The sequence below is a fragment of the Halichoerus grypus genome, chromosome 6 (genome assembly GCF_964656455.1).
Source record: "Halichoerus grypus chromosome 6, mHalGry1.hap1.1, whole genome shotgun sequence".
In the NCBI taxonomy this organism is placed as follows: domain Eukaryota; kingdom Metazoa; phylum Chordata; class Mammalia; order Carnivora; family Phocidae; genus Halichoerus; species Halichoerus grypus.
This window is the reverse complement of record NC_135717.1, coordinates 86,207,896-86,279,984: the sequence shown is the minus strand read 5'-3', so window position 1 is coordinate 86,279,984 and position 72,089 is coordinate 86,207,896. Positions and strand designations below refer to the sequence as shown.

At 39.9% G+C, this 72,089-nt stretch overlaps 2 protein-coding genes and 1 pseudogene across 3 annotated transcripts; 2 read left to right on the top strand and 1 right to left on the bottom strand.

Annotated features, from left to right (window-relative positions):
- The first annotated feature begins 34,659 nt into the window (after positions 1-34,659).
- LOC118525466 (small ribosomal subunit protein uS10 pseudogene) lies at positions 34,660-35,164 on the top strand (annotated as a pseudogene).
- Positions 35,165-36,694: 1,530 nt separating this feature from the next.
- LOC118525450 (large ribosomal subunit protein eL37) lies at positions 36,695-44,795 on the bottom strand. Its single transcript, XM_078074159.1, is given in 4 exon segments — positions 36,695-36,857; positions 36,859-36,922; positions 36,925-37,025; positions 44,656-44,795. Coding segments are annotated over 4 exon segments (429 nt in total). The 3' UTR covers positions 36,695-36,733.
- YBX3 (Y-box binding protein 3) lies at positions 44,517-70,906 on the top strand. 2 transcript variants are annotated; one of them, XM_036076212.2, is made up of 10 exons: positions 44,517-45,055; positions 49,051-49,114; positions 50,372-50,405; positions 53,257-53,346; positions 56,821-56,943; positions 60,809-61,012; positions 66,358-66,455; positions 68,053-68,224; positions 68,867-68,966; positions 70,341-70,906. In XM_036076212.2, exons 1-9 carry the CDS (start codon positions 44,794-44,796, stop codon positions 68,930-68,932), a joined length of 1,113 nt encoding a protein of 370 aa, XP_035932105.2. In that variant the 5' UTR covers positions 44,517-44,793; the 3' UTR covers positions 68,933-68,966; positions 70,341-70,906. The 2 variants fall into 2 exon arrangements, with proteins under 2 accessions (XP_035932105.2, XP_035932106.2); XM_036076213.2 differs by lacking the exon at positions 60,809-61,012 and having other exon boundaries at positions 44,519-45,055.
- The last annotated feature ends 1,183 nt before the right edge of the window (positions 70,907-72,089 follow it).

Sequence of the window (72,089 nt, the reverse complement as noted above, 5' to 3'; positions counted from 1 at the left end):
AGGCAAAATGAGATATAGATGTCATTCTGAACTAAGAAGAAGGGAGTAAGGATCTGAAACTTCAAAGGGACAGAATTCAATTTACAGAAGATGAAAAAGAGTAACTGTTTCGTCAACAAATGTTTGGGCCTTTCAGAAACAATGGGACATGGAGGACTTTGACCAAACAGGCCTTGTTAGGTTTTTCTGTGTCTTCCATACTTAGTTATGTAGGTATCTCGGTGATAACTCTCTTCTTGGAGTAAGTCCTCCAGCTAAATTTGTCTTACATAGTTGAGGGAGAGGTAATGAGTTTTCCCTGAATCGGCTGAGTTTTGGTTGCTTTTTAACTCAAAAATAATCTTCATACCAATGATTTTCCCCTTAGGGTGGCCTGCCTTTGGTCCCTACACGGCCAACTGTCCTTCTATTTCTAACTTTTAATAAGGTAAGGGCAGAAATTATTAAACAGGATAGTCAGTGTCAAGAAGTGTGTTGAGAGCAGTACAGTATTGGGTGAGGTGGGCAGCTGGTGCTAGGACACAGGGGCAACTGCTGGGATGACCTGAGTAGCTTTGGAGATCAGCGGCCATATGAACATTACGGTATCCTTAAAGTCTCACAAAAGTAGGCCCAGCAGGTAATTGAGCAACAGTGATTCTAAACATGGACCAATTCCGCATTGTGGTTTCACTACTGTCTTTTGTTAAATTCTGCATTCTTATATTGATGTGGCCCTTTACGTGAATTCCTATGGATTTCTTAAAGCTTAATGCAAATACCTATTTCAACTTTTCCATTTTCTTTGCTGCTTCAAATGGCCACATTTATTAAGCATTTACATGGGGCATGCACTGAAGTGACCTTGGGGACAAGAAAGAAGCCTCCTCTAGGGGACAGGAATCATGGGCCTAAAGCGTTTCACTATAGGAAGTAACAGTGACAGACACAGTAATATAAGGCTCAAAGGTTTGGGGCTCCTGCTGGGGATAAAGACCTACATCTTCAAAGCAGAAGACTTGAATGAAGTCTAAGTTTGCTTAGATTTCCCTATTACAAATAAGGGAGTCCTGTTTTTAAAAAAATACTGTGGGGGCACCTAGGGGCTCAGTCGGTTAATCGTCCGACTCTAGATTTCCGCTCAGGTCATGATCTCAGGATCATGGGATCAAACTACCTTGTGGGGCTCTGCTTGAGATTCTCTCCCTCTCCCTCTGCCGTTCCCCCTTGCTTACATGCTCTCTCTCTCTGTTTCTCTGTCTAAAATAAATAAATAAAACTTAAAGAAAAGTACTGTGGAAGGACTCAGACCCCATTTAATATTGTGATGCTAGCCACATGAGATTCAAGAAGGAAATGGAAATTCAGAGGCTTCTCAGAACCTAATAGAAAGAGGAATTTCTTAAGTCAACTCTAGACAATGTTTATAAAGTGTTAAAGGACAGAGTTTTGCATTCTTCTCTCTGAGAGAGAATATATAGATAAAGCATAAGATCTCTGCTAACTTCTCAAAGGAGAGATTTCTTCGTGTTGATTTTTAGCTCATGATTTGTAGACTATGCACATCTGGTAGAAATTGATAGTCTAAGCTGAAAACAATACTTTTTCCTTTTTTCTTCCTGTTTCCTTTTTCCTACCTCAGTGGCTGGCAATAGTAATAAGGGAATATTGCTTTTCCTCATTAAATGTTATTGCTCAAGGCAAATTCTAAACTTGAGTACAGAGATATTTTTGTAATTTTTTTAGGTGCAATTATTTTTTTTCTTCAAGAAATAGAACACATGAGACACTGTGGGTGGACAGCAAGGGGATATTTTTCAACTTTAGAGATTCAAGGATCTATAATTATTCGAGTGACAGATGGCTCAAGCTCAGTTACAACGAAAGGAAAGTAGAATCCACTAGGTATCTGATTGGCTTGAATAAGATGAGCAGACGAAATTGCAGAGGAGAGTAATTTGAAATTTAGGGTCTTTTTGGTTTTTGTGGGGTTTTTCTACATTTTAGTTTATAAGGCACGGAAACTTCTCTTTGAAAAATTAATAATATGGGGTGTCTGGGTGGCTCAGTCGTTAAGCGTCTGCCTTCGGCTCAGGTCATGATCCCAGGGTCCTGGGATCGAGCCCCGCATCGGGCTCCCTGCTCAGTGGGGAGCCTGCTTCTCCCTCTCCCACTCCCCCTGCTTGTGTTCCCTCTCTGGCTGTCTTTCTCTCTGTCAAATAAATTTAAAAAACCTTTAAAAAAAAAAGAAAAATTAATAATAGGAGGTATTTTTTTCTTTGGTGGTGTTTTTCATTGTAAACTTTAGGTTCATTTTGTAACTATAGTACTGTGGGTTTGTAATGTGGGTTTATGGGGAGAGAGGCTTGTTCACCCTTCTCCATATACTTGTGTCCTTCTTCCCATGTTTCCAATCCTTCCTCCCACCCTCTGCGCACCTCCCTTTCTGCTCCCTCTCAGGATAGGAAAAGATTTACTAATCTGCTTGTGCAGAAACAAAAATACAAGGATATTAACTGGGCAATACCATGAGAATACACTTTCTTGTTCATCTACTTCCTGGAGTAAATCCTAGCTGGGCTTATTCCCTTAAGACAGACTGATCATTTTCTCCCTGTCATTTGGCTTAGGTCGGTTAGTACACAAGGGTTCCCTCTTGGGCTCAGCCTTTTTGAGAGAGTGAGAGATAAAGAGAGTCAGAGGCCTCACTTAAACCTCCATACTTCCAATCAAGTTTATACCAAATAGTCCTGCATTCCCTAGTGCTTACCTAGATAATTTCCAATGTTGCAAAGAAAGCTTTCCATACACACATTTAATTTATCAAAATATTGGACATACACTGATCATCACTTGTACTAAGTACAACCAAGCTTCCGAAGAAAGTCAATGTATATTAGCAAACCTAAGGGAATTTGTGGGATTGATTTGAAGGATTTTTGATATAGAAAGAAAGGGGGAAAGAAATGTATTGTTCATGTGGCCAGACATGTGAGTGGCGATGGATTTGTTAAAATTCTTGAGACAGATTGAAGAATTAACTAAGGGCACAAAAACATTGACTAACAAAGGGTTATGGGACCTAATATATAGTTGTAAAGATGAAAACAAGTGCGAAGTACTTTAACTTGAGGCAATGACAAGATTATCGTGGGTAATTCTATGAATACATGATTTTTCACCTTACGTTCTGACTTTGCTTCTTAACATTATGTTAGAGGCTGTTCCACTGCAGTGTGCTTTTCTTTTGCCCACTGTTTTTTTTTTTTTTTCACATAAGCTCCTTAGTCGGGACCCCTGAGGCAAAACTTTTAGGGGCAGGATCCCGGATGACTGTTTTAATGACATCTAAATCCACCAAATCTCACTCTGTCTTCTAGGAATGCTTCCTTAACAATCTTTCCCTTCTGCATCCATGGTACTGGCTTGAACCCCTATTACTCTGGAAAGGTCACCCATTCTCTCCACATGCCTGAATGTTCTGCCTGCAGATAGAGATGCCCTGTGATGATTGGCACGGTTAGTGACTGCAGGAACAACATCCCTGGCCACAAATGAGCCCACAGTGCACTTGCTCATTAGGGTGAACTGTAAACATAGCTCAGGCCAGCAAACCTCATTGAGACAAACAAGAGGAACGTTTCCGTGGTCCCTTGCTTTGATTGGAGCTCAGGTGTCTTTAGTCTGCCCTCAGTTCTACCATCAGTAACAAGGTCCTGCTCCTCCCTCATCTCTCTCCACAGACAGGATGGGTAGAGAACAGAGGGTATTTCTGTTGACTTATTTAAAGTACCCAAAGTCAGATATCTTTAGCCATTTCGCTCACTGAGATGCCTCCACATGCCTAGAAATGTGCCTGGGACATGGTGGGCAGTCAGCATGTATCTGATAATTTTATATATTTTTTATATATTAATTACTAAGTATATTTATTGCACAAATGTTAATATATAAATTTAAATATTTATAATTAATTGTTATATATTTATATATCAATATATAACAATATATTAATATACTTATATATTATTTATACCTGGAGGCTATTTCTTATTGGCTCACCTGAAAATAAAACATGGAGTAACGACACAAGTAATAGAAGAATTTTTATATTCAGCGATCTCTGATCAATACACAGGAAGTTTTAATTTTTGATTTGTCTTACGCCATTCGGGCTGCTATAACAAAATACCACAGACTGGGTAACTTATGGAGAACAGAAATCTATTTCTCACAATTCTGGAGGCCGCATCAGGGTGCCAGCATGGTTGGGCAAAGGCCTTCTTGCGGATTGCAGGCTACCGACCTCTCCCTGTGTGCTCACATGGTGAAAGGGTGAAGGGTGAGGGATCTCTGAGGGGTCTCTCATAAGAACACTGATCCCATTCACAAAGCTCCGTCCTCATGACCTTAACGTCTCCCTAAGGCCCCATCTCCTAATACCATCATCTTTGATGGATTAAGATTTCAAGATATGAATTTGAGGGGATACAACCACTCAGAACATAGCAGTTTCCTAACATACTACTTGCAGTCCATGAACCCACTAATGCATATTTGTACCGCGTCAGCCGTCTCCCTCTAGAACCTCGCAACAACAAAAACAAACAGACCTATCCTTCTCTTTACAATAGAGAACGTGTGTCTAAAGACCTGAACTTTTTGCCTGTGAGATTCTTGGTTTCCCTCACTTGAATAGTAAAAGATAAAAATGATAAAGTTTTGTTTTTGATTCTTTTAATAGAAACCATGGGTATTCTGTTGTAACATTTTTCAACAGTTTAAAAGGCAATTACCGGGGCACCTGGGTGGCTCTGCTCAGTCAGTTGAGCATTCGACTCTTCATTTCAGCTAATGTCATGATCTCAGGGTCATGGGATCGAGCCCATGTTGGGCTCCGTGCTCAAGGGGGAGTCTGCTTGGGATTCTCTCTCTCTCCCTCTTCCTCGGCCCCTCCCCCTACTCATTCTCTTTTTCTCTCAAATAAATAAATAAAATCTTTTTTTTTTTTAAGATTTTATTTATTTATTTGACAGAGAGAGAGAGAGAGAGAGCGCAAGCAGGGGGAGCGGCATGCAGAGGGAGAGGGAGAAGCAGGCTCCCCAAGGAGCAGGGGGCCCCATGCGGGGCTTGATCCCAGGACCCTGGGATCATGACCTGAGCCGAAGGCAATTGCTTAACCAACTGAGCCACCCAGGAGCCCCATAAGTAAATAAATCTTAAGAAAAAAAGGCAATTATTTTCCAGATATGCCTTTAGGAAGATAAAATTCTAGTCACTGTAACTGACCTTGAGGATTTAAGTCTTTTGAGCCGTGCACTGTCAAATGATTTCATGCATTAAAGCCCTTAATACAACTGTAATGCCTTTGTTTTAGTATAATCATTTTTTTAAAGATTTTATTTGTAAGTAATCTCTACACCCAACATGGGGCTTGAACTCACACCCTGAGGTCATGACCTGAGCCAAAATCAAGAGTCGGGATGCTCAAGAGTTTCATGCTCTTCCAACTGAGCCAGCCAGGCACCCCTAGTATAATTATATTTTTTATCACTTGCCTCCTCTTTTGATATGTAAGCCCCATGAGAGACGGGAGAATCTGACTTGTTCAACGTTGTTTCCCTGATACATTTTATATTGCCTAGAATCTAGAAGCACCAGATTAAGCTAGCAGTGCAAATGGTTAGTCAATACTTATGTACTGTCTAACCATACGTTGCACTTTTGGAGCGTTCTCTTTTTTTCTTTCTGACCTTATCCCTAAATTCAAAAGGTCCTTTAAAATTAGTCTTGGGATGTCTGGGTGACTCCGTCGGTTAAGCATCTAACTTGATTTCGGCTCAGGTCACGACCGCAGGGTTGATCTCAGATCAAGCCCCGCGGCGGGCTCTGCGCTGGGCATGGAGCCCACTTAGGCATCTCTCTCTCCCCTTCCCTCTGTCCCTCCCCCTGCCCCTGTGCACATGTGTGCACTCTCTCTTTCTCTTTCTCTCTCTCTCAAAGAAAAAAAATGTAGTAAAAGATGCTGGATGTGAGTTCAAAATAGTAGCAACAATCATAATAACAACATGATGATTTATTGACTACATAATGTGCTTGGGACAGTTCTGAGCTCTTTCAATCTAATCCTCACTAAAATATTTTGAGGACAGTAATATAATTAATAACATTTTGCAGATGAGAAACTAAGAGAAGGGGAAATTCAAAGGTGATGCAACTTGTCTGTAACTGAGGTGAAATTTTTTTTTTTTAAGATTTTATTTATTTATTTGAGAACGAGAACGAGATAGAGAGAGAGAGCATGAGAGGGGGAGGGTCAGAGGGAGAAGCAGACTCCCTGCTGAGCAGGGAGCCCGATGCGGGACTCGATCCCAGGACTCCAGGATCATGACCTGAGCTGAAGGCAGTCACTTAACCAACTGAGCCACCCAGGCGCCCCTGAGGTGAAATTTGAACCTGGACTGTCTGGATGTAGATTTTGTGCTTTTAATAGCTGTGTTACAGTGGGCATTAAGTTTACTCTCTAGTGTACTAATAGTGTAAATCTCAAGTAATCCTTGGACATAATTTTCTCAATTTGAAATTATAATGATTATCTAAGACTTGTGGAGAGAATTTGGTGATATAACTTATAAATGTTTTGGAAAGTGCGAGATGATCTCAATTTATATACAATGACCTATGATAATTATTCAGTTTTACTCAGTCCAGTGTTTCCCTGATCTATTGATCAGAGATTGCTGGATACAAATAGCTTTTCATTACTGGTATTGTTAATGCAGTTTCCTAACAGTTGAGCCAATAAGAAATAGCTAGAAATGAGAATAACAATTAATAAGTGGGTATTAATAATAAGTAAGTGGGCATCAGTAACAGAAAGGGCAAACGCAACAAACTTCACCTCACAACAAATCTTGAAAAATTAACTTAAAAGTAAGGAATAAATCCTTAACAATACTGGAAAAAAGAAAGAATGTCATCAGGAAAGCAGAAATGTTTACCTATAAAAGGATAGAAATCAGACAGGATCGAATTGCGGAAGGAATTTCGGTACAAAGACAGACACCACATAAAATGGTGGATATGGGTAAGATTAGTTATAAAGACTTTTCTAACTCTGATGAAAATAAAGAAGAAAAGGGAGCCAAGGACAACCATTATGGTGACTGCGTGAAGAAGGAATGTAAAGCTGTCAGGCAGGCTGGCCCTGATCACACCTGCACAAACACAAACACTGACACAGACACGGAGTCAAGCAGTAAACAGTTCGGCATCTGCTGCCAGACTGAAGAAGCCGGTATGAATAACTGGTCATTACACGTTCCAGGTGGCTGGCAACTCTCAAAAGGAATAGCAAAATCCTCGTAGGAATAACAGGAAGATTCCTCACTGGTAGATTCCAACTGTGTCTACTCCAACACTGGAGGCAGGCAACAGTGAATTTGAAAAGTGTCTGCAGTCAGGAAAAGAGGAATTCTCAAATGCAAACTTAAGCCTACAAATCAAGACGAGTGAAACACACACTTTTCAATGAAACAATTTCATTAAAGAGAGGCGCCAAATAAAACAGCAGTTAAAAAAAATGATTAAAGAAATAAAAGGAACAGATACTGAAATGCAAGAGAAATCAAATGACAGGAAAATTCAAGGTAGTAAACAAATTTGCCAGGTAAAATATTACTAAAGGATTTAAAATAATGCCTGGCACATAGTAAGTACTATGTAAGGGTTAACTATTTATACGGCAGTAACTAATCGAAAAGGCAAGTTTGAAAAGGAAACAATTACAAAACCTTAGTATAGGGCACCTGGGTGGCTCAGTTGGTTAAGCGACTGCCTTCGGCTCAGGTCATGATCCTGGAGTCCCGGAGTCTGCTTCTCCCTCTGACCCTCCCCCCTCTCATGTGCTCTCTCCCTCTCTCATTCTCTCTCTCAAATAAATAAAATCTTAAAAAAAAAAAAAACCTTAGTATAAAAGCTTTAAAAGAAAAACAGAGAAGTTACTGAAGGACATAATAAAGATGTAAATAAATGGAATAATAAACTATGTTTAAGAATGAGAAGAATAAATTATTATAAAGATATTAAGTCTTCCTGAATTTTTCTATAAACTCAGTGAAAATCAGGATAGAATTGCTCTGTGAAATTTACAAATTAATGAACCATCACTGTGCTCACGGAGAGTAACCATCCCAATTCGGAGAACTAGGAATTCTAAATATGATCTGAAAAAAATTTTTCAGTGCATTCCTGAGCTGGCAAAAATCAAAGGAAATGCTCAGAGATTTAACAAAATTAAGCAAAAGCAATAACCCACAGAGGGAAGTAAAGCCTGAAATTGAGATCTGCCCTAGGGGTATCTGCCCAACCAGATAACAGCCCGTGAGAAAAAAGAACAGACATAAAACTGAGTACTCACTCAAGTTCCCTAGTAATGAAAAATCATTATTCAAGCTGGAGGATAGTTAATGGAAATAAACCCCTCCACACACACATGCACCTGGTACATAAAAACTACCCTCTCATTGTGAGGGAGAACTACAAATAAACAAATTAAAGCAACAACAACAAACCACTCCTCTCCTCAGGAAAAGGAACAGCAAACTTAAAGGTTTGAACCTTGGAAACGAGGGGAGAGAGGGAAAGTAATCTCCGCTGGGAATTCATAACCACAAAGAGCCTTCAAACATGCTTGTAACATGTAGTTCTCGAAACCTCAACCTGAGACTTTATTTTAAAGTGATACCATCAGTTGCCTCAGAGAAGCAGAAAACAAAACCTTTATGGGAGAAAGCAACTTGAACACAGATCCCGACTCATAGATAAACTGCTGGGAACTGGAAGTTATGGGAGAAGTCAAACTCCACCTCTGTGGCTCGCTCACTTACCTGTCGCTTACACGCATGTACACAAATGAGGACCTGGGCTGACACAAAACCAGTAGAAACAAAAAGCAATAATCTTCAATAGATCAGAGGGTTGTGGTTTTTTGTTTTTTGTTTTTTGTTTTTCCTGCTTGCTTGGAAGGGTGGAAATATGATAGAAAAGGGAAATGAAAGCAGGGACACGCACAATGGGTTAGGAAATACGTATTAATCATGTCTATATTGGGAATTCAAGTGCTCATGGTAACACAATTAAGACGTAGTCTTTGCTTTCAAAGAGGGCATAGTCGAGCTGAAGAAATAATAATATCCATGTTAAAATAACATATAAGTCAGTGATAGAGCCCCCCAAAGAGATAGCACTAGCCACGGTGGCCTGAAAGTCTCAAGAGAAGTAGAGGAACCCGAATTGTGTCCTGAACAAATAAAGATTTGCATAGCATCGGAGATGGGGAGGGATATTTCAGAAAGCAGGCGGAATACACAGAAGTGGAAATTTGCAAGGGATCTTCAGCGAATAGGGACAGGCTCTTGAACCATCATCCAAAAGATCCACCAAATAAACAAACAAACAAAAAGAATGACAAGAAAATGCTTCTAAAAAGAAAGAAAATTGGCAGCACTCAGGAAATAACTAGGAGAGAGCAGGATTCCATGTAAATACAGTGCTACACGGTAAATTAATTAACTGATCAACTAACTACCACCTATAAAATAAATACATAATGAAAAATAACCATCAGCTAACTGTAGATATAAGCATTTATTATCCAGTTGTGTAAGGGGAAGTATATTCAACTGGAAGTCAGGGGCCTAAAATTCTCTTCCTGAATTGACTTCTGGCCAGCTTTGAAATTCAAATTATTAAGGATTCGGCGGAGGAGGGAGGTCTACAGAGGAGGATGGATTAATTAATGATTTCATTCCCTGAGGCTGCATTACATTCAATTTTACAAACCGAAATGGAATGCGGAGTGTGCTCATTCCTCCAACGCTCAGAAGAGGGCGCTCACAATGATAATTTCACTAAAATGACAGTAACAGCAATCCCCCTTTTAATTTCTCGGACTGTTTCATTACCCAAGAAATCCACAGGGTGGCAATAATCCTGAGCTAAAAGTAAATTCAAAGCTGAATTCTAAGAAACAGGTTTCTTCGATGGCTCATGTTTACAGATTTCTCTTTCCTGTTTTTTATGTTGTCACCAAGGCCAGAGAAGCTGGGAAAACAAAGGCTGCACAGAAAGCAGGATGAGGATGACTCCCACCTGGGAACCAACAACCATCCAGACTTTCTGCGATCCTCACAGTCAAGCAAAGGGAACTTCACCATCCTCACCCTTATTTTGCAGAAGAAAGTAGGCAGGGAGAAACAAAGTAAATTACCCAAGGAAACGGATAGTAAGTGATGGAACTGGAATTCAAAAGTTAATGGCTCTGGTCAAAGTCCATCGTCCTTCCACCACACTTACTGAGAGTTCTGAAAAAAAAAAACCCATTTGACTAACACGAAGTTACCAGCCTTCCTTCCTAAACACCTTCATCATCGATATAGAAATAAGATGTTTGCTATTTTCTTTATAACTGAAGGGACCCTTAAAAGATTTGATTCATTTTTAGCATGGGACAAGACAAATAACTTTCCCAGACACTATTAAATAGTGGTTTCATTCCTAAAGCCATTTCAAAGCAGGAACATTTTTTTTTAAAAGATTTAATTTATTTATTTATCTATCTATTTATTTGAGAGGGAGAGCACAAGCAGGAGGAGGGGCAGAGGGAGAAGCAAGCTCCCCACTGAGCAGGGAGCCTGATGCAGGACTTGATCCCAGGACCCTGGGATCATGACCTGAGCCGAAGGCAGATGCTTAACCCGACTGAGCCACCCAGGCACCCCAGGAACATTTCTTCATTGGCTGTAATCTTGAGGCACTTTGAGTTAGAAATAACGGAATTTCATTCAAACTTAAAAAAAAATGTGTTTTCAATGGAATAAAGGTGCATTTCAAAGATTCCAGGTACAAGAAGTTTCTTTAGGTGATACGAAAGATTGGAATCATTATCAAATCATTGATCGGAATCATAATCAAATTATTATGTCAAAACTTAAACTCTTGGTGTTAGTCGCTGTAGGAACTATGGCAATTGCTCATACTTACTGTCTCTCTCTCTCCGTGTTCTCTGGTATATGATTTTCTCGACATGTCTGGGCTACTGCCTCTTTCAAATAACTGGCTTTCTCTTCTTCTCTACACAGCATAACTCTTGTATTCACGCATCCTCAGCTCCTAGCAGAGATGAGCCCACATCTTTGAATCTGATTCCGAACCTCTGAGAAAAACTTCAACATGGTATGACTATGGCTATAGACTAAGGCACAGACAAGGGTAATGATGATCATGGAAGGATGTTCTGAGTGGGGTGGATACCCCAGAAAATGTATGTTGCAAATGGCTAAATAGCTTTCTAGGAAATTATAAAGGACGTTAGGATGAAATTCTAAACTCTAGGATATGTCCACATTCCCCCTATGCTGATGGTGAGAACTATCAAATCATAATTTAGGGCAAAGATTTTGATAATTTTTCAAAATATTTGAAGTTAGGCCCAAATTAGAAAATTCTGATTTTATACTTATAATATCTATACCTCAATCTGCCTATTTAAAAATGAATTGTAGGGGTGCCTGGGTGGCTCAGCCTGTTAAACTCTGGACTCTTGGTTTTGGCTCAGGTCGTGAACTTGCCGTCATGATTTCCCAGTCGTGGGATCAAGCCCCACATTGGGCTCTGTGCTCAGCATAGAGTCTGCTTCAGGTTCTCTCTCCCTCTCCCTCCTGCTCACTCTCTCTCTCTCAAATAAATAAATAAATGAAATCTTTTTAAGAAATGAATTGTAAAAATAAAAATGTGCTTTAATGACAGATCAAGTAGAAATATACTTAAAATCACAAAAGATTAATTTAAATTTGACATACAGAAAGACTTCTGACTAAAGCCGGAGTCACTAAAATAGGTTGTCACTTGTAACGAATACTTCTTTCCTGGAAAGTGGCCCTTGAATAATAAAGCAGATCTAGCAAGGATATTTACTATCCGGACCAGGTCAATGAAATTTTAAGTGATATCTTTAAGTTGTTTACAACCAACATTTATTCTTTTTAGTAAAAGAGAAACTGGAAAGTTACCAATATGTTAGAAACGCAAGCTACTATCAAGAGCTAAAAATTACATGCTGTTTATATCCTACATCAGTGATTTTCAAATTGTAGTGCACTTCAGAATTGCTTGGAGGTCTTGTTAAAACACAGATTGCTGCCTGCTCCACCATCTCCCTCCGTGCCTCTCCAGTTCTGATTCTTCAGGTCTGGCTAGTGTCTGGTAATTTGTAATTTGCATTTCTAACGAGTTCCCAGATGGCACTGATGTTCCTGGTTCCAGGGACTGCATTTTGAGACCTCCTGCCTTAAACTCTCAAGACAAAGGAATCATTTCTTTCTCTGTCCTCCCTCCCTTTTCTTTCATCTTCCCTCCCTCCCTCCTTCCTTCCTCCCTTCCTCTCTTCCTCCCTCCCTTCTTCCGTGCCTTCCTTCCTTCATTCCTTCCTTCCTTCCTTTGTAACTTTATGGTTCTTTTCTATGTTCATTTTAAAAAGTTCACCGGTGGGGGCACCTGGGTGGCTCAGTTGGTTGAGCTTCCAACTCTTTATTTCAGCTCAGGTCATGATCTCAGGGTTGTGAGATTACTCTGGGCATGGAGCCTGCTTAAGATTCTCTCCCTCCCTCTCCCTCTGCCCCCCCCCTCCCCCCCCCCCGCTGGAGAGTGCTCTCTCTCTCTCTTAAAAAAAAAAAGAAAAATATTCAGCGGTGTGATATGTCTAGTGTCCATCCTGCTAAGACGGCATGGTTTAGGGGGCTTAGGTGATTAGAAAAACTAGGAGGGTATTCTCTTTGGCAATGCATTCATGCTACAGCTAACAGAGGATCTGGAGAGCTTGTATGGAATCTGGAATTTAATTCAAGTCTGTATTTTAGCATCTCAATTGGTGATCATCTTAGCACTTTCTTTATAGTTTCTGTAGATCCCCCCTTCACATCTGTCTGTGCCACAGGTGTGCACAGTGCAGAATGTGGTTTAAAATGTGTGCAAACTTCATCCAGATCCTTGGAGCTTTCCCAGCTGTCTTTATATATATACATATATGAGGTTTATTAAGCTATAATTGACAAAGTTGTGAGATATTTAAAATGTACTTCGTGATGATGACACAGGTAAAGACTGTGACAGATTCCTCCGATCTAGTTAATGAACATATCCATCACCTCACATATTTCCTTTCTTTGTGTGTGTGAGAGAGAACATTTAAGTCCTACTCTCTTAGCAAATTTCAGTTATACAGTATAGTATTATTACTATAGTCCCCACGCTTTACATTAGATCCTCAGACTTTATTCATTTGTAGCAGAGTTTGTACCCCTTTACCAACCTCTCCTTATTTCTTCCACCCTCCAGTCCCTGGCAACCGTGTTTCTAGTGTTTTCTCCCATTCTGCGAGTTGCCTTTTCATTTTGTTGATAACTTCCTTTGCTGTACAGAAGTGTTTTAGTTTGATGTACTCTCACTTGTTTATTTTTGCCTTTACTTTTGGTGTCAATCCCAAAAATCCTCATCAAGACTAATGTCAAGGAACTTTGAGAACTTTAAGAACTCCTGCACTGGGGCGCCTGGGTGGCTCAGTTGTTGGGCGTCTGCCTTTGGCTCAGGTCATGATCCCGGGGTCCTGGGATCGAGCCCTGCATCAGACTCCCTGTTCCACTGGAAGCCTGCTTCTCCCTCTCCCTCTGCTGCTCCCCCTCCTTGTGCTCTCTCGCTCGCACTCTCTGTCTCTCAAATAAATAAAATCTTAAAAAAAAAAAGAACTCCTGCACTAAGCTCAGGACAGAAGAACCATTTCTTTTCTTTTCTTTTTTAAAAAATTTTATTTATTTATTTGACCGAGAGAGAGCACAAGCAGGCAGAGCGGCATACAGAGGGAAAGGGAGAAGCAGGCCTCCCACTGAGCAGGGAGCCCGACGCGGGGCTCAATCCCAGGACCCTGGGATCATGACCTGAGCTGAAGGCAGATGCCCAACCAACTGAGCCACACAGGCACCCCAGAAGAACCATTTCTAACTGGTATTTTTCTGGGCTCATGCAGTTAAACCAAACATAACCAAACGCACTCAAAACCATAAGCAAACAAACAGCAAAATATTTTACTGGCTTACTTCTTAGGGTCCTGGTTTATCCAAATTGGACATGGGGATAATGGTGGTCGGCAGAGTTAAATATATGTACGCACATTCACAAACTGAAAAGCAAAGCTCTATGTGTTCAGATTGTCACATGTCTGTGAAGGATCCTAGTATATTGGAATCACTACAGAATTTGCTTTCAGGCCATCCAGAGTTTAAAGCCTAGGTCTGCTACTTATCGAGCATGTACTCATGTACACTGGTTTTCATAACACCAATTAAGAGTGAATGTTGAGAACGCTATCAGGTAACATATGTTAAAATGTCTGGCATATAGTAGGCATTCACAACTAATAGCTACCATATATTAGAGTCCTACTATGTGCATTGCAGTCCGCTGGGAGCATTAGCTTGTCTGGTCCCCATGAGATCCCCTCCAGTCACGGTCATCATCATCATCATCATCATCATCATCATCATCATTATCATCATCATCGTAACCACCATCATTCCCATTTTTCAAACAGGAAAACAGAATCCCCAGATCACAAAGGCCAAAATGCAAGGTCAAAGCCCCAGTAGTTTGAGACCAGAAGCTTGTCTTGCTACAAAGATGGGTTTTCTTCTCCCCTTTAGCTTTCTCATCTCAAGTTGCCTGGCTGTGATTAGGAACCAGAGGTTCTCACTGCAGAGTGACTTCCTCCTTGAGTCGATTTCCAAGCCTAGCCCTTAGCTCTCTTCTCTCCAAGCAATGTTCGATACTCTGATATCTTAATCCGTCAAAACCTTGTTGGCAGACCTAATTAGGCAAAAATAAGATATGGGAAAAAATATTACTTGTCATAATCTAGTCTCCACTTTTTCCTACAATGCTCCAATAATCCTTCAGTCTTTCTGCTGTTAGATTCTGTTCCCAGGGGGGAAAAAATCTGACCCTGAACTTCTACAACATGTTGCTCATCCTCTGACTACTCAATACAAAAGAGCCAGTATTATAGCACAACCAATCTGTATTGTATTGTCAATGATATAAATTATAAAAAGGCATTTTCATCCTCCCTTACTTCATGATATAGATACCTGCCTAATGCTAGCTGCCACCTCTCCCAGTCAAATATTATCTAATGTCATTTTCTTCATGACTCTTTGCCTTATTCCCAGATTTTTTCTTAGCCTCCAAGTCCCCAAAGCACTTTAAGTCACGTTTTTTTTGGTTTTTCCTTGCCCAATGTTCTATATTATATACTACTTGTCTTCTCTTATCACCCACTAGATTGTGATTTCTCTTTTTTCTTTTTAAATTTCTTTTTATTTTTTTAAAGATTTTATTTATTTATTTGAGAGAGAGAGAGAGTGAGAGAGCATACATGAGTTGGGGGGAGGGCAGAGGGAGAGGGCGAAGCAGACTCCCCGCTGAGCAGGGAGTCCCGACAAGACCCCGGGCTTGATCCCAGGACCCTGGGATCATGACCTGAGCCGAAGGCAGATGCTTAACCAACTGAGCCATCCAGGCGCCCCTAGATTGTGGTTTTTCTTGAGAGACTGATCATTTATTTACTCATCATGCTTTCAGTCAGTCAGTCCGCTGGTGCTGCAGACACTGTATGGTGAGGGAGACCAAGAATCAGACTTCCAGAGGCACACAATCTGGTGATCTCAGAGGATGCTTGGAGAAGCTAGGGAACACTTCATAAAGAAAGTAGAGTTTGAACACAGTCTTGAAGGAATAATGAAAGCTCTCAGATGTGCAGAAAGGGAAGGTGTATTCCAGGCAGATGAAACGATCTGTAAAAATGCACGGAGATGTGACAGCACGTGAATAAAAAGGATTTCTAGAGGGTGCAATGCATTTACCTAGAAAGGCAGATCTGGCTCAGGAATGCCCCCACTAACCCCTTATCCAACTGTTCTTGACATCACTGATCTATCAAGGTTCTCCTCCTTCATACTGAGCTCAGGTATCTCAGAGTCCTTCTTAGCAAGGTGGTCCAGGTAGCCATTACCATCGACCGAAGTTTTCGCAGAATACAAAATCTATCTGCCAAAACTTCCCTGACTAAGGTGTATAAACTTCTATTTTGTAAAATTTCAGTCAAGTGAGCCCGACATTTTACTGTAGGAGAAGCTTTTAGAATAAATAACTCCGATGAATTCGCATCCATGACAGCCTTCGGTCCATACCTCAGATAAGAGCAAAGAGATGTTAGTGTTGCTGAAGGTGGATTAGGGGCCGGGAGAGAAGAAGAGTGGTTAAAGGAGCAAGAAAAGGACATGCTGAGTCAAGCTCTGAGGCTTCTGTTACATTTTTTTCTTCCCCTTATCATTGAAGAAGTGAGTGATAGCAAACAGACTGAGTTAACAGGAGGAGGGGAGAGGAGAGCCTTCCTGGGCTGAGTGCTTACTTTTTAGTGGCTGTTTTGAAATTTTGTTTCATTACTCATTTGATTCTGCTTAGGTACATTGTACATTGCTCCTGGAATATGTCTGCAAATAATAACAGTAACTTATATCTTTCAGTCCCAATGATCGGCACATAAAATATTATACAAAGCTCTTTACTGCCTCCAGGAGGTGGGTCATCAGAACCGCCCCTCATTTCACCGTTCACAGAGACTGCAGTGTTGTATGGGGAGGAAATACCGTCATTATTTACTTATTTTTATGAGACACTCCTAAATTATTGAAGTCTTTTACTCTTTTTTACAAGCTACTCCTCAGAGCAATACTGAGAAATGGGTCAGCATTGTTCTAATCTTTTACAGATAGGAAAAAGAGGTCTCAGTTTAGTAGGTTGTTTTCTGAAGGGCTGACAATCAAAAACAAGAGTCTTTTTTTATGACTGGGATCTCCTTTGCAGTTTGGTCATGAGCAAAATGAGGAATTAATAAAAATAATGTTATCTTCTTAATTATCTTGGAATTTTATTAAATCTCCACAATATGTGAGATGCTGCACAGATTACAGATCTGACATATATTAAGGTGCTTAAGCAACACAGTATGTCAAATGTATAAGAGCCCATATTTATTATATACAATGTGCTGCATATTTTCGTTTGGGCGTTTAGACATAGTAAAAGATTCACATTATGCTCTTCCCTTCTTCATCACCCTCATTTTGCTCCCTTCCCCACCTTGCCAGGTGACCATAATAATCTGATCAATTACAGAGATGTCACCCTGTTTGCTTCTAGGCCTTCTACTTGTTGGTGCCCCACTGAGAACTGCTCCGACTCTTTTTCCATGCTGAGATCTGTGGTTTTATCATGGCAATAGGTAAAGTAATAAATTTAAAAATAAATCTGATTTGTAATGTCAGAAAAATGTATTTGCATGTATTCAACTGTATTTGAATATATCCAAAAATGTATTTGAACATATATAGAAACATTGTAAATACATACAAAAAGCCTGAAAAGATGAAACCCATGTTTTAAAAATTATTTCACCTTTTAATTAGCAAATTCTTTCAAATATACAGAAAATTGCAATTAAAGAGTACAATTGCAGTTAAGGAAGAGTACAAAAAGAATCCACATGCATTTTACCCAGATTCACCTATTAACATTTTAACCCATTTGCTTTATTGTTCTCTCTTTTTGTCCAGATGATTTGAGGGTAAGCTATATAAATCATGGCCTTTTACCCCTAAATTTTCAATGTGTATTCCCTAAGAATCATGATAATCTCTTATAAAACCACAGTTATGTACAACTTCAGTATATTTAACATTGATATGATACTTTTATTAAATCTACTGCCTGAATTCCCATTTTGCAAATTAACCCAACCATGTCTTTATAGCATTTTTTCTCCTCCAGCACACAGATCCCATCTGGTACTGCGTTTGGTTGCCATGTCTCTTTAGTCTTCTTCAATCTGGAATATTTTCACAGCTTTTCTTTGTCTCTCATGACATTGGCATTTTTGAAAAGTACAGTCCCCCCCTTTTTAATATAACATTTCTTATTTTGGGTTTGTCTGGCATTTCCTCATTATTAGATTCAGATTATGCATTTGCAGCTGGAATACTACCTAAGTGATCCTTCTCAGCATACCTTATCTAGAGACACAAGATCTCCATCTGCTCCTCATGGGTGGTTTTAATTCTGCCCACTTGGTCAAGGTGCTGTTCAATTTCTCCACTGCGTCATTACTCTTTTTTCTCTTCCGACTAAAAAAGGACCTATGGATGGATACTTTAAATCCACAGAAATGTCTTGTTCCTCATCAACATTTTCTCCTCTACGTAGTATCCATGGATGAATCTTAGCTGATCCAGTTTGTACCATGACAGTAACAAAATGCTGACTTATAACTCCAGCACATCCTCCACCATCACCAATCAGGACTTAGCGTCTTGTTGTTAGCAAGAACACTCCCTTTTCTCTATTTATTTATTTTTTATCAGTCTGATTCATGAACTCCTATTTTTTTCAATGAGTTATAATTCATTGCTGTACTTAATTACGTAAAACAGACTTGATAGTGGTTATCCCTGATGAGTGGGCTATGTGGGGAAAAGCTTTAAAAGGGAGATTTTAACTTTTTACTCTTACAGTTTATGCTTTTTAACATAAGTAGTATATATTATTCCTTTTTAAAAAAAATCAAATGGAAAAATAAGTAAGTTGTGAGAGAAAATTTCCTTCAGGATCTCTAGAGGCACCATGTCATGGCCTTGACAAGATGAGCCCTCCTGATGTTCTTTTTCTTATATAAGAAGCAAACATAAGAAAGCAAATTTCTGGAATTAAAATTCCAGCAGTAGTAATGAATTTGCACTGATGACTGATGGCCTCTAAACTAACCTTATGATTGACTGGTTAGGTGTACAAATGAGCTAGTTAGAATTGGTTTTACAGTGCACTGCTTAGGAAATGTGGGAAGTGCAAACTGGAGCAGCCATTGTGGAAAACAGTATGAAGATTCCTCAAAAAGTTAAAAATAGAACTACCCTATGATCCAGTAATCCCACTACTGGGTATTTACCCAAAAAATACAAAAACACTAATTCAAAGGAATACATGCATCCCTCTGTTTATTGCAGCATTAGTTACAATAGACAAATTATGGAAACAACCCAAGTGTCCATTGACTGATGAATGATAAAGAAAGTGTGATGCATCTGTATCTATATCTATATACCTTTTTTTTTGTATATATATGTATATATATTATGCATATATACATTATGTATATATATTATGTATATATATTTTGTATATAGATATTCCTTATGTGTATATACAAACACACACACACACATAATGGAATATTATTCAGCCATAAAAAAATAATGAAATCTTGCTGTTTGCAATGACATGGATGGAGCTATAGAGTATAATGCTAACTGAAATAAGCCAGTCAGAAAAAGACAAATACCATATGATTTCACTCATATGTGGAATTTAAGGAACAAAACAAATGAGCAAAGGAAAAACAAAAGAGAGAGAGAGAGAGAATGAAACCAAGAAACAGACTCTTAACTATAGGGAACAAAATGATGATTACCAAAGGGGAAGGGGTGGGGGATGAGTTAAATAGGTAATGGGGATTAAGGAGGGCACTTGACATGATGAGCACTGGGTGATGGATAGAGTTGCTGAATCACCATATTGTATACCTGAAATTAATATAACACTGTAGGTTAACTATACTGGAATTAAAATAAAAAGAAAAAAATGCTGGAAGCTAAATTAACTGTTATCAAGATATCTCAAAAATAAAAAAGACATCTCTAATTGTTAGAGAACTTGGGATTGTTTCAAGAAAGTTTTGAGGAGGAAAATATATGAGGACACGAATCTTCACAAAGTTGATATTTAAAAATTGTCTTATAATGATTATTTTATTTTCATTAAATAAAATTAAATCAAATCTAATCTCATCCAACCAGACTGGCAAAAATGCATATAGTTTTGTGATATAGATAGATAGATAGATCTTTATCTATAATTTTATTTATTTATTTTTTTAAGATTTATTTGTTTTAGAGAGAGAGCATGTGCACATGGACAGGCACACGCAAGCGGCGGGTGGGGGAGGGACAGAAGGAGAGAGAATCTCAAGCAGATTCAGTACTGAGTGGGGCGCCTGATGAGGGGCTCGATTTCATGACCCTGAGATTATGACCTGAGCAGAAACCAAGAGTCAGATGCTCAACCAACTGAGCCAATTGAGCCACCCAAGCACCCCACTTGTTTTATATATATATTTTTATTTTCATATATTTATATTTAATTTATACATATATATGTATGTATCTTAAGATTTTATTTTATTTTTCTTAATCTTTTTTTTTTTTAAGATTTTATTTATTTATTTGACAGAGAGAGAGAGACAGTGAGAGAGGGAACACAAGCAGGGGGAGTGGGAGAGGGAGAAGCAGGCTTCCTGCTGAGCAGAGAGCCCGATGCGGGGCTCGATCCCAGGACCCTGGATCATGACCTGAGCCGAAGGCAGACGCTTAACGACTGAGCCACCCAGGCACCCCTTAAGATTTTATTTTTAAGTAATCTCTACACCCAACATGGGGCTCAAACTCACAACCCCAAGATCAAGAGTCACACACTCCAGCAGCTGAGCCAGCCAGGTGCCCCAATTTCATGTTATATTTTAATATATTATTCTGCCCCATTCTCACTATTTTTTTTTTAAAGATTTATTTATTTGTCAGATTGAGAGAGCACAAGCAGGGAGAGCGGCAGGCAAAGGGAGAAGCAGGCTCCCCGCTGGGCAGGGAGCCCATGCGGGACTCGATCCCAGGACTGTGGGACCATGACCTGATCTGAAGGCAGATGCTTAACCGACTAAGCCACCCAGGTGCTCCTGCCTGCCATCATTCTCACTATTAATCTACATTTCTGTAAAGAAAATTTACCTCTATTCTGTTGTCTTCTTCACAGATTTTTTTTTTTTTTTTTTTTTGCCTGAATGAAGGGTTTTTCAAAGATAGGAATGTCAGAAAAATCAATGATGCCTAGATATATGGGCAATTGTAGAGAAAAAACTCTTCCCGTGCCCCCCTTCCCCAACACACACACTTTAGAAGCAGATCGCTTTGTTCAGGTTGCAACCTGTGCTTCTGATCCATTAGCTATAGATCTGAGGTTCCATGACCCCCTCCTCAGGTTTGATTAATTTGCTAGAGTGGCTTATAGAACTCAAGAAGTTTACTTGCTAGATTACCAGTTTATTACAAAGGATATAGAAGGGTATATGTGAACAGCCAGATGAAGAGATACATGGGATGAAGTTCCAAAGGAGCGTCTGTCCCCTTGAGTTTGGGGTATACCACTCTTCCAGCATTCTTATCCACCAAATCAAAAGCCCCCGAGACTCTGTTCCTTTGGGTTTTTATGGAAGCTTCATTACATAAGCAGGACTGATTAAATCATTAGCCATTGGTGATTGAACTCACTCTTCAGCTCCTGTCCCTTTCTTGGTCAGAAGCTGTGCCTGGAAGTTTCAACCCTCTAATCACTTGGTTGGTTTCCCTGGCAATCCAAAAGTCACCTCATTAATACAAACTCAGGTCTGTTTGAAAGGGGCTTGTTAGGAATAACAAAAGACAACTTATAATTCTTATCACTTAGGAAGTTGCAAGGGTTTTTAGAAGTTCTGTGCCAAGAATGAGCAGGAAGACCAAATGTATATTTCTTATTATAAATCACAATATTATAGCAATATTTTTCCCAAGAGCTGAATATGCAAACTGAGCACAGGAAACATTTTCTGCCTGTCTGTTTTAAGAATTGAGTCCTCTTGGAAAAAAGATTCTTTTCTCCTAGAACAGCCCCAAGTTTGCCCTTTGACAGAGCTCTGGCTTAGAATCTGTAATTAGCCTCAGATAAGTTGGAGTCTCAAAAAATGGAGTAACGGTGTGGGGTGTTAAAAGATAAAATGAGGCCTGTTTAAAATTTTAAGAGTTTCTTTGAGTAAAAATCAATTCAAATCAAGCAGAGTCAAATCAAATGCGGTTATGAGCACTCACTCCAATGACATGCCCTAGGGGCAAGACTTTTCTAGGGAAGACATGGAAGCAAAGGAAGGAAATTGATTGGCTACAATGTAAGCTGTTCCATTGTCTGGGAAAGGCTAGTTGGCTGTTTGTGATTGGTTGTCCATAGGTTTTAATTTCTTAACCTGGAGGTATTAACAGACTTAGCTTCTGGTTTGCTTATGTAGACTAAGAGCCATTAAAGTAACCTCAGCCTCCTTGTTTAATTAATTGAACAATTTCCCCCTTTTGGTCATCCTCTCAGTGCCACTCTCAGTCTCCATCAGAGACTTGTCTCATCATGAAACTAGTAGTTTATGACGTCAGGTCCAGGGAAGAATTGTTTTTGTTCATCTTATTGTTCATCTTATTTCTGTCTCTACAAGCATAGCATGACCGACCATCTAATGTTGGTCACTGCTGATGACTCTGACCATGTATTTAAGACCTTGGGAGAAGACATCAGGGAGACTGAAATGATGACTATCAAGAATGTAATCCCAAGACACTGAAGTGTGCTCCTTCGTCAGGGCCCCCATGAACCAAACTAGAATAAATCAAAGAATGTACCTCAAAGAGGTACCTGTTTTAGTGAGTGGCTTGTTTGTTCATTTCTTGTATTTGCTGCAATATCAGAGGTGCTGATCCAACAGGAGGTATTTGCTATGGTACAGATTCCTCCTTGTCCAGACAATAAATAATCTTATTGTAATCCTTAAAGAACTGTCTACTTTAAGATGCTGTCTGATTCTGGGGAGGAACCTTCCTAGTTAATCTTAATATTAGATCTCCAGCTGGTGTGCAGTTCTAAGAATCTGGACGGGCCCTTTTCAGTTGGGAGATGTGCACGCCAAGATTTAAGACCTTAAGTTTAGTTGCCAACTAGACAGTGACCTGGTATGGTGTTTTGGAGCCTACCTTCTAAAAAGGTTCCAGGGTTGTCTTTGTTCTTAGTGATTCCAAGTCAGAAGGGTGGGAGAAAATTGAAAATGTTAGCTCAGAGAGTCATAGATAAATATTTGAAGAAACCAGAAAAATTCAGGATCCAGTCTAATTTACAGGTAGATAGCAAAACCTCAAAGACAATGAACAAGAATAGAATTTAATACCCACAAGGCTATGCTAGCTTTCCATTGAAATATAATTTTTCTATCTGCAGGTACCCCTATTTCTAGCAAAGATAATCCAAATTCTAGAGGGAACAGGTAGGGAGAAAAAATAAATGTTTCAATTCTACTTAAAAAGGTATACTTTACCAGATTGCTGTAAATCATGAATAGCTTAAGAGAAAAGGGTTTCCTTAAACCTGGAAAACTAAAATATTAAGGAGCCAGCAATGTTTCAAAGCTAAAGTCATTAAAACTATGATTATCTTCATCAGTTCGCTAAATCTCATGCTATTAATGTTACAGGACTTCTTTTACTTTAGTGCCTGTGGTTCTTGGTCACACTGCTTCAAAGAATGAAGAGGTAGACCGGACGAAGAGTGGTGGGCAGCCAAGCAAAATTTATTGAGCCATAGTAAAGTTTATTGAGTGATAGTACAAAGCTCTTGAAGAGGGTGGGGCCCCAAGAGGCAGGTTAGATGTAAGGGTTTTTATGGACTTGTTAGCAGACTGTTTGAATCTGATTAACCCTCCCTGCACCTGTCATCCAATCAGGTTTTTGTCATCTACCTATGATGTGGGAAAGGGTGGAGGGCTCCTTCCAGGATGGTGTAAAATCCTTTTAAGTGTGATTTCCTCTTAGGGTGGGAGCCCCTTTTCCCAGCCTGTCTTTCTTCCAACTATCCTTCATTATTAATTCTTGTTCTGCTTGAATCCAGCTTTTCCATTAGAGTTCTGAAAATTCTCACCCACTTCAGTGGTATGATCTCAGAGTGTCAGAAACCTGTATCATGGAGTACTTGTTAGAGGCCTTTCTATGATTCACTCTAAAGATAAAGCACTGTTACAAAAGCATCAGTACAAAACAGTAATTGTCTATAAATGACAAAAAGACTTTAAAAATGGCCATGGCTAAAGATCTGATGAGAGTTCATTTGATAAGGAAACTTAGTTATTTCCATGGCATACAATAATTTAAGACAATAATTGGACAATGAGGGTACTGACAAATTTCTATGAACTTCAACTTCTAGAATACCTATATTAGCAACATATATCCATACACATATTACCTAAGAAAGTTTATGATCACTTCTATCACTTCTTTTTTTCATAGTAGTATCAAATTTTTTAAAGTTTTAATTGAAGTATAGTTGACATACAATATTATATTAGTTTCAGGTGTACAATATAATGATTAAACATTTATATACATTATGAAATGCTCACCGTGGTAAGTGTAGTTACCATCTGGTCATCATACAAAGTTATTACATTATTATTGACTATATTCCCTATACTGTACTTTTCATCCCTGTGACTTATTTATTTTATAACTGGAAGTTTGTACCTCTCAATCCCCTTCATGTATTTTCCTCATCTCTCTACTCCTCTTCCCTCTGTCAATCAAGAGTTTGTGCTGTGTGTTTATATCACCACTTCTTATGTGGCAATGCTTCTCACATATGTTAACATGCCAAATAGGCCTAATCAGTTTAACATCTTCACATGGTGAGTGACAAATCCTTCTTTCAGGGACCCCAGAGGAAATCTCAAAGTCAGTTTGAGGACAAAAAGATTTCATTTCGATTTGATTTTGGAAAGTTGTAAAGAATGCCAAAGTTTGATCAAATAGGATCACAGGTCGTTATGAAATTATACTTACCTACTTACCAAAAGTGTTCATGGAAGATTTTGAAGGCAAATACAGAAGGTTACATTGCTGTGAACAAAACTTAGCTCTTTTGAATATCGAGGAGATTCAGTTCTCCCATAATCAAAGACCTGATAAAGACAACATAAAGCACAGGAAATTATTTCGGTAAGACACAAAATCATTGCTTTCCAGGTAGATTACACAAAAAGATAAAGAAAAACGTTTCAAAATCTCTTCCAAGAAAACTGTCATCTCTACAGAGAGAAAACTAAATTCTATTTTTGCACCAGTGTACTTTTTGATATTAAGGCTCATTCTTTAAAAACTTAAATAAATCCATTCCAATCATAGCCAGTTTGACCACACATAAATTTTTTTCCCCAGGATTCCTTTTCTACAAACCTTCTACAGTGTTTTTGCATCCATTTGGGTTTTGTCCTATATTTTTCCATTCTCAGTTTGGAACAACCAGTCATTCTACTTTAGGACAAAATGACTCTCTTTTTCTCTTAACAAAAGCATGCCCTCCCTTTCCTTATCCCAAAAACACATTTTATTTTCCTTACCTACCTTTAATACACAGTTTCCTTTCACTCTTATCATTCTAGTATTTTTAATTACATACACTGATCAGAATTCTTAACCCTTAGAAACCTTCATTTCTAGTGAAAACTAAGAAATAAGCAATTATGGACTGTTTGTTATACCTGCATTCTGTGGATTGGGAAATTTATAAATACTTTTCATAATTTCTAGAAGTACATTCTTCCTCATAGTAAGTTTTTCAGTGTGACACAGACATTTTTACTAACAAACATCTTTAGTTCCTTTCTAATAAGAAAGCAAAAGTAGATAGACCTGTGTTCAGTAATTAACCTTTCAGAGTTTTATCTTATTTGGAAATGATCTAGATATTCAATGAATATCCATCCTTTAACTTAACAGTATCACTTTAAGCTTTCAAGTTACCAAAAAGATTTTGGAAGCTATTTTTAAACAATTATGTTTAGATTTCTCATGAAAATTTCACAAGACATTGAACAGTTATCTTCTTAAGTTATTCTTCTTGCTGACAAATTCTGTAACAAGATAACAAGAGCTAATTAGACTTTTAGTAAAGCCAGGTAGGATAAAAGTTGTGTGTCTGCATTGTATTTAATGTCAATAACTCTGAAGACATGCCAGTTTTTACTAAACTAGCAAAACAAAGTAGCTTTCATTTATAGAAGATTATCCCAGATCACTTGAACTTGAAAAATATTTAAGTTATTTTCCATATTTCTGAGAGAATAATTGATGTATATAAGCCCTTAATTTTACTTCAAGCTAATTAAAAAGAGCTCTTTTACAAATTAATTTTGGCAATACCAACTGGAGGTAGAAAAATCACAAATCTATACATACATAACTAGACATACATGAACATACAAACACAAACAAATCTTATAGCTTGTATTTAAAATTTTTAGCCATGAGACAGGTGCAGTAATGTAAAAATCACTAGTTCATAAAAGAAGAGATCCAAACTGTGTTTCTGGCAGAAGGGATAAGTTAAGTTTACTTGCTCATTTAGCTTAAGCTTTGTGCTAATATTTATGAGCAAGATTTTTTTTTAAGATTTTATTTATTTATTTGACAGAAAGAGAGAGAGCATAAGCAGAAGTGGTAGGCAGAGGGAGAGGGAGAAGCAGTCTCCCCACAGAGCAGGGAGCCTGATGCAATGCAGGCAGATCCCAGGGCCCTGGGATCATGACCTGAGCCGAAGGCAGACGCTTAACCGACTGAGCCACCCAGGTGTCCTTATGAACAAGATTCTTAAGATTTTTTTCATTTGCTTAATTTACATATAGCTCCTTCTCCACCCCTCCCCCTTCTGATAAGAATTATCTCCCTGAAGTTTGCATTTCAAAGAGATGGCTCTGGGTTCCTACAGAAGACTGGGTCAAAAATTTACATCTCAAAGGCACAAAGTAAGGATGTAAGTTTTCTCCAAGAAGGTGTTTTATTTCCAATAATCTGGATCTTTTACAATATCTGTAAGCCTTTTGAGATGAATAGGGAAGGTTTGAGGACTGTTAAAAAGGATTGGTAGTCTTTGAATTGCTTCTAGTGTTACATTTCTATTATTATAAAACAAGCACAGCTTGTTGTTTTTTTTTTAATTCCTCAGAGAATTGGGTTGCAATCTGAAAGATATCGAGGGCCTGACCCACCCATCCAAATTGTTTCTTTCTATCAGGGAGAAGATTTCCAACAAAGATGGAAATCAAAAGATTTAGAGCTGCGTGTCTTGGGAATGTTTTAGTAAATCCTTCCACAATGGTTTCAGGATGTTTTCTTTCCTTCCGAATACATTGTCCGATGTGAGCTGAGGAGAGGAGGACTTAAAGAGAGTTCCTGTCAGGCTCTGAATATCAGCTTCCAAGTCGACCGATTTCTGACTATAGAGCTCATTAAAAAAATCCTTTCAAACATATTATTATCAAGTTTTAGCCAGAACAAACAGAAATATTGCTGGCTGTATTGCACTCCTTAAAAAAATTTTTTTTCTTTTAAGCCAAAGATATATATTAAAATGATCAAAACCAAAATCAATAAGCCTTTTATGGCTTAGTCACAGACATAAGAGGCATCCCCAAAGAGGGTGCAAAAGACAGCCCTCTCAAGATGCAGAACCATTCACAAAGATAACCAAAAGAAAGGAAGACTTGGACAATTTTCCTAAGAGCTGACAACAGTCAGTAGGACATTACTGCAAAGTATTTTCTTTCTTTCTTTCTCTTTCTTTCTTTCTTTCTTTCTTTCTTTCTTTCTTTCTTTCTTTCTTTCTTTCGAGAGCTCAAGTGCACAAGCAGGGGGAGCAGCAGGCAGAGGGAGAAGCAGGCTCCCCACTGAGCAGGAGCCTGATGCAGGACTCGATCCCAGGAGCCTGGGATCATGAGCTGAGCTGAAGGCAGATGCTTAACTGACTGAGCCACCCAGGTGTCTGAAACCTACATTTCTATCCCGCCATATTCTTGTGGCCTCAAACCTGACTGTTAAGCTGCCTGCACGCACAAGGGCTGGCAACATGCATGCCCCAACAGAAGGAAAGCCAAGACAAGTTCTCAGGACAGAAAATGAAACAAACAAGAAAAAAGTAGCTATCCCTGGTAGGGAAAGGATCGATAACTAATGGGCACTGAAAAAACAATTCACAAGAATCTGAATTTGGAAAGGAAGAGATCAGTGAGATTTACCTTCCTCTCTTGACCAGGCACTACAGACAGAGATCCAGAAAGCTGACTTTGGTAAGAATTCTTGCCCTTTGCCAGCTTCTGTTAGTTTTCCCAGGATCCCATCTGCAGGTTCCAGAAGGAGTGGGGTGTCCCAGCAGGTCCCATCTGGATCATCAGAAACTGTAGGGGAGGAAAAATAACTTTTCCTCTACCCTTCTGAGTTCTTGGCTGAGACTTCTTTTTCTCTAGGGCACCTTATAAATGGATAAACTTATCTAGGTTAAAAGTCTCCCACTTCCATTGTAATTCAAGACTATCTTTCATAAGGTTAACCCACTTGTCCAGACAAACATAAGTCCTGGGTTCATAATTTTTATACTTATAATTAGCTGGGGTCCTAGACTCTTTGGACTTGGAAGCACCCTTTTCTCTCTCTCTCTCTCTCTCTTTTTTTTCCTTAAAAGAAAATTTTGTTTACCTGAGGTCTCACACTGGACTAGTCTGGTTTAGGTCAGACCCAATCTGGTTTAAGTTGGACCCAGTCCAATAAAAGGAATTCTCAAATAAAGTTTGGGAGCTCATAATGCAAAAGCTGTAGAGCTCGTATATCTTAGAGGGACTAACTTGTGACCCCCAGATACAGCAAGAAAGCAATGAGCACAATGAACTCTGTGTGTACCTATGCCTGCTTATTGCTCATTGTTCTCAAGGGTGTGGGGGTGAGTGGGGGGTAGGGAATCCCACTACTGACACCAGAATTGTAAAAAGATTAACAGAGGCATATTAACAATGTTAAGAGTTTATTTGAACAAAAATTGACTCAAATTGGCCAAACCAGAAATGATTAGGAGCACTCCACCAACAGGAACTAGGGTAAAGACTTTTATAGAGAAGACAGGAAGCAAAGCCAGGAAATTGATTGGCTATAGGTTTAGCAGTTGCATTATTTGGGAAAGCCTAGTTAGCTGTTGGTGATTGGTTGTCCTTAGGTTTTAATTTCTTAAACTTGAGGCATTATGAGCTTAGATTTTGGTTTGCTTACACAGATTACTAAGGCATTAAAGCCACTTCAGTCTAATGGTCTCCTTGCTTAAATAATTTAACAGGGGATGGGGCGCCTGGGTGGCTCAGTCGTTAGACGTCTGCCTTCGGCTCAGGTCACGATACCAGGGTCCCGGGATCGAGTCCCGCATCGGGGTCCCTGCTCAGCAGGAAGCCTGCTTCTCCCTCTCCCATTCCCCCTGCTTGTGTTCCCTCTCTCGCTGTCTCTCTCTCTGTCAAATAAAGAAATAAAATCTTTAAAAAATTAAAAAAAAATTTGACAGGGGATTAGGACAGAAATACAGGGTCCATTGGTAGGAAGAAAGGTGAGTTGCTCACTCAAATCAAATCTTCAGCCAAACCTCCTCATCCTTAGAGGCACCATCTCCTTCCTTTACCTCTCACCCTTTTAGTCAGAATCTCCTGCTCACATTCATCCATGTTGAGGTTGTACCTCCCCCCCACTTGCAAATTCCAGTGTATTTATTATTTCCCAAAATTCTTCCCCAAATGCAGCACAGAAAGTTGTCCAGTGGAGAGAAATTATCTGGTAATAACTAATAACCCATTTTCTGAGAAGACTGTGTAAAGCTAATGCTATTTGATTCATGGGCACATAAAGTAGATCATAAGAAGGTTGAGTTAAGGGGCTATGAATCAAGCAAAAGAAGTGTCAATTGCATGTGACCTCTACTGAGATGACAGTGACCTGATGGTGCTCCCTTGGGAACTTCAAAGCACACCTTAGCCTTTCCTTCACAAGCACTCATTGTATAGTTAATCATGGAATGCTCATCTTCCTCAAAACACAATAAAAAAAAAGACTGAGCATACACCCTAAACTGTAAACAGTTATCTTATAAATGTGTTTCTTCTGATGATGAGAAGGAAGATAGACACTTATGGAATACTTTCCATGTGACAGGTATTATTCTAAGAGTTTTATATACATTATCTCATTAAATCATCACAACAAGTTTATAAAAGTAGTACTATTATTATCCCCATTTTACAGATAAGGAAACTTAAGTGAGGAGAAATAAACTTTCCCAAGGTTGCATAGCTTGTAAGATTAAAACTCAGGAAATATGGCTTCAGATCTCCATTCTTAACACTAGCATGCAGGTCAATGCTAGTCTCACTGTGGGGTCCACCCTTCTCCAGTCACAGGCTCTCAGTGGGTGCCACGGGCCCACCATACTGATGGCAGCTTAAAGCTGACGAAAATTTGGTGGGAGCACCAGGTTTCACTCATCACAGAAGCTTGTTCTCAGGGAGAACTGGAGAAAGGAAAGGTAACCACCCCTTCCTATCTAAAATTCTGAAAAGTGACTGGCATTCAGAGACTTTACTTGCCATTTTTATCCCCCATCTACTCTTGCCTGGTTTGGGCCAATCAACTGAAAAGGACAAGTTTTCCTAAACTCCACCTCCCTGCTGTGGAAGGAAACAGCTTTTTCTTCTTCCTCCTTTTTCACCAGCCTCTCTATTTGGGAGAAGTTTGGAAGGTGATGGAGTTCAGACAGGTTAAGTTTTGCACAAGGAGAGATGCTCTTTTCTCCTGGCCACACTTGTGCTAAGTAGGTCAGCTCCACTTTTCCTCAGGCTTTGAGGGCAGATTCCTTTATAACAAAGTCTATAAACTTCCTATAAATACAGTCAGCTTTCCCTAACTTTCTGGCAATACTTAGGAGGTTTACCTGCTATATTCTCTGGATTTAAGCCCTTGGAACCAACTCTCAAGCATCTTCAACCATAGCTACTGACATATTTAATTGAGAGCACTAGTGGCCTCCTCAGATTGACCTCCTTAGACGTTCCATAGATCATGTTCTTTTTCTCAGCTCCTGCCATCTCAATATTAGCTTTATCAAGGGTAAAACTGTCTTTTCTCTTGGGAAGGAGATTGTATCTCCTAAAAACACTCTCATTTTCTGGTAATCATTTCCATCACAAGCTAAATGGCCTTTTCTTAGCTCTATCATCAGCTCCAACATGTTAAACCATGCCTCATATGGCAGGTCCAGGTTTGGAGAATAATTTTAACCTTGTACCAGGATTCTGACAATACTGCTCCTCCATCCCCAAGAAGTGGTTTAATTTTTGGGGCGCCTGGGTGGCTCAGATCGTTAAGCGTCTGCCTTCGGCTCAGGTCATGATCCCAGGGTTCTGGCATCGAGCCCCACATCGGGCTCCCTGCTCAATGGGAAGCCTGCTTCTCTCTCTCCCACTCCCCCTGCTTGTGTTCCCTCTCTCGCTGTGTCTCTCTCTGTCAAATAAATAAATAAAATCTTAAAAAAAAAGTGGTTTAATTTTTAAAATTTTCGTCTGAAATGAAAGTCTTATATTCATGACCCACCAAAGAGTATTCTTGAAACAATTGTTGAGCAGAGTGGCATTTATCCTAATTTCTTTTATCTCCTTCTGGACAATGTTATATGTAGAATTGTGTAGTAATTTTCAAACTCTGTCTCATTATAGTCCACTAGACACAAATTACCAGGGACTTCCGAGATTGCACACCCAAGTATACACCAGAGTAATAAATAGGTTGACAATCATCTGATTTGCCTGGGACTGAGGCATTTCCCAGGAGGTGGGAATTTCACTGCTAAAATCTCAAAATAATTTGACTTTAGTGCTAGGAGTTATAATCTACCATAGCTCTGATATGGACCGCACAAATTAATTCCAGGGGCAGGTGGAGGTGAGGGAGGCGGTGGAGCAACATATAAGGATTAGGAGTCCACATATTTAGGCATGTGGGGGGGAAAGTCACATTATGTAATATTGAGAGTCCTGGTAGGAAAAAGATGGCATGATCAAAGGTAATTAATTGAGGAGGATTTAACAAAGAAACTACTTAAAAGTTATAGATAGGATTAAGGGAAATCAACTGGCAATAATATAGTACTCCCTCACTTCCCTCTTGCCCTCACCCCAGGCTAACAAGAATGGGGCAGTTTCTAAACTTTCCTTTTCCAGGTCTGAGGGGGCAAGGTGAAGAAATGGTTACCAGAACCCAACCCAGAGAGAGTAACTATAAAAGGGCCACCAGGGTACCTGGGTGGCTCAGTTGTTAATTGTCTGCCTTCTGCTCAGGTCATGATCCCAGAGTCCTGGGATCAGGTCCAGCTTCAGGATCCCTGCTCAGCAGGGAGTCTCTTTCTCCCTCTCCCTCCGACCCTCCCCACCCTGCTCATGCTCTCTCTCCCTCTCTCTCTCAAATAAATAAATAAATAAAATCTTTAAAAAAAAAATAAGGCAGGGCCACCAGATGGGATCTGCTGCCTTCAGTAAAGGGACCCAGTTAACCCACAAGGAGGGATCCTCGGAAAAAAATACCCCAATTCATTCACCTCTGACCTCCCTTCCTCTGATCTCCTGCCAGTCCCTCCCAATGGCTGGGCGCAACTGGAATCCAGGGGCAAAGATGTCTACAGAAGCTGCCCAGAAAGGTTAGCTCCCTGCGGCACAGAACGGGGAAGAGAAAGGTAGAGAATGGATCTAAGGGACAAGCAAAACTATAAGTAATCTGATTTGAAGAACCTATCCCATCAAAGTTGTAAGAAATTTAGTGGAATTTATACAGAAGTTCATACATTAATCTGCTTTCCCTTCCCTCCCCTGTCCATCCCACCTAAGACCTTTACTACATAAAGCAAACTAGTCTACATTGTATTCATGGTTGCTGCTGAGATGGACATTATCCAAGCTTGCAAGAATGTCCAACCCCTGTGGCTGAGTTACAGCATTCATGGGAGTTTTTACCAGAGTTGAGAACACAGAAGAACATGATGCTACCCAAATGTGCCCACCATGCAGACAGCCTCTGCACTACAAAGTCCTTCCAGGGGGTGCTAGAGGGAACAGATCCCAGTTCCAGTTACCCACAGTACACTATGGTCCCCTTCCCAGGCTTGAGAATCTTCTTGCCTTGGCTCCTGTTTTTGCATATCTTTTTACAAGGACACTAGCTCTTTTCCCTTTCCACTCAAAACACCTTCACATATTATCTTTAGTGGATTTTGGTTTTTATAATATAAAGAGAGGGCTTCTTGAGTCAGCTTCTGTTGTCAGTCTTACAAACTACTAACTACCAAAATCTTAGCTTTCTTCTTGAAACAAGGAATAAGAATACCCCAGGAAAACCCAGTTAGTCAGAATTCTGATTCTTCTATTGCAACATTAGTAACATACAGCTTGACTTACATAAATCATACTGGAAATTTAAATTTTGGTGGGGTACTATAGCCAAAAGGGAAATTGAGATTAAGCCTAGCATGTAAGACAGAACCCAGGAAAAGATATGTAAAAAAAGGAAATCAGTATATAAAAAGACAGAAAAGCAGTCATAGCCTAGTCACTGAGTTCACTCCTCATATATTCTTTCCCCCTCCTCATTTTGCATCCATGTGCCTGAGCCTCTGAGTGTGATAGAAATGCAGGGATGTGGGATGATAAAAGCAACCATATAGTGAGGCTTCATGTACCATTTTCAAACAAACTTGCCTCTCTGGATGAATGTTAGATTACTTTCTGGACCTAGTAGCCTGACATAATCTACACGGGTAAGAGCTAGAGGGAACATCGCTGCAGAGTTGAGGAGATAGTTCTGGCTTTAGACCTTGAAAGACCTGAGTTTGAATCTCTGTTCTATGATCCACTGGCTCTATGACCACTCTAAGTTCTGATTTCTTCATCTGCAAAATTAGGATAACGATACCAACCTTGCAGAGCTGGTGCAAGGATTAGAAATGATAAATATGAGGCCCCTGTTTAGTTCTTAGACCATGATAGATAGCAAATAAATGATGCCTTTTATTAGTATTCAAGTAATTGTGCCACCCTATCTATATTGATAGATAACAAATGAAAGATCTGAGAGTTTGATGGATTCAAAAATGAACTGGACTAGAGGTAAGAACAAATGAAATTATAAGAATGGCAAAAAGAGGGGCACCTGGGTGGCTCGGTCGGTTAAGCTCTGCCTTTGGCTCGGGTCATGATCTCAGGGTCCTGGGATGGAACCCCACGTTGGGCTCCCTGCTCCACGGGGAGTCTGCTTCTCCCTCTCCTCCTGCTTTCTCTCACTCTCTCTCTCTCTCAAATAAATAAATAAAATCTTAAAACAAAACAAAACAAAACAAAAAACAACTTACTCTCAATATGAGTTTGGTCCCCATCTGGAGGAACAGGCATCAATAATCCCAATTCAGCATTTTTTTGACAGACTTGTATTTCAAACAACACTGTAGCCTATTTCTGAAGGTATGTACAGCTTGCTTAAGAGCTTCAGCCATAATAGAGATCAAGAAAGTGCCAAGTAATCTTAAGGGACCAGAATACGTTGAGATCAGAAACTATGGTTAAGGTGTGCCCAGTTATACCTGTTGAGCAGCCATAATGAATCTTATTTCCTGAGCTATGATGAAGAGTCGGGTGATGGAATGAAGTGTGCATCACCCTCCAGAACAGATTCCTGCTCCTGTCAAATCTGGGTAATAAAATACCAATTAAACACAACCCTGTGACTCTTTGAGGAAGACGCGGTCGCAGCTACAGCGGAGGTTTGGACGCCCCGCTCCTGCTCCTGACTCACCGCTGTTCGCTCTCACCAGGGAACAAGTCGGTCGGGAAGGCACGCCGCAGCCATGGCTTTTAAAGACACCGGGAAGACTCCCGTGGAACCGGAGGTGGCGATTCACCGAATTAGAATTACTCTCACCAGCCGCAACGTAAAATCTTTGGAAAAGGTATGTGCTGACTTGATCAGAGGCGCAAAGGAAAAGAATCTCCAAGTGAAAGGACCAGTTTGGATGCCTACCAACACTCTGAGAATCACTACAAGAAAAACTCCTTGTGGTGAAGGTTCTAAAACTTGGGATCATTTTCAGATGAGGATCCACAAGCGACTCATTGATTCGCACAGTCCTTCTGAGATTGTTAAGCTGATTACTTCCATCAGTATTGAGCCAGGAGTTGAGGTTGAAGTCACCATTGCAGATGCTTAAATCAACCTTTTTAATAAATTGATTATCAGTTGTTAAAAAAACACACACAAAAAAACCACAACCCTATGGGCCTTTCACAGTAAGTCAAGACTCTATCCAACCACCAAGCAACCTCCTGCCACAAAGATTGTCTTTGGAACCCTCCCAAAGGAAACCTCAAAGTCATTTTGTCATGTGATGAATTTCTCACCATCTCAGGGTTAGATGCTATTAAACTGAGTTCCTTCTTGGTACGATTTCACTTGTGTTCTTTTGGTTGACTCTTGTTAGAGATAACAAAATAGCTGGCTCGCATTTTTATACATTAGTAAAAATCAAATAAAATGCTATTTTTCTATTTTGTGCCCTGATAGTGGGTTCCTTTAGAAGTCAGGTTCCATACTTTAGCTTTAGGACAACATTTAATTTCATTATAGTTCTAGATTATGAACCTTGAATCTGAATAGAAGCTCCTAAAATTAAGATACAGAATAGGAGTAGCCATAGCTAAACAGCATAATATATGTCTTTACGATAACATACTTCTTCACATTGACAATCATCTCGAAGACATGTTTTTAGCTTAGTGGCATTTTTTTTTCACAATAGCAGAATAATAGTAATTAGAATACACGCACACACACGCATACACACACAGACCATCACCCCCAACCACCACCAAAACAAAGCAACCTGCTCAGAAAACAAACGAAATCACTCCACTTAATTCTTGCAATCTTGGTTTTAAAAATTAGCCTGCCTGAATTTAAGTTTTTCCTGTTGATATTTCATAAGTCTGAGTTTTTTTTCGTTTTCTATGTAAACTCTCACTGTGAGGACTCCTAGTGTGGTATAACTTTAAATTCAAAAACTTCTGCTTTAAAACCTCATCTTTATTATTTTAATTTTTTAATTAAAGATTATTTATTTATTTATTTGACAGAGAGAGACACAGCGAGAGAGGGAACACAAGCAGGGGCAGTGGGAGAGGGAGAAGCAGGCTTCCCACGGAGCAGGGAGCCAGACGCAGGGCTCGATCCCAGAACCCTGGGACCATGACCTGAGCCAAAGGCAGACGCTTAACCAACTGAGCCATCCAGGTGCCCCAAAACTTCATCTTCAAAAACTCTAAAATTGCAGGATGCCTGGGTGGCTCAGTCAGTTAAGCAACTGACTCGATTTTGGCTCAGGTCAGGATCTCAGGGTGTGAGATCGAGCCTTGCCTGGGGCTCCCGCTCAGTGGGGAGTCTGCTTAAGATATTCCCTCTTCCTCTCCCTCTGCCCCCTCCCCCCGCTCTTGCGTGTGTGCTCTCTCTCTCACAAAACAAATAAATGAAATCTTCAAAACAATTTTTTAAAAACTTCTAAAATTGCTGCAACCTTTTTAAAATTGATTTTTATTTATTTATTTTAAAGATTTTACTTATTTATTTGAGAGAGAGCGAGAGAGATCACAGAGGGAGAGGGAGAACCAGACTCACCATTGAGCAGGGAGCCCAATGGGGGCTGGATCCCAGGACCCTGGGATCATGACCTGAGCTGAAGGCAGACGCTTAACGACTGAGCCACCCAGGTGCCCCTTAAACCAGAACATTTATCGTGTGACTAATCCTTGAAATCCTTAAGATGAACTGGATGCTGCAACAGCTGCCCTCTTGGGTTTAGGTGTTGTTCCTTCCTGGAATTCAGGTCTGAATCTGCAGTATATGATTTTTAGGTGCCTCATTCCACTGGTCCAGTGGTATTTTAGCTTTGGCACTCCAGTTATCCTTTCTCTTCCTCTTGGCAGGATAGCCGCGTTTGCCACAGTTGACTTTTGAAGATGACAGGCCTTAGAGCCACAGTGGCGACACAACGAGGGTGTCTTATTGTGATGCTTTCCAAGTGATGAAGTCCCCTTCGTCCTCTCGTTTCTGCCGCCAAGACCAAAGACTAAAATTGCTCCATCTTTACCAATGAAACTACTCTTTTAGGAATTACTCCTTTTCAAGTTAAATGGCATAATAAGTCAAAGAGAAGAAAAAACTGGCTTGAGAGTCAAGATGTTGAAAATCACTGTAAGTTGCCTAACCAGGAATACAATGAAAGGAAAGATTATTTTACTAAAACAATTTTTGAAAATATATTTCATGTCTCAAAACAAAACAACATTAGGTGGATGTGTTTCTGGAAACTTGCAACAAGCTTATATGTAACTGTAAATTGTAGTAAAATACAATCTAGTTAGGACACAGGTATCCTATCATAATACTTATTTTTGTTCAAACCCAATCGTGACAAAATGACTGTCAGTTATCTCTATTTGGGAAGGTTCTAAAGACAATCTTTGTGGGCAGGAAGTTGGTGGTGGGATAGCGTCTTGACTTATTGTGAAAGGCCCAGTGGGATGTGCATAATTGATATTCTATTACCAGGATTTGACAGGAGCAGAAGTCTGCTCTGGAGGGTGATGCACACTTCACTCCATCACTCGACTCCTTGTTATAGTTCAAATTCAAATTCCCCAACATCCTATATTTAGACCAATAGTGACAGGTGCAAAGAACTCAGGTAAAGGCAGAATAAAAAGAGGACTAGATGGGGCACCTGGCTGGCTCAGTTTAGGTAGAACATGTAACTCTTGATCTTGGGGTTGAGAGTTTGAGCTCTACATTGGGTGTAGAGATTACTTGAAAAAAAAAAAAAGAGGACTAAAAATAGTTTGTTCAGAGTGCAGTAAGATTCCTGGAGATCTAAACACTTGAAAGAGGTCAATATTACTCTCTTTGTCTATGTTTAATTCATAGTATCAAAATAAGTACACACTCATATTACACTAGCAAATATTGCTACTTCATAGTAATTTTTTTCTTCAACATTGTTCACTTATGGAAGTCAAATGTCTGATGGTACTTAATTAATATTAATCTTTGTCTCTTGCGGTTTTATTAGGAGCTAGTTTTTTCCTTACCCTTACAAATTTTCTCATTTTCAGTTTCTACTCCGAAGTTCCCATGTTGGGGGAGTATCACAATCAAATTAAACAGGTGTCTCCAAAACCAAAATAGATCACTACAGGAAGCAGTTAGAGACACTAATCAAGTCTGACCAAGAGGAAGAGTTCATATTAAAGAGGAGAGGAGAAAGAATTTTGAAGTGCAAACATTGACGAAGAGATCTATCGGATGCTTTCCCTTTTTTCTCTTGCTGGTTGAGGATTTATTTCCCAGAATTATCAGATCCAAGAAAGAAAGAAAAAAAGAAAGAAAGAAAGAAAAAAGAAAACCCCGTAAGGCATTAGATCTCCCAGACAAGAGTTTGGATTAGATATCCAATTAGATTTAATTTTTGAAAAAGTAAAGATATAAAGGGAAGTACTGAAGAAGATGAAAAGGAATAGAGAAAGTGGATTGGAACAGGAAAAAAAAAGGAAAAGTAATCTGTGTAGAAAGAGACAGAAGAAAGCTTTTTCAGGAAGAAGAGAATATATTTTATGCATTGTTTTAGAGAGTTAGTTCCAAATGCTATAAACTAAAATTGCACACAGATGTTTGGTTTCCTCTCCAGGGGTCCTCATTGGGAAGATGAACATTGTCTAGGGGCCAGAGGGCCTTGCACAGTTGATTCTTTTTTTTTTTTTTCCTTTTTAAGGTAAGCTCCACACCCATCATGGGGCATGTACTTACAATGGGGAGATCCAGAATTGTATGCTTTACTGACTGAGCCAGCCAGGTGCCCCATCAGTTGATTCTATTTCTGAGGTGAGTTCAGAGTGTTTACAGATTTCTATGCATGTTTCTTACATTTTACCAGATTCCAATTCTTTTTTTTTTTTTTAAGATTTTATTTATTTATTTGACAGAGAGAGACACAGTGAGAGAGGGAACACAAGCAGGGGAAGTGGGAGAGGGAGAAGCAGGCTTCCCACCTAGCAGGGAGCCTGATGCGGGGCTCCATCCCAGGGTCCTGGGATCATGACCTGAGCCGAAGGCAGACGCTTAACGACTGAGCCACCCAGGCGCCCCAACCAGATTCCAATTCTTATATGCTTAATCAAAGAGGAGAGTTGAAACACCACTAGACTCAATGTCAGAGCAATGGGGATTTTTTCAACCAGAATTGTATAGATGAAAGAGCACTTGATTGAGTTTAAGGAGATTCAGGTTTTGATTTTAGCTTTTCCACTAATTAGATGAGTTAGTTTGAGAAAGCTGATTAATCTCTGATTCTCACTTGTAAAATGAGTGGGGTTGAAATGGATAATTTCTAGTACGTCTTTCCAGTTCTTATTTACCTATCAGACAACCTTTTAAGTTCTTCAACCAAAAGTATACCAATTTGCTAATCTTTAGAGCAACATTAAAAAAAAACTTAACAATGAAAGAATAGTTTAGAAAAAAAAAATAGAAGCAAAACAAACACAACAAAGTCTTTGAGAAGCTGTAACTTTTCTATAAAATAAAAAAAAAGAAACAATCAGGTTTTTTTTAAACCTGCTTTTTAAATTTCTCAGTAATTGCTTCTCCTCTCTCAGCAGTCTCAGATCTAGAGGTGCAGTGTTTTCCAAATCCTAAATCCAGTCTCGCATAGGAGAGGGTTAAGTCACAGTCAATCCCCTACCCTACCCTTAGTTCTCTTAATGAAAAGGAAGACAGCCTAGACTATATCCTCACCTTGGTATGACGATATATGTTTAAAGAGTTGTATGTCTGCACAAGCAGTGTTGGCAAGGAATGGATCTTGTAAATTAACTTCATTTACATGCTGTAGAATTTATCAGTGACACTGTCATACAACTATTCAGAATCACGGAATTATGACTCATGTAAGTTCTTTGGGTATTATATGTCATAGGGAAGCTCAAGTGAGCCGGACAGGTAACCTTATCTTAATGGGTTACCACAGACAGATGTGTGGTTTAGATTTCAAGGCCAGGAATTTTTCACAATGGGCTTGTGGAGAATTATTCAGGTTAAACTTCTTGTCTAGGAGCACCTCGCTGGCTTAGTTGAAAGAGCATGTGACTCTTGAGCTCAGGGTTGTGAGTTTGAGCCCCACGTTGGGTGTAGAGATTACTAAAAAAAAAAAAAAAAAAAAGCTTAAAAAAATTAAACTTCTCCTTGTCTAGAAGATTTGTACAACTCGATCTGGTAGCCACTAACCACACTGAGCACTTTAAATGTGGCAAGTCCAATGAGAGGTGCTGTAAGTTTAAAATACACACCAGAGTTTAAAAACAGTATCAAAAGAAAAAAAATAATGTAAAATAGATAATAACTTTATATTGGTTAAATGTTGAAATGATAATACATATTTTGGACATATCAGGTTAAGGAAAATGTATTAAAATCAGTTTAATCTGTTTCTTTTTACTTGTTTATTGTGGCTGGCAGAAATTTTAAAATTACATATATGTCTCCTATTTGGGGCTCAAGTTATATTTCAGTTATGCAGTGTTGGTCTGGACCAATAGCTCCTTTAATACAGGGAACATTCTGGTCTTGATTTGCATGATATCCTTAGCACCTAATGTGAATGGCCAATAAATGTGTTGAATGCATTATTAGTGAATGCCAAACAGAGACTTATAGTCAGGCTATCTCCTCCCCTGAAGGAGAAGAACATTGCTGGAGACCATGACAAATCTTTTGCTTATTCCTCTACTTTTTTATTCCAAACAGACCATTTTTTGCCCCCGTCCGTTGTTTTAGCATCAATCAGGTTTAGAAGAGCACTGTTTTTCAGTCTCAGATATGCTAATATACCAATGCTTACATACTTTGAAGCTCTAGTTCCTTGAATGGCTTAAACTCTCCTTAATCTCCTTTAGTCAATTGTTATTTTCCTCCCTAGGGTGATATGCTGGATAGTCTCTGGCAACTCAGCATCATCCTTAGCCTCCTCAAAGGCAGCACTATATTTCCCAGAATTTCCTTCCCTGTATGGTTCCAGGTTGGAATCTGTCAATGAGACTGGTTCAAGATTTAGTTCAAGATTTAGAAGGCAGAAGAGGAGGATGTCATTGTTTTCCAGTTAGTTACAGGAAGATGCATGGACAGATGGAGGTTCAAAGCTGCTTACAGATAAACTTCTTGAGGAACTCTAGCATCTATGTTGCTGATTAAGATAGCTGGTATGCGGTGGACACATGTGGACACATGTAAGCTAAGGGAGTTTAGACTTAAGGGGCTTCTTTCTTGCATGGGCCCTTTCAAGACTGCGAGAGCGGCATTAGTAATTTTGTATTCATTATTTTTTTTCTTAAAGAGAGGCGTCTAAATTGCATAAGCTTTAAGTCTTCCCAAACCCGGCTGTAGCCCAGAATGGTTGAGTCTCCTAGAGATCCTGTAACTCTAGTGGCTTTGGGAGGGTTCTCAAGAACCACTGGCTGGATTTGTTATCTTCAATGGAGCTTCTTGGATTTTCTCTCTCACCCCCCCCCCCAACCCCCCAGCCTTTCCGGAAGTTGTGGAAGCTCTAAGTCCCTTCATACTAGGAACAGAGTGGCTTTTATTTTCATGATCGAGTCAGTCATTGCTTAAAAATGTTTGCTGCCAACAATTAGATTACAATTCGTTTTTTGTTTGTTCCACTTAATCTCAAATTTAAGAAGTGACATTTTCTTTTCTTTTTTTTTAGAAATGACATTTTCTTACAAAGGAAATGATAGTGAAAAAAATTATTTAACATCACATGAAAAAAAAAAAACCCCAAAACGTTAGTGCAAACTTCATTTTGGTCCACATTGGGAATTCATAGTGTAGCACTTTGTCTGGTACATAGTGTGTGCTTAGTAAATACATGCTAAGTGAGTGTGTGAATTAATGAGTGAAGGAAGGGAAGACTTTATGGGCATCTGTATCCAAGTTACTCTCTAGTTATGATAAATAAAACAACATAGATCTTGGGGCGCCTGGGTGGCTCAGTCGCTTAAACGTCTAACTCTTGATTTCGGTTCTGGTCATGATCTCAGGGTCATGAGATAGAGCCCTAGTTTGGGCTCCGTGCTCAGTGCGGAGTCTGCTTGAGATTCTCTCTCTCTCTCTCCCTCTGCCCCTCCTGCTTTTGCACGCACACTCTCTCTAAAATAAATAAAAATCTTAAAAAAAAAATAAAACAACATAGATCTTGTTTGTTCTAAATAATTCTCTCTAGATTTATTTAGCTCAATACCAAGAATTACAAGCTGCTCACTGCTTTTTCTTGGATGAAAATGAGGAGTAGTTTTGGGAGCCATTCCAGCACAAAATTCTAGGAAATTCCAGGATGCATCTGTAAGTATTTTAGGATATTCCAGAGGTTGGAGACCCCACCTGTTAATTAGGAATTATTTTCCAAGGGTAAATATGTATACAGGTTTCCCCCGCTATTGTTATGTAGAGTGTTTCCATGAACCTGAAATGTCATAAAAACACAATTACCATTTATTTATACGGAAAAAGTTTTGAGCATTCCCAGACCCAAAAAATAACCTCTCTTGGGCTCTTATGATACCTTAGGACACATCTTGCTAACAGATGCACAAAATAAATCAAGATAAAATGCAGATGCTCACAGAAACAGTTCAAGGCTATGGCAGCTTGAGACTGAGATGCTTGAGTGTGGCTCCTGGGGAAGGAGCCTGGCAGGGCCAGGGTGCACTCTTCTCTATGATGACTTGCCACAAAGCAAATGCTGAACACTATCTTCACTTTTCGTCTTTTTTTCCTAGAAGCGAAATCCTCTTTGGATTTCTTTCTGTTAGTTGAAAACAGGTACTAATGGAGGTCTTTTGTGAAAGTGGAATGGCTTAACATGAATTTTTGAAAAGCGGGGTGTACCTGCATATATTTTTAAAAAGGGCTTGACTATTAGAACAGGGTTTGAAGAGTTCAAGCCCTCTCTTTTCTTGCAATCCAATTCTACATGGTAAACAGCACTGGTAATAATTTTGTTGGATACGAAAGTCAATGGCCAGTCCTTGCCAGAATCAATCATGCTTATCATGTAAAGACTAGCATCTTTAAAATTAAGAAATACTTTAATCATTCTAAGTATTTGACCAGGATTTTTAAAAATACCCACATTAACATTACCACATGCTCCATATTGAAGTCAAACTAAAATATGAATTTAACATTTAGGTGTTTGTAATTTTTAAAACATAGAAGTACATGGGAAAGTAAAAAAAAAAATTCTGTATTTTGCTATTTTTTTCTAAGAATTTATTTTCTTTAATTTGTATTTTTTCATCAATGGAGTAAGAAAGTAATAAAGCTGGATAGTTAACACTTGATAATGAGTGTGTTGATAAGTTTGGAAAATTTTGGTCTTTTTGTTCATTTGTTTTCATTTAGTAAACATTTACTGTGTTCTAGCTCTATGCTAGGTACTGTGTTAGCCAGTGAGGATACAATGGTGAATTACACTTGATAGCACCCCTCTTGATGTAGCCACAAAACAGACAATTCCAGGGGAAAACAATAGGTAAATGATTCAGGAGACTAGGAAATGAAGAAAATGAGCTTTTGTTGGACAAAAGCTGGAGTTAACATATGATAATCTCATCTCCTTTCCACGGTGCCTTTGAGAAACTTTAAAAGGAGGAAACACCCTCTGTGACACTGCACACCATTGAACTCTCTCAATAAAGAGCGAAACTAGAATTTATACCTAGGTCTGTCTGGACCCTATAGGTAAAGAACACCACATACCCCTAAATTCCAAATAGGCGCTGGGTGCAGGTCATACATAGTCCCTCTGGCCATGTGTCTAGCATAATCCAGTGCCTTCTCTAAAGGCCATGTGGACACTTCAAACTGGGAATATGTTTATTGGGTGATCTGTTTCTCTGTGCCTCCCATCCCTGAAGCTAAGCGGGCTCAGTTGCTTAAGCTTTCACCAGCAGTGAGATACAATTGGAGCAGAAGGTAGGATGTGAATTTATTCTCTGACGTTTGCACTTCAATTTCCTTACCTGTGGGTTATAGATAAAATTATCCGTAAGTTATCGCTTAGGAATAAGCAGTCAAGTAGAGTTAAGATTTTGTTTCATTCTTAATTGTTTTGTCAGAAATAGTTTCTGGTACTTCATAAACGTTGAATGAATAAATATAAAGGGCTTAAAAACAGTGCTTGGGAGAGAAGCCCCGCGTAATTTGGATCCCCTGTTTTACTTCGCCCAAAGGTCAGTTTCAAGGTGTCAAGATGTCGCGAGGAAGGGGCCCCGCTACCCCGCTCCAACAAAGGGCCAGCAGCGCGTGCTCCTCAGCAAACTCCAGACTGCAATGCAAAGCTTCCCCGGGCTTCCCCCGGACTCTCCAACTCGGCCCCTGCGCTCCAGTCCCGGGCGGATTGGTGGCTTGGAAAGGGCATCGGGCGCCTTTAAATGCTAATGAGAGTCGTGCCCAGCTCGGAAGCCAAGTCTCCCCACCCTCTTCCCTCGCCCGCCCTTCCCTCCCGGGCCGGTGCGCCGCCTAGAAAAACTTGTGCGGGGCCATTTTTGGGGCAGTAAGATCGAGCGAGGAGCCCAAGAGCGAGCGCGCAGCCCGAGAGCTCGAGCCGCCTCCGCCGCGAGACCCCCACCTCGGCCGCCGCCGCCGCCTGCGCCGCGAGATCCGCACCGGCCTCCCCGAGAGCGAGCCCCGGCCGCCGCGACCACCAGCCGCGCTAACCGCCGACCAACCGCCACCGAGGTGCCCGACTGAGAGCAGAGGAGGCGGCATGAGCGAGGCGGGCGAGGCCAGCACCACCACCACCACCATCACCCTCCCGCAGGCTCCGGCGGAGGCGGCCGCCGCGGTCCCCCAGGACCCCGCGCCCAAGAGCCCGGTGGGCAGCGGCGCGTCCCAGGCCGCGGCCCCGGCGCCCGCCGCCCTCGTCGCGGGAAACCCCGGTGGGGACGCGGCCCCCGCAGCCACCGGCACCGCGGCCCCCGCCTCTTCAGCCCACGCCGGCAGTGAAGACGCGGAGAAAAAAGTTCTCGGTGAGTCAGGCCGCGGAGGGTGGGGGCTGCTCCGAGTGGGGCCGGCGGCCGCGGGCGGCAGAGCACGTGCGGGCAGCTGCGGCTGCGTTTCCCACCGGGGCGGCGGAGTGACAGTAGGATCCCCAGCGCTGGTGGCCGCAGCCGTCGGCCCTGCAGAGGCTCCCGCGTGAGCGCGCGGCGCCCTGCGCACCTGGCTGTCCCGTGCGCGCCTCTCCCGGTCCCGGGCCAGCAAGTTGGGGTCTTAACTTTTGTCACCTAGGCGCGAGCACTGTCACACATTCCCGTAGTGGCGAATACTTCGGTCCAAAGAGGAAAGGAGCGACGGTCTGGGAGGGGGGACCCAGGGTAGGGATGGATGTGGATGTAGGGGAGGGACAGACACGTGGGACGAGGACTGTGGAGTCCTCGCTTGGGATCTGGGTGAGGTGAGGATTTCCCTCCGGGAAAGGTGGGGGCTAGGGGCCCACGGAGGGCAAGGTGGAAAGGCTTCTTGCTGAGAAGGCTCAGGTGTCTGTCCCGGACGCCCTTCCCACATGGGCACGGGAAAGACGCCATGCTTCTGTCGGCCACATGCCGGCTAAGAGGTGTTGCAATCCTCTCCGGGAAACTTGGGTCTCGGTCCCACGTCCTCCTCCCTCCCTCTGCCCACTGCTGAAAAGAACCATTCAGTGTTTACCAATCGCTTACGCGTTTTCTTCTTCCCGGACTGTGGGAATGCACTTGGTGCAGCAGCTGAAAAAACTTCGTCCATAGGGTGGGTATGACGTTTGTTCAAAACATCCTTATCTTGGGACTTGTAACTTACGAAAACAGATGGGAAGATGAGACGTTCAGGTTGGTGGGGCAGAGCAGTAGAAAGGGTTTCTGTTGTCATTGTTGGTTTTGTCGCCTATTTCAGCGTTCTCGAGGCTGAACGAATGCCCTGTGTGAGGCTTTAAGCGGGTTTACAAAGCAGGTGGGTGGTGAATAAACTCTGAAGGGTGTGTGCATATGTCATTCACTCTTTTTAAACAGGAAAGTTAGGAGATGGTGTAGGATGCTTCAGAGCAATTTCCAATATTTGGGGTGGGGCCTGTTTGATCTCTCTGAACCTTGCCTACTCAATTTCCTAGGAAGAAAATTGAAGGAATAAGGTGAAGAAAGTAATACAATTCCATGTCTTCCCCCCCCCCCCCCCAAAGGCCTGTTTTCTTGTTCTTCCAGAGCTTTTACTCAGTTACTGGGGGACAACATGCTAAATGTAACCTGTGTAGGTTAAGAAACAAAATTGCCCTCATTTTGCTGGACTAAAAGTTACTTCAGTCTAGTCACTGTTGTATTGGGATATTGTTTCCAACAAGTGTTTCTTGGAACATTTCCATGCAAAATGTCTGAGAGAGACAACCTTGGCTTAACCAAAGCAGTGTTAAGGTATATTCTTAATACTCATTTTTGTATACAGGCAAGTTTTCAGGTTTTCACTTGATCCTTGTACCCTTCTGGATCTAAACTAAACTGCTGGATTTTAAACTGAAGCAGAGGGGTACCTGGGTGGCCCAGTCGATAAGCGTCTGCCTTTGGCTCAGGTCATGATCCCAGGACCCTGGGATCAAGCCCTCATCTGGCTCCCTGCTCAGCGGGAAGCCTGCTTTTCTCTCTCCCACCCCCCCTGCTTGTGTTCCCTCTCTCACTGTGTCTCTCTCTGTCAAATAAATAAATAAATAAAAATCTTAAAAAAAAATAGAATCTTAAATTTAAAAAAAAACTGAAGCAGATATCTTTAAAGATGAAAGGAACAGATAAATTAACTTTCACCAACTGCTATTAAGCCTCTACCACATCCCAGGTGATGATACTGGAGGTCTTTCATCTTTCCACTGTGACTCCAACTCTTAAAATGAAGGACAGCCTTCTACATGACATTTCGACACTGTTTGTCGCTGTCCAGTGTGTTCTGCCATCTTCTTTCCTTTGCCAGGCAAACACATGGGTGCCTAAAATGTGCAAGGCACAGTGCTGACTGAAGTGGAATTCTGGTTTTGGATTCTCCCATTCTGGTTCCTGCAAACAGTCTTTAACTTCAGTGGATAACCATAGGCCACAGATAGTTTACCTTAGTGAAAGAAAACTTTCCTAATAAACATCCTAGAAGCCATATGGTCTTCCTCTGAACTACCCCATCCCCTTCCTCCTTTGTGTATGTGAAGTGAGTTTATGGTTTTAAAGCAAGAGGTGTGCATGAAAGTTCGATCCTATAACATTGTTGGAGATATTTGTGGAATTAGGACATTTTAAAAAACTACTTTGGGGAGTAAAAATGGCCCTCAGCCTGGATTGAAGTTAGACTTAAAAATTTCATCTTTTTCCCTATTAGTGTTGCCTTTCTAATCAAGATTATTCCTTTGACAGTGCTAGACGTTAACTATATGGAAATGAATCAGAGTTCCTATCTTTATATTTTCCCAGGTCATTAATTTTGGGTCAAATGAAAGGAGGCACAAAAAGCCTATCATTTGAAATAATGTTTGACTAAAAAGCATATGATTTATCAAAAATGAGCCTCTTCTGTGTACATTTAGATCTAATACAGGTTTTTTTTTTTTTCTTCTTTGACCTGTTGCTCTAATTAGAATGGCCTAAAACTGAAGATTCCAATGGTTCAATCTCTTCATTGGAGAGATCTTTGTTACTTGGACATAGAGCTGGAGATTGCTTAGTCAGTGGTGGGCTGAATGACTTTAGAGGCATAATGAGTTCTTTTTTTTTTTTCTTTTTACAGAGAGCTAAAATACTTCCTTAGGCATATCAGTATAGCAAAACAGTGGAAAGCATCTGCCCACAGCCAAGCAAGTGTTAATTACTATTTTAGTCTTGAATTTAAAAACTGAATCCTTATTGTTTATCCTTGAAGTTATCAACTTTGTATCTCATAGAGAGGCAGCATGGATTAATTTGTTACTTTCATTCTCTACTAAGCCTTTTTTTTTTTTTAACCTTACTCTTATTGTCGTATTTCCTGTTTCATTGAGTCTTGATAATTGCTTTATGTGTTTCCTGAATTTAGATGTAGGCGTTTCCTAGAAGTTCTGAATTTAGCATTCACAATTGATTCAAAGGAGTCTTCTCAAATCATGCTTAATGGCTGACATATGAATCTCTGAAGTGCAAGTAATATGACCATATTATGTAGATTCCTTCTCTTGAATTCTGTTGAAGTCTGGTGTTGTACAGAAATTGTCCTACTCATGATGGAAAGTTGAGACAATCAGGTTAAAGAGGGGGATTTTGTAAAAAATGCTGAGTTTGACTCTCACCAACTGCAGAGAGTAGGATAAACAATGAAACAGAAGCCCAAATTCATCACTACGGTTTGGAAAGGCCTGTTACATCATGCCTAGGGGTGGTGAGTACAAACTGGGATTGAGACAGCATCAGTTCTATTATTACTCTTTGACTCCTCTGATAGGCCCCCATCTGGCAACTAGACAAGTTACTTTATGTCTTTGTAGATTAGCTACAAAACAGTAGCTTTGTAGGAGCTACTATTTCACTTACTAAAGTTTGCCTTATATGTCAGAGTGTGAAAGTGATGTGTTAGGGTCATTGGTACTTTGTTCATCTATCTACCTTCTCTTTCATTGTGACCCTTCTTTTGTACTTAGAAAATTTTTCAGCATTAAAACTTTGATCTTAAAGAGTATTTTTTGTTTGTTTTTTTCCTTAAACAGTGTTTCCCAATTTTAATTATTGCATAATTGTATAGACTTATGACCACTCCTTTTCTTATGACTTTACTGAAAAGTTTAACAAGGAAGAGAGGTTTCGTCTTCTGAAAAGTATTTTCCTATGATATCTTCCCTTGCTCCATTTTCTTTTCCGAATATATTTTAGAATTAAGCCTTTAATGGTTTCCTCAGGTATGTTTAGGCTTTATATAATGCTATCAAGACCTTATTGATATGAGCTTTATCTCTTTGTAGGTCAGATACTAATTTATCTGCTTAATCTTATTTTAGCCACCAAAGTCCTTGGCACTGTCAAATGGTTCAACGTCAGAAATGGATATGGATTTATAAATCGGTATGTGTGTGTATCTCCGTATATGTTTTAAATGCATGCTTACTTTATGGCACCAGAAGTTTATAAATCCTTTACCATACTTTTTAAATGGCTTATGTAAGTTTTTTGTTTGTTTGTTTGTTTTGTTTTTAATTGATGTCTGGATTAAGTTTTAAGATTTGTAAGCACTGTCAACATTCTCATTTCTAAGCTACTGGTGTTAAATATTAATTAAAATACATTTCCAGAATACTGATAAATAACGTATTTTATAAAATTCAGTCATTAAAAGAGAAAAGGAGAGGGAGATAAATGAGAAATGGGAAGGGCCTTAGGATAATTGGGACCATATCCATAATTTCACAGATGGAGAAATGGAATCTTAGACTGGTTAAGCAACTTTCCTAAGGTCACACAACTAGTGAGTAATTGAGCTGGATCTGTAACCCAGGTCTGTCCCAAGTCCTGTGTAGAAAGTGTAGTGTTTTCTTTAAACAATGGTAACTTCGGGACATCTGGGTGGCTCAGTCGTTAAGCGGCTGCCTTCGGCTCAGGTCATGACCCCCAGGGTCCTGGGATCGAGTCCCACATCCGGCTCCTTGCTCAGTGGGGAGCCTGCTTCTCCCTCTTCTGCTCCCCCTGCTTGTGCTCTCTCTCTTTGACAAATAAATAAAATCTTAAAAAAATAAAAATAAACAATAGTAACTTCTAGCCATATAAAAACAAGAACACAACTGTAGGCTGTTGGGAGTATGATGAAGTTTTTACATGATATTGTCATTTTCTTTGCCCCCCGCCCCCTTAAAAATTCCTTAATTTCTTCCTTATCTGATTTGGTGGGGTGGGGGGTGAGTTAGGGCAGGAAGGAATGGGGGGGTGATGGTGCTGTTTTAGGTTTCAGTGTAAGGAGAGCCTAGTTCACAGCTGTGCCCTGTCCTTTTAACTGTCTTACTTTGCTTTTACTGGGAGGGAAATCTCAGGCTCTGATTACATTCCACATGATTTAGGAGGAGATGAGAGGGAAGGGATATTTCTGTAGAATCTGTACACTTGGATCTAAGCACTCCGGTAATATGGAAGGGTAAGACAGGTATCTTGCAGGTTTGGAAGTTTTTCACAAGGACTGATTCCAGGCATCTGAATTAAGTTGAGAGGATAAACAAAAATTTATGTTGTATTTTTGAAGTCTTGGGATCTAAACTCATAAAAGCATCTGTTCTTTTAAGTTTTTCCATATACCTAGTACTTTTATTTATGAACTTTTTTGTCTCCCAACAGAAATGACACCAAAGAAGATGTATTTGTACATCAGGTAAGAGGGATAATAAATGTTACATTTCTTATGTGAGGAGGGGGGTGTCTGTAATCTGCTGTTGTCTCTTTTCGAAAATGAAGTCCTATAAGCTATTATTCTACTCTGAACTCTTACTGTGATTTTTATTTTTGCAAGGGCGTTCACGTCCACATTTTAAGATTGGCAGATAAACTCTTCTGTCCCATCATATTAACTGTTTTGAGTTTTTATGTTTGCAGTAATATTCAAATGGAGTAATAAGCAGTTAGACCAGGTTCTAATTTTTAAAGCCTTTGAGACCTTAACAAAATTTTGTTTCCATGTTAGCATCAATATTATTTTCCTGACTTTGTGGTTCCTCCTTAGTGTTTGGCTGGAACTGATCTGGCTTTTGCCTGGGTGGGTCTTGGTTAAAGCCCTTCTACCAGAGTAACTCTGACTTGAGGTAAATAAAGCACAGCGAAGCAGATGGTTAGAGTCTGTGTATCCAAGACATGAGAAAACTCCCCAGTTCCCAGGATAGTCCTCACTCCTGTTAAAATGAGGCATGGTTAGCACATGTCCAGGTCAAAAGGTCCACGTTCCCTTGGATTCGAAGGAAATGTAGAAAATGGGTAAAGTATGGGAAACACAGGCTTGTCTGCTCCTGGGATCTCTGTCTTCACTTTCCTGGCCTGGGATGCTATTTATTTCATTGTGTATCCTGGACTTACTTGTTTTACAATATTGGTTAAAAGAAGAAATGCTTCCCCTTGTTATTTTTGTGTATTTAATTTTCAGTGAGTTGTCTCAAATATGTGGGGAGCTCCTAGTGCACAGCAGGGAAGTACGGAGCCAGGTCCTAACACCAGTACGTGTACCTGCAGGGCTCTGTCAAGCCTCTGGTTTTCTGCGTTTTTGTCTCCTCCTGGTTAGGATTGTGAATTTGAGGTGGGTGTGGTGACTGGAGCTGGTGATGTCTAGGATTAAGCTCTGTAGTTGTGGTTTCTCTTGTTTACATTTCTGCTTGACTGGATATATATCAGTTGTACCTAGATACTCTGAATAGATTTTTTTGTCGTTGTTGAGATACAATGACTTTTAAAGTCGTAACAGACTGAAAGAAAGTGTTGCTTATAATACCTAGAAGTTAAGAGACCTTTTGGGTAAAGAAGTCTGTTTGGTGACAGCTACAGTAAAAGGACCTCACAAGTTTCTGTACTGGTCGCCAGCATCACTAGCCTGCAAGTATATGACCTGATTCCAGTCCCTATGAGGTTGTGTGGTGAGTCACCTCAATGTGTTGAGGCCTGCCCAGTTCAACAGGAAAAAGGGAACGAGCCGGCAGGGAGGGGCTGCTTTTGGAATGGCTGAATGTTCTAACTGCGGGAGCATATATCCTGTCCTGAGCTGCCTTTCTTCCTCTGTGGGTGCGGTCTCTGCGCTATTGGCTCATTTTTTTCCCTCCTCCCTCCCACTCAGAGTAAGGGAAGGGCTGGATTACACATGCTTAATCGCTTTATAAAATAAGGTTGACCTAGTTCCACAGAAACTCGGAGCCCCTTTAACTATTTAGAGATACCAACTAAAGAAATGGAAATTCATTGCAGAAATTATTGTCTCCCTTCCACTGACTGAGAAAGGGAAGCTTTCTCATAGGCAGATATTTAGGTGCACGTGTCTCATGCAGCATAATATCTTCTCAGCCTTTTAGTGCATCATCAGGGAATGTGTAGGGAAGAGTGAGATATGAATGGTGTGATGGGGAAAATATTAAATAAATATCATAGATACAGTGCAGGGGTATGAATTTGTCCTACCCACTCCCTGTACTTTTCCCACCAGGCTGTATCTTTAGGTCTTCAGCTAAATCACTAACCGGCCTCATGTTTCCTTATGCATAAAACGGGGGGAGGTGGGGAAGAGGCCAGATTATGATTATCAGTAATGTTTCATTCCTGAGATAATTTTGTGTATTCCATCAGAAAATATCCTTCTTGGGGTGGCTGGGTGATAGACATTGGGGAGGGTATGTGCTATGGTGAGCGCTGTGAATTGTGTAAGACTGTTGAATCACAGACCTGTACCTCTGAAACAAATAATATGTTATATGTTAAAAAAAAAAAAAAAAGATAGTAGGAAGGGAGAAATGAAGGGGGGGAAATCGGTGGGGGAGATGAACCATGAGAGACTATGGACTCTGAGAAACAAACTGAGGGTTCTAGAGGGGAGGGGGGTGGGGGGATGGGTTAGCCTGGTGATGGGTATTAAAGAGGGCACGTACTGAATGGAGCACTGGGTGTTATATGCAAACAATGAATCATGGAACACTACATCAAAAACTAATGATGTAATGTGTGGTGATTAACATAACATAATAAAAAAAAAGTATCCTTCTGGCACTTTTAAATTCCTTTTTTTCTACTCTTCATCATCCTTCCACTCCTTCATATATTTTACAATTCCTCTTGAGGTTAGCAGTTTCTCTTGTCCATAGAAACCTCTCTATGTGAAATGTGTATTTGTGTATTTACATAAGATTTCATGAAGGCATTTCCCCCCCACCACTGATGGAGGTCCAATCTGAATCTTAGGTACTTAATAGTTTGAGGGAACTAATAGTATCCAATATTATGATCAGGTTGTAACAAAACTGTGTATTAACTAAACATTCTGTTTAATCCACCTATCAAGAAGAATTGCAAAAGATAACATGAATCAAGAAAATAATGTGGAACATAGTTTTACAGTGTTTTTTGTTTGTTTTGGAAATCCGGGTTAGTGGGAGAATGATACTTTTAAAAAGTAATATGTACAATAAACTTGAAAGATGAAATCTGTGGCCAATATTGATGTATACTTCATTTAGAATTTTCTGTTCTCTCGACAGACTGCCATCAAGAAGAATAACCCACGGAAATATCTGCGCAGTGTAGGAGATGGAGAAACTGTAGAGTTTGATGTGGTTGAAGGAGAGAAGGTGAGAGACTGTTGTGGTTGGGTATCAAAGTGTGCAGGCACATGGTTTTCTTGCATAATAAATGGTTTCTCGGCCCCTTTTGAATTAATGTTACTTTGGATTTTTGACAGGAAGAAGTGACTTTTTTAAGGAGAAAATTTTTGATTATTGAATATCATTATAAACATTCTTTGATTTGTTATAAAAGGGCATTTTAATTTCTCAATAAATGCTGAACCCTGTTCAACTATGGAGGGAGAAGCTAATTTTTCAAAATTTAAAGGAGATACTTTATTTTGGTACCAAATATATATTCAAGTGTAGATTAAAATTTAACTTTTGTAGTATTTTTTTTTTTTTTTAAATCAAGAGTCAGCTGCTCAACCGACTGAGCCACCCAGGGGCCCACAGTTGCCTTATATTGTTTATTTATTTATTTATTTTTAAAGATTTTATTTATTCATTTGACAGAGAGAGAGAGAGAGTGAGAGCAGGAACACAAGCGGGGGAGTGGGAGAGAGAGAAGCAGGCTTCCCGCAGAGCAGGGAGCCCGATGTGGGGCTCGATCCCAGGACCCTGGGATCATGACCTGAGCCGAAGGCAGACGCTCAACGACTGAGCCACTGAGGCGCCCCTGTAGTATTTTTTTTTTAAAGTAATCTCTGTATCCAACATGGGGCTTGAACTCACGACCCCAAGATCAAGAGTTACATGCTTTACCAGCTGAGCCAGCCAGGCACCCATAACTTTCATAGTATTAAAAATAGATAAAAGTTGCTTTGGGGAAGATTTCCTTTGTATAAGCATAAAATTTTCATGCTGTGATTTGTAAGCACTTCTGCACAAATAATACACATTAAAGAATGTTTTAACCTCAATAAAAGATTCAAAATTCTTTTTTTTTTTTAAAGATTTTATTTATTTATTTGAGAGAGCACGAGAGGGGGGAGGGTCAGAAGGAGAAGCAGACTCCCTGCCGAGCGGGGAACCCGATGCAGGACCTGATCCAGGGACTCCAGCATCATGAACTGAGCCAAAGGCAGTCGCTTAACCAACTGAGCCACCCAGGCGCCCCAAAATTCTTTTTAAAAGATTCATTTATTTATTTGAGAGAGAGAGAGAGTGCACATGAACACACAGAGGGAGAGGGAGAAGCAGACTCCCCACTGAGCAGGGAGCCTGATACAGGGTTTGATCCCAGGACCCTGGGATCATGACCTGAGCCGAAGGAAGATGCTTAACCAACTGAGCCACACAGGCGCCCCAAGAAGATTCAAATTTTTTAAAAAGATTTATTTATTTATTTGAGAGAAAGAGTGTGTGTGTGTGCACACACTCGGGGGGGGGGGGGACAAGGCAGCGGGGTGGGGGGAGGAGAGAATCTCAGAGACTCCCTGCTGAGCGTGGAGCCCATTGCGGGGCTCAGTCTCATACCCTGAGATTGTGTCCTGAGCCGAAATCAATAGTCAGACTCTTGACCAACTGAGCCACCCAGGCACCCCAAAAGAAGATTCAAATTTAACGTAATCATTGTATTTTCTCTTTGGCTTGGATTTTGGAAAGCCAGGGGCATCTTCGTAGACTGCGTAACAACTTTGTTCAGATGACGAACAATACAAGAAGCTAATGGATCATCTTGTAATATATCTACAGAACTTTTGTTTTATACTGTTATATATTTATTCCAACATTAGTAATGTCCTTTATGCTTTGTTTTTAATCAATAGTCTGTTATAGATATCAATAAAACAATCTAGAATAAGAATAAAAACATTTTAAAACCATATATGATATAACTGCTGTAGAAGCTTGTGGCAGCTGAACTAGAAACTGAGTGCATGACTGACTGACTACTGTGCATGTGCTCTTGGCACATACCATTCCGGGGTCCACATTCTTGATAGCTCTCAAGCTGTTCTGTTAAAAGAGAAAAAGTCACTGCATTTAATATGAAAATTTAAATGATTTCTTTACCAATGTGATCCCTAGGCTGTCTTGCAAATCTGGAGTTTGAAATCATCCACCAGCAAATGCTGACCTGTAATGGTTTCTGTTATCCCATTGAATCCTTTAAATTTTGTGTTGCCAGGTTATTTTTACCTCTGTATGTTTTCAGAACTTGAGGTTTTACAAATTGGTGTAGAGTGTGATATAGACTCTTGAATATCTTGGCTGAATTTTTTATATTTTTGAAGCATTATTTTACCTGTCCACATGAGAATAAGAATGGTAGGTCTGTTTCAAGGATAATAAGAAGGTCTAAAGTGGCACTACATTTGTGGAAACCTATGTGTTGCTAAATCAAGGACCTTCTTTTCTGTTGTTGCCAAGTTGGAAGGTTTCCCTCTCAATAACTCTGTGCCGGACGGAGCCACTTGAGCCTGTGAATAGCTCTTCTCTTAGTGTCTCTTAGAATCATACAGGTTTCAACATTTTTCTTTTTTTCCTTTTTTATTTATTTATTTATTTTTTATTATGTTATGTTAATCACCATACATTACATCATTAGTTTTTGATGTAGTGTTCCATGATTCATTGTTTGTGTATAACACCCAGTGCTCCATGCAGAATGTGCCCTCTTTTTTTTTTTTTTTTTAAGATTTTATTTATTTGACAGACACAGCGAAGAGAGGGAACACAAGCAGGGGGAGTGGGAGAGGGAGAAGCAGGCTTCTCGCCGAGCAGGGAGCCTGATGCGGGGCTCGATCCCAGGGCCATGGGACCATGACCTGAGCTGAAGGCAGACGCTTAACGACTGAGCCACCCAGGCGCCCCAGAACGTGCCCTCTTTAATACCCATCACCAGGCTAACCCATCCTCCCACCCCTCTCCCCTCTAGAACCCTCACTTTGTTTTTCAGAGTCCATCGTCTCTCATGGTTCATCTCCCCCTCCGATTTCCCCCCCTTCATTCTTCCTTTTTTTAATAAAGATTTTATTTGAGACAGAGAGAGAGAGAGCACAAGCAGGGGGAGGGGCAGAGAGAGAGGGAGAAGCAGGCGCCCCCACTGAGCAGGGAGCCAGACTCAGGCTCAACCCCAGGACCCTGGGATCATGACCTGAGCTGAAGGCAGACGCTTAACTGACTGAGCCACCCAGGCATCCAGTTTCAACATTATTCTAAGAAGATAACGTCTCAGTTATTTTCCACTGAGGAACATTCTTCCTGGTCTAGCATTATTTCTTTTATAATTGCATATTTACCAGTTTATGTTCTTAAAGAGGTACATCCTGCTCTTGAACTTAGTATAACCAAACAAGAAGGAAAAGTTTAGGTTGTATGAGCAAAGAAACTACATTCTAATCAGTACACCAAGCACCTCGCTCACCTTATTAATACCTGGGTGTATCTTTGAGGTCACGATAGGAATTGTGAGTACATTCTGCCAGTCTTTAACATTCTGACTGTCCAAGACTGGTTTTTTTTGGGGCGGGGTGGGGGGTGGGTTCAGCTTCTTTTAATTTTGAGGCCATCTTTGTTCATTTTCTTTCCCAGGGTGCAGAAGCAGCCAATGTGACTGGACCAGATGGAGTCCCAGTAGAAGGGAGCCGTTATGCTGCTGATCGGCGCCGTTACAGACGTGGCTATTATGGCAGACGCCGTGGACCGCCCCGTAATGTATGTTGTCTCTCTTCCTAAACAGCGATTGAAAAAATTGTCACGTCTAAAATTAAGTGTACATACTTGGAGCAGATAGATGTATCTTCTCTTGGAGGCACAAGATGATTTTTTGTTTTTTTTTTTTGGATGGAAAATTTTTAGTGTCCAGCATTTTTCTATTGCTAAAAGTCTCTCTGGACACTTGCCATTCAGAAGTTGTATCAGTTTGTACAAATTTGGCTGCAAGTAACAGACAATTATCTTTCAACAAGAAGGCTTAATTAAGATAGGCTGTGCCAGGGTTGTCAAAAGGGCTTTCTCTTTATTTGGCTCTTTTATCTGGCCAGAACCTAGTCATGTGGCATTCACTGGCAAAGGGGAATGGGATTTCCATGATTGGTATAAACCTGTTGTTCATCTCTTGGCACTAGCACTGTTGACCTCTAAGAAAATAAGGGTTTGGTTGGCAAGGGAGAATGAGGAATAGCTTGGGAATAGGCAAAAAATAGTACTGACCACAGAAATATTAATTTGCCTTGACTAAGTAACTATTTTATTTAGCATAGCATTTTCCCATTATTTTAAAGTAAAGAAGCAGTAAGTAATTCTCCAGATTTTTAGTTTTTTAGATTGGTAGCAATCCAGGTGGAAGGGTTTACAACCAAGTCTGTCTTACAGCTTACTTAGAAGGCTCAATTTAAAGTACTCTCAAGGCACCTAAAAAGAATCCCATTCATTTGCGGTCATGAGGATCCCATTAAATTTGAGTCATTTTTTGATGTTTCTAGAATTAGTACTTGGGATTGGCACCATAGAATAAAACTGAAGATGCTTTGTGAGCACTAGATTGTGGTTATGTATATTATCCAAGGAAACCTTTTGAAAAATCTCACCAGAATAAAATGTCTGCAGAATGAGAATGATTTATCCATATGCTTTGGTAGGTTTATATCTTCCTGCTTACCTTAATGCTTTCCCTCTTCATTCTGTCATCTTAACACCCTGCCCAAATTGGTTTTTATCAGATACCTGTTGACATTTTATTTTTCTGTTTCTGTATTTTTCTTTTCTCTTTTTTTAAATTTTATTGGTCTCTATTTTATTTTTATTTTTTTAAAGTTTTTAATTCCCAGTTAGTTAACATACAGTGTTATATAAGTTTCAGGTGTATAATACAGTAATTCAACACTTCCATACATCACCCAGTGCTCAACATGACAAGTGCAGTCCTTAATCCCCATCGTCTATTTCATCCGTCCTCCCCACCCCCCTCCCCTAGTTCTATTATTTTTTACCCATATTTTGCTTATCCTATTCGATTTTTAATAAAAACCTGTGCAGGGGGTGGGGAGTAGGAATGAGCTACTATAACATTTATTATATCAAGTTAACATTGTCAAATTCATCACATTCACAGAACTCTAGTTTTGATGGCAGTTGACTCTTGGATAATATATGTTTGAATTGTGTGGGTGCCCTTAACCTGCAGATTTTTTTGGTGAATACAGTGCAGTAATGTAAATATATTTCCCTTATGATTTTCTTAAAAACATTATCTTTTCCATAGCTTACTTTACTGTAAGAATGTAGTATATCATATATATAACATATAAAGTGGGTGTTGATTGACTCTGTGTTATTATTAGGCTTCCAGGCAACCATAGGCCTTTAGTTAAGTTTTTGGGAAGTTAAAAGTTACACATGGATTTTTGACTGCATGGGGGTTGGCACCCCTAACCTTCACATTGTTCAAGGGCCAACTGTATTTTGATTACTAGGTTAATTCAGAAGTAAAAGTGGTAGAAAAACTTTAGTGAGAAATTTTTCTTTTTTTTTTAAGATTTTATTTATTTATTTGTCAGAGAGAGAGAGCGAATACACACGCAGGGGGACCGGCAGGCAGAGGGAGAAGCAGGATCCCCACTGAGTAAGGAGCCCGATGTCTAGGACTCTGGGATCATGACCTGAGCTGAAGGCAGACACTTAACCGACTGAGCCACCCAGGCGCCCCAAGAAATTTTTCTTTAAAGACTTTTCTCCTTAGCTGGAAAGAGCATGTTTGGCATGGCAGTGCCATTATTCTTATTTTATAAAACTCTTAATGATTTGGCTGTATAAAACTCCAAAAAGATACAGAAAAGCCTAATAAGAATAATTTATGCAGTCTCACACTTAACTATTTTGGTGTATATTTTCTATGCTAATATGTTTTTATATAGTTGGACATTGTGTCTGATGCAGGTTTTATGAAGTGTAGAATGGCTTGATTGTTCTGAAATTAGACTAGTTGAGGCTATAGTTGAAACTTTTCCTCTTTTGGGAATTTAGTTGCCCATGTGGTTGGTTCTGGAGGGTTCTAAATCTTAAATATCCTCACTTCCAAAAGAAATAGGTCATTATTTTATTAGTTTTTAATTCATTCCATTTTGAAAACTATAGTTACTTCTCTTGACTACCTTTGGCATTTGCATATCTATATCCTTTAAGATTTGATATAAATTCTTTGAGGGATGTTTGGATGTTTGTTTTTTAATATAAAATATTAGTATGTGATATGGTAGCTAAAATATAGGAAAAAATCTAAGGCTGGTAGTTTCCTTTGTTAATAAGGCCTATATTTAGAAACTGCCTGTATCTATAACTTACTACTATAAAAGTGCAATTAAAACTTTATTCCAAAACATATGAAAAGAATCATGCCATAAGTCAGTGGTTCTCAAACTTTTGGTTTTTGGACCCATTGATATGCTTAAATTTTTTTAAAAAAGGTTTTATTTATTTATTTATTTATTTGAGAGAGAGAGAGAGAGAGAGAGAGAGAGAGAAAAGAAGCAGGGGGAGAGGCAGAGGGAGAGGGAGAAGCTGGCTCCCCACTGAGCAGGGAGCCCCACATGGGGCTCAATCCCAGGACCCTGGGATCATGACCCGAGCCAGAGGCAGATGCTTAACTGACTGAGACACCCAGGTGCCCCTATATGCTTAAATGTTATTGACGATCCCAGAGTTTTTGTTTATGTGTGTTTATATTTATTAATATTATATTAGCAATGAGAGCAGCCATTTAAAAGATATTTAATTGATTTAAAATAAGCTCATTACACAAATATAAGTAACGTTTTTTAATGAAAACTGTGTTTTTAAATTGAGTGAGAAGAGATGTTGCTTTATATTTTTGCAAATCTCTGATATTTGGTTTAATAGAAGCCAGCTGGATTTTCATATCTCATTCTGCATTTAGTCAGCTAAGAGGCTACGTGTCCTTGTAGCTTTTGGCGCCCCTCCACATACCCATGAGAGAATAAGAGGGAAAAAAGGCAAATATTGTCTTAGTAACGTTACAAGAATGTTTGAATTTCAGTACCAGCCCCCCACTCGGAAAGGTTTTCCGAGACCCTGTGCACACTTTGAGAATTGCTCCTGGGAGGCTGGACTCTTAGGACAAACATGTAGAGAACACCACAAAGTATTTTTTTTTCTTGTTTTGTCCTGACTTTGCCCCCAGTGGATGGCAAATGTTGGGAGATACACATTTGGCGGAGCTAACTAATACCAACCTTGTTTTTGGGTTTTTTTGGGTGGTTGATCAACAGATAGTCACCAGTTCTAATTAGATGACTACTAAATTCATTATAGATTGATTGCTCTTGCTTCTCTGCTTCTTGATATTTTATCTGCACAGATCTACTTTGATCTTAATGTAGTTTATCCCAGGTAATCACATGATAACCTGGGTTAAATGCATTCTGTCTGTATAATAGAAGGGATTATTCTTTTTGGGGAGGTTTTTTTTTTTTTTTCTTTTGGTGATACTCATCCTAAGCGGTATTCTTTGGTTCTGTCCTTGCTGAAACTTCTTCTGAATCTCTGTTTCTTTGCTTGCTAGTACGCTGGGGAGGAGGAGGAGGAAGGGAGCGGCAGCAGTGAAGGATTTGAGCCCCCTGCCACTGACGGGCAGTTCTCTGGGGCCCGGAGTCAGCTGCGCCGCCCCCAGTATCGCCCTCAGTACCGGAGGCGGTTCCCGCCTTACCACGTGGGACAGACCTTTGACCGCCGCTCACGGGTCTTTCCCCATCCCAACAGAATGCAGGTAAAATTGCACCTGGGACTTGTCTTCAGCAGTCCTCACCCCTCCGTCCTTCCTCTGCCTTCTCTTCCTCCTCCTCCTCCAACACCAGCCGCCGGGAGTCAAACCTTGCTTGTGGCTTCCTGATGCTACAGAAGCTGAGGCAAGGCCTTTAGGATGCTTTTTCTGAGCAGCCATTCTCATAACAGAACCGAAAGCATAACCACAGGAGCCATGCCTGTAATTGGGCACCCTGGTGAATAGCGTACCATTTAAAGCAGAGAGACAGATGGTTATGCATTAAGAGCTAGAACTCTGAAGTCAGCAGACCTGGATTTGAATCTTGCCTCTGCTACTTGAATCTGTGAGCTTTCGAGAAAACCAATTTAATCCTCATCCATTAACTGGGGGATAATAGGAAGGTATCTCACCCATGGATTTATGATGATTAAATTGAGGGTGAAGATTTTAGCACGCTCCTCAGGATAGATAAAATCTCTATTAAGTCTTTAATTTTTATGAGATGGCAGCGATTATTAAGAAAACCTAATGTAGATGTGGTGATGGTTGATTAGTTACTGATTCTCCTTTTTTCCTGAAAAATACTGATATAGCTATTGTGAACTTGACCTATAGTTAATAAACTTGTACCAACTTCACAATTCCCAGGAAACTTGGAAGACTTGGGATAGGATATCAGTTTTGCTGTCACTAGCTATAAATTTTTCCTCTTCGTGTCCTTGGTTTTTGTTTTCTGTTTTTCCACTAAGTGTTTTGACTGAACACTATGTTCAGTCTGTTCGTTGCTACCCATCTCCTATCCCATCATGCATGACTGTGTTCTTTCTACATTGCTTCTTGTTATTTCCCTTCCACTCTTTAACAGCTGTCCCTGACGAATGTGCTAAAAATAACAAGTAGACTTGCATATATAGAGAGATTGGGTCTATGAGGCATAGTAGGTTTCTTTAGGGGGGCATTCTGGGCTTCTAGGAAATGAGAGCAGGAAGAATCAGTGAGATTGTAATACACATTTATTTTTAGGGCATTAGTTGTACTTTCCTGAAATAATCTTTCTTAGTATTTATTTAGCATGTCCGTACGTATCATTTTTTTGAGAACATGATGATTCTTTTTTCTATGTTTTTAAAATAAATTCTATTTCATCTTAGGAATTGAAGGTTCAGAGCAAAATGATTCTTTAGTGCTCTGTAGAGCGGCATTTGCACAAGCTGGTTGAAAGCTAATTTTGAGAAACATATGCTTATTCTGATAATTGCATGGAGTTGTTTTAACTTGAGCTGAATCTCTTACCCATTCCATATATGAAATAAAAGGTGTCCTTAGATTCCTTCAACATTTTTTCCTTACAATCTTTCTAATACATACCATGTTTGGATGTCCAGTGACTAAAGAAATCTGCTTAAGGCAATCAAGAGCATCAAATGAAAATCCCTAAGACTCATCCTTCATACAGCTAGGCTACTTCAAGGTTGTTAGTGTAATGGCTAAAAAGTATAGAGAGATCTCTAGGATGTTAAAATTACTGAGGTCAAATAGAGAAGTCTTTGCAAACATTTTCTACTACATAAATACTAAAATTTATTGAACACAACAGGGAGAAAATTATAATATACAGGACAATAGTATTTCCCTTATGTACAAAGGACATATATAGCATGATACATCAGTGACCAAATGGTTTCTATTTTTTTAAAGATAATATTCTAACTTAATTTTAATTTAATTTTCACTTGCAAATTAAGTAGAACTGGTTACTGAGCTAATAGCCACTATTTGCATTCTTTGAGAAAAGAGGTATATGATAGAGAAGAGGGAGTATAAAATATTTGGCACTGACCAAGTGGCAGATGTTTGAAATCAGTGCTCATCCAGTCTTCCCTGTAGCTTTAGAAAATTGGCAGTGATTTCCATATTTTTGTTGGTGTTACAAATGAAGAGATTTGAGTATTTTTAAAAACTGGCAAACTTTTACCTGAGGTTGCGTGGGCAGGAAGTTGTGGAGCTTGATTTAAACTCAATCTCTTGCCGATGCTCTTCCCCTCTTACCATTCTAGTAAATTCTCATCCTTCATACATGTCCATTGCTGTTTCTGTCTGCTTTTTGTGAATCAAGGTTCCTGGGGAAGAGGCAGCTTGGCTTGTTTAGAGCACTAAAGGGAGGCTTGTGTGGTTGGGATGGCTGTGAGCGAGGCTGCAAGGGGTCGGAGGTGCGATTAGGGTGGTATCTTAGAGCAGATCCAACCTGCCTGGTAGACTGGTAAGGACTGCTGACCTGTTCTAAATGTGACAAAAAGCCAGTAAAGGGATATAAACAGGGAAGACACATATTTAAGAGCTCATGGGACTATTTATGGAAGCTAGACCACAGGAGGCAGGGGTGGAAGTAGGGAGACCAGCTGCTGTAATCTCCCCGTGTGGAGCTGGTCATGGCGTGGATGAGAATGCTAGCAGTGGAGGTGTGCTAAGTGGCCAGATTTAAAAAATGTTTTAAACCTAGAAGTGATGGCATTTGATAATGGAGTGAATGTGTGGTGTGAGGAGTAAAGGATACCTCTGTGGTTTTTTATTTAAACAAATACAGTAAGACTGAAGAAAGATCGGGTTTGGGGGAAAGGTGGAAATCATCTGGAGATCTGCCCCCCCCCACATTAAATTTTACCTGGAGATGTGAAGTAGGCAGAAAAATAAAGCACAGTTGAGAGGGAGAACGTGGCTTGAGTTAGGAAGGTGTCATTTTAGGTAAGGTGGTTGACAAAGTCTTTGGGGTCATATTTGAAAAGATACCTAAATGAAGTGAGGGAGAGAATCTTTCAGGCACTGGGAAAGACCAGGAACAGCAGAGGGAATGGGCAGGAACAGAGGCCCAAGGGAGTCCGGGGGGGGGTGGGGGGTGGGGATGAGACTAGGTGGAACTTTGGGGTCATAAGGACAAATTAAAAGGCCTGGCAGGGGATGGGATTAACTATAAAATGAGTGTAGGTTGAAAATTGATCCTAGGACTGAGTCCTGGGGCGCACTGACAATGCAAGATGAAGATGAAGAAGGACCAGATAGGGAGAAGGTATTTCAAGAAGGAAATGCTGTGTTAAATGCTGTTAAGCACAGGAAGTTGGGCTGAGAATTGATTACTGGGTTTGATAACTTGGAGGTTAGCGGTCTGGTAAGGGCAAAAGTCTGGTTAGAATGAATTCAAGAGAGCAAAGGGTGAGGAAGAAAAGGTATTATATTCTCCCTTAAGGTTTCTGTGGTGGTAGTGGTGGTGGTTTTCTTTTATATGTATGGCTGTAGAGGAACTCAAATGGAGCAGTAGCTGGAGGAGGATATGGGGTCAGGGCAAGGTTTTTGTTTGCTTTGATTTTGTTTTGACATTTAGTGAATTCTCTCCTGGCCTCCCTAACCTTTCCCTCCCCAACAACTTACTCCTAAAGGCATTATAGAGGGGCAAGTCAAATGTGCTCTCCATTCAGACCCCCGTAGGCACATGTATATATGTGTAACTCATACTGTAGATGTATAGATATATATTAGCATGTGTGTGTGTGCCTTATTTCTGTCTACAGAAATGGCCTGGAAACAGAGACTCCTTAATAACATTGAGCATACCTGGTCCCCAATTTTTCATTCCTAAATACCATGCTCCAATAAAAAGAAGCTCTCTTGGAGAAATGGCTGATTTCAGAGCTGGGCCAGAGAAAGTACAATATGAGCCTGGAACATCTTGTTGTGCCAAAAAGCAAGAAAGTACTCAAAGAATGTTAGAGACATGTCAGGGACACGAGCCAGCTTGAAAGGGTTCCCATTGGCCAGTAATGATAGTAACAGATTATAACTCATTGAATAAAATAGAAAACCATGAGTCTATACAGATATAAATACATAAATGAATATATTGAGAATTTGATGAGAAGAGAAATATTTACAGACTTTGAAAGTATTCTCAAAATCCTCATTAATGACAAAGAGGGAAAGAGTAAATTTACAGCGAAGTAGCCTTGGCAGAGACCACCTTAACTACTGACAGTGCACATTGTTAGTAACGATACAAACTGAAACCATATGCCATCCAACAGGATGCGATGAGAAGAATGCAGTGTGACTTTTGTGGCTTCTTTGCCAAAGACGCATAAGCTAAATCATGAGGAAACACCAAACAGCCCCAAATTGAATAAAATAACTGGCCCGTAATCTTTAAAAGTGTCAAGGTCATGAAAACCAAGTAAAGATTGAAGAACTGTTCCGGGCAAAGAGACAGCTAAATTCAGTGCATGTTCTGCATGGGTCTTTTTGCTGTCAAGGACATTATTGAACAACTGGTGAAGCTTGAACGGGGCCTGAGGATTAGGTTCTGTACTTCCAACTTTTCTGTAAGTAAAGGATGGGTGCTATTTGAGCCTGTTTGTATGCCTGGATGGAAACGAGGGTGTAGAGAAGAGGGAAAACTACAATGAAGGGGAGGAGGGATCGCAAGTCAAAGTGTTCGAGGAGGTGACAGAGGAGTTGGCTTTGGATGTGAGCATGGACCACTCACCCAAGGTTAGGGGAGAGGAGAAAATTACAGCAAACGCAGGTATCTGGGCAGATTTGAGCGTGAAAGAACGTGGAAATTCTTTGCTGGCTGCTTCTCTTTTCTTAGTGAAATAGGGAGAAGTAAGTAAGGGTTGTTAGTGTTGAGAAAAAGAAAGTTGAGATGTGGCTGTATTATAAAGAATTTTGGAGATGTGTCTTGTGGGTTTTGTTATTAGTTTTTAGTCACTTCTTTCTCTGGAAGTTCCACAATAAATTAATTTTATATCCCCAACTTAAAATAAATTTATCATCAGGAAAGTGTAATTTTATTATTTTTTAAAGGTTATACTTAAATAATGCAAAGAGATGAAAGGAAGACACCAGAGGTGAAGGTGTAATTAGGAGGTGTGGGAAAATCTTTGAATGTAGAAACCATTAATGGTTGAAGGGATACCCTGTTCGTAGATTGAATCAATGGGTCTGAGTTTGAAATGTGGAACAGATTCTCATTGCTCAAATGTAGTATATCATCGTATTTCCTTTTACAATGTAGGGTTTTTTTTGGTAAGAGATGAATGGGGCACTTCAAAATGTTAAGTTAGTATTATAAAATAAGGTGCTCTGTGGTAGGCAAAAGACTGTTCTAGTGGAAACCAGTTTTTCTTTGCTATCACTCATGAAGACCTGTATCAGTACACAGTTCACGGTTAAAGTTGATGGTTCTTGGCTTTATAATGAAGCATCTTTTTATTTAAAAATTCTGAATGCAACTGTGGGCTCTATGTCTCTTATGTCCGGTAGGATGACATTCATTTTCGGCTCTCACTGCCTTCTTGTAGGCTGGTGAGATTGGAGAGATGAAGGAGGGAGGCCCGGAGGGGGCACAACTTCAGGGACCGGTTCATCGAAATCCAACGTACCGCCCAAGGTACCGGAGGTAGGTGGCATTGCTCACTGACGACCAGTCGAAGCACCTGTGAGCAGTAGTACAGTGGATGAGACGACTGTGGGCCTGTTCCGTGGATCTGTAATATAATTAGAAGAAGTGGCTGCATCCTAAGTTTTGGGGGAACTCTGCAGTATGCTTTCAGATGGCCGTGGGATATTTTCCTCCCACCTAACAAAATATTTAGGTATCTCTGTACCAAACTATTATTTGTATTTATTAACTGTCATATGGCGTGAATTAATATTTAATTTTTTATTATATTTAATGAAATAAACAGTAAATTAATTGATGGGTAATTCAGTGGTAGAGCAACAAATGGAGGAAGAAGTGAGTGCCAAGGAGGTATTTGGGATACTGAATTGCGAAAACCAAAGGCAGTGTAGGTGGTAAGTCAGGCTACAGATCGGATTGTGTTTAAATTCCCACCTTGTACCTGTGTCTCCTTTTGGAGGTTCCTGGACGGTCAGACTTAAGTTACCAGGTCTCTAAGATGGACACTAAAGAGTATCTTACAATTTTTAAAAGTACTAATGAATCTAAGATAATGGTACCTGGTATAGTCTGCCCTCAGTAAACACGAGACATCATTACTACCAGTGATGTTCATATTAGTGAAGGAATAGGTTATTTGTGCTTTATCCCTTGTGAAGACTGAATTGGGCTAGACTCCATAAGATCCTTTTAAAGCTCTTGATATCATAAGCCTTTCTGTTCCTCTTCCTGGTCCTTGATGTAAGTGAAAAAAGTAGACCTTCACTCCTGATTGACATTTTTACCACCTTGAGGTTTGGCAATATGGGTTTATTGAAAGGAGGGTAAGTCTATTATTTTGGGAAAGGATTTGTACCACTTTGTGTCCTTTTTCCTCACAAGATTCATTCCAGTTTTAGACATAATCACTCCTAATGATTAATTACTAAGGACTTTCAAAAATAAGACACTTCATAGAAATGTCTTAATGAAAACAGAAAGGGGAAAGTGGTATATGTAGATTCCAGCTCTGTCAATCCCTGGCTGCACGATCATGGGAAAATTATATTTGATCTTTGTTGACCTATAAAAAGCAGAGTTCCCTGTGGTTCAACCAAATACTTACCCTCTCTACACTACTCTTGGTTTTCTCACTGTAAATCCAACTTCCAGAACTAGCATGGAAATGAAATATTTGACACAAAAACATCCCAGCACACGCTCTGGCACATAGTAATGTTAGTTTTCCCCTATGTTTAATCCCCCTGGTCTCCACTAAACTGTTTGAGGAGAGCAGATACCAGACAAGACTTTTCTTTTTAAATCTTCCTATCCTCGGTGCCTGGCAGGTGCCTAGCAGGATCATGCTATGTGTCCAGTGTATGTTTGTTCACTACAAATAGGTATTCAGCTGAAGAGGGGAAAATAGTGGGAAAATAAGTTTGTTTGTTTGGTTTTTTTTTCACAAAAATCTCTCTTCCATTTGCTGCATTAGCCTGTGTATAATTCTAGCAATAAATACCGATCACTTAATCTTAAAAAATGAAGATTATTCTTGAGGCCCCCTGTCCTGTTGCACTTGTGCTCTTTTCTTTCGTCGTGTTCTCTGCTCTAGAGGCCCTCCTCGCCCCCGACCTGCCCCAGCTGTTGGCGAGGCTGAAGATAAAGAGAACCAACAAGCGGCCAATGGTCCAAACCAGCCATCTGCTCGCCGTGGATACCGGCGCCCGTACAACTATCGGCGTCGCCCCCGTCCTCCTAATGCTCCTTCACAAGATGGCAAAGAGGTAAATTCAGACAGCCAGAGGGGGATGTTGCCAGATCATCCTTAATCATGTCAGACCCTATTTAGTATTCCATCCTAAGAGTGCTTTGATAACCTGGTAACTGACAATGATAGAGCATTTTATATAAAATGTTATTTATAATAACATTCATAGGTATTTTATATCTAATACTATGTAGTTCATATAAATGATAATATATTTTTAATATATAATATTTTGCTTAAGATCTATATCTGTATATGTTATGGAGAGAGAGAATCCCCTGTACATAACACAAACCCAATATTTGAATTCAACTAATTAACATTCTCTGAAAGAATTATGCATACTAATGGAGATTCAGAATTAAAATGTTCAGAGCTCTCTGAACAAAGGACAGCATTCAGAGAGGAGCCTCTCTAAGCGCGTATTGAAAGCAGTTGGGCATCAGGGACTTTGTTATGGAGAGCGGTGCTGTTTAGTTGCCATTTATGGGCCTTTCTTCTGTGGTACTAAATTTTGACTCCTACTTAAGAATAGTTAATTTTGCACAGTGATTTACCTTCATAAGCAGCAAGTTCTGACTTTTGAGACGTTTTAGTCTTGAACTTTCCATTGTCATCTGGATCAGTTTCTGATTTGTGGTTTTGTTTCGTGTTTTAGACCAAGGCAGGCGAAGCGCCATCTGAGAACCCCGCTCCAGCCACCGAGCAGAGCGGTGCTGAGTGACACCAGGCTCCCCAGGCACCTTCACCATCACCAGGTAAGAGCTCCCCAGGCTTGAGTTGATATTTTAAGTATTGTTGACTTCTAACCTGAACTAGTTCTGTGCTTCCTCTGGGCCGACCTTTCATCTCCTTTCGGATCCTGGAGAGAGAGTAGTTTTAGTGCTTAAGTATGGGATTTGACCTTACTTTGCTAGGCTTTTGGGGGTGTAAACATCAAATTTTTTTCTAGACAATTTTTAATACTAATACCTCTTAAGAAAACTTTGAAAGTTTTACTTTTGTGACACCTAGTGGCCAGTTTGAACGAGATTGCTGTACACAGTAAACTTGGGAGAGTGTTTTTTTCTTCCCTTTGATAACCAACAGAATTTATTTTGAGGCAGTGCAGCATAATGTGTGAGAGCCAAGAGGTTTCTGTACTCAGGGCAGGATCTCCTACTCATTTGCTGGATGCTATCGAGTGGTTTGTTTATCCTCTACTTCAGCAATGTCTGCTGTTGATAAAACAGGGATACCAACTAGACTACCTCACTAGGGTTGTTGTAGAGATTTATGAGAGAACAGGTATGAAGTGCTTGAACAGGGCATGGTAAAGCGCAACCTCTGGGTAAAGGTCAGCTTGCTGTCTTTATTGGTGTTGGAAAATTTATGTAGGTAAAATATAACTAGAAAGACTGACCCAATTGTGAAGCCACTTATATAGGAATTTAGAAGCCATAGTTGTTTTCATTCTGGGTTTTTTAGCTAGTAACTCCTGGGACTTTAATTTTTGAGTATTTCTTGGTTGTTGCCCTTTTCATTAAAGAATTAGCTTTTAGTTAAAAGAGGTTGTTAAACCCATAGCCTTCTGTCAGGTAGACATTTGCTATGCTGGGAATATTGTATTTTATCTCTGGGTTTTGTGGACAATATATCATAGAATTAAGCTCCCTATTTAAATTTGCTTGCATTAGCTGAGAATTGTTTCAATCATTTGGCTGTAACCTTCTACTTAGTAACATTATTTCTAGGTCTTCTAAGGAAATAATCCAAAATACAGGGAAACAAATATTTCTACTATCTATAATCTAACATTGGGAAAGGGCTCAATTTGGGGGTATATTCATGTTAGGAAATATTGTGCAGCCACTAAAATGATTATGAAGAATTAGTGATGCTGTGGTATCATTTATTTGAGAAGGCTTCATGATGGTAATTTTATATAGTTTTATAAAATTTTTACTACCACGTGCTGAATGTTCTGGTTTATAATAAAAATGTTTTATTAAATGTATAGTTTACAAATCTATAGATGCAAGGATAGATTCCGTTTCGAGCTTCTGAAATACCGTATTTTGAATTAACATTTTTGCCTTTTTATTCTTTAACTTTTGGTCATTTTGTCACTCTTGGTTTTAATTTTTTTCCAGGTGACCTAAAGAATTAAGGACCATTAAAAAAAATAAAGCGTAAAGCAGACCATGACCTTAACCAACACCAAAGAAACATCCAAGCAATAATGTGGAAGACTCATAACCAAGATGTGGACATTAGAATGTTTACTATTACTCTTTATGAAACAGACAACTACAAAAGGAAAAAGTCAGCCAATTTTTCTAGCAAGCTGAGATCCCGGGAATGCCTGCACAAAAGACAAGAGAGCAACCTCCCCAGTTTCAGCAACCACTAGGTTTATATTTTTTTCCTGGTTTTTACTGTTTTGGTAATATGAATTGAAAGAAGAAATATTAATACCACATGGGGAGAACCCCAACCAAAGAAATCTGAAATATATAGTAAATGCTTTTTTTTCCTTTTTTGTTCATTTTGGATGCTGGTGCTAAACTTCCAAGTGTCGTGATTTAAAAAGAAATTTTATGCCCTTATTTATTTCTAGGATGAGGGGAGGATAACATTTTTGCTTTCTTATGTGACTCTTTAGAAATGTGCAGTATGAAGTTCCTCAAAAATAAAATTTTTACCCTTGAAAGGAAAAGGTGTATGACTGGAGTATGTTTTCCTATCTTAGCATATGTTTTGTCTTTTCACACCACTTTATTCACAAAACAGTAAACTCAGAGCCAATGTAAAGGTGCATTAGTGCTATTTGATAAATGTAGGCATATGACCTTGAGACCATGGGATTCCTCCTGGAAGGAACAAGTTCTTGTCTGAGTTCGGCAGTAGCCATGCTTTGTTCGTACTCTCTATCTCTCGAATAATCTTCGTTGAGGTGATATGATGGCATTTAGATTAGTTTTCTTTATATAAATGAAGGAGTTAAGAGTTCTGACCTTCTTGAATCTCCAACCTGAGGTTTTCAACACCAACTGCCATGTTGTATGTTTACATGTGTGTCTTTCAGAAAAGAGGAAGAGGAGGGGCCCCTTTCCAACCGCACTTAGAAATTTCTTCCTCCCCTGGGAAGGTGGTGCCTTCAAATTGAGAAATGTTACAGTATATGTCAATGCTATGTAGTTACTTCTCAGATACACTGCACCTTTCAAATTTATCCTTTAAGTCAGGTACATGTTGAGCCCTAGGTTTGTGCCAAGCATTATTCTGGTGGCTAGGAGGGAACAAACCAACAAAAGACTCTAGTCCCAGTGAGCTTGCATTTTAGTGAGTGAATATGGAGAATAAACAAACATGTAAACAAATGTGAAATTTAATGTCAGAGGGCAATAAATATTATAAAAGAAAAAACATGGTAAAGGGATAAAGATTGGCATAATTGCAGGAGGTACATTTATTTTAAATGGGGGGGCGGTCTCTAAATGATAACAGAATATATAAATGGATTCATGAGGTGGGAGATCAATAACCATTTGAATTTCTAGAGAGAAGAACATTCAAAGCAGGGAGAGCAGATGCAAAGACTGCAGGGAGGGAATGTGCGTACTTGGCCTGCTTAAGAAATGGCAAGCAAGGGAAAGGATTGTTCAAGAACTTGTATTGCCTTGCAAGTTCAAAAAAAACCAAAGTTGCACAAGGCAAAAAATATTCAAAGGTATAAAGTATTTTATGAAGAAATGTCATCTTAGTTCTGATTCCCTTAAGGCAACCAGGTAGTATGTTTTTTTTTAAAAAAAGATCTATTTCAGATCTTTTATGTTCATGGGGGTGTGTGTGTGTTTGGCAAACTGATGCAACTCAGGGAGGGGGAAGGGGTTTTAACT

What these genes read in the sequence shown, in the direction of transcription:
- YBX3 (XM_036076212.2), top strand. Translation starts at nt 44,794, where the DNA reads ATGAGCGAGGCGGGCGAGGCCAGCACCACCACCACCACCATCACCCTC. An exon ending in GGATATGGATTTATAAATCG is followed by an intron (nt 49,115 to 50,371) that starts GTATGTGTGTGT and finishes GTCTCCCAACAG; the next exon opens with AAATGACACCAAAGAAGATG. An exon ending in ATGTGGTTGAAGGAGAGAAG is followed by an intron (nt 53,347 to 56,820) that starts GTGAGAGACTGT and finishes TTTCTTTCCCAG; the next exon opens with GGTGCAGAAGCAGCCAATGT.